Raw genomic sequence first — 70,535 nt, 5'->3', positions numbered from 1 at the left:
CCAGGGGAAGAGCTGGAAAATGCAGTTTTCCTTAAAATCAGCAGTTTTCAACATGAATCTTTGAAGTTTCTGAATTGAAATGTTGCCAATTTTCTGTTGTGTGAAATATCTGAATTTTTACTTTTTCTCCTGAATTAGGAAGAAAATGAAATGTGAAAGGTCAGACTCTCTCTGGGACAAAAGTGCCTTGATACCACCAGGCCTAGAGGCACAGATAACATTAGTATCACTGTGGCAGGAGTCTAGGTGCTTCTGTTACACACAGTGTAATTCCACCTTTCCCTTGCCCTGCAAGTGCTACGCGCTCTTTGTGGCATGCTGTGTAGACGTTGGTTTGCTGATGCAGACACTTCGTAAGAGGTTTGGGCTCTACAAAGGTCCATTCCTGGGACTTGGTTGCTGCCTGGGAACCGGACACTGGTGCTGGGCTGAGGTTCCTGGCAGAGGGGTTTGCCCACACGATGGGTGTGACACTCTGGGCCATGCCTGGATCACAGAGTGTAACTAGCAAATGACACGGACACAGAAACTGGGAGCCCAGGTGGGATGATGCGTCTGGTGCCTCCTGCCAGAGCAACCCCCACGCAGTGAGTGCAGGGGGAGGCAATAACTCACTGGCTGCCGGGTTAGCAGAGGGGCAGGGAACTCCAGAGGAAACTTGCCCAGCAGAAGGGTTTGGGATTCCCCCTCGGAAAGAGCCACTTTCCTGCCTTGCAGAGATGAAAGATCAGCCATGCTGAGCAAAGCCTGGGAGAGGGCAGAGAGAGAGCGCCGAATTGGATGAGTCCATCACCTGTTGTGTTTCTATTGTCCCAGTGATCACACTCAGACTGGAGCTGACCCTGTCGAAGACTCACCTTTCCCCAAATGAGCTCCGTGAATATAGAAACCCTTCAGAATCATTTACCTTGGCGAGGGGGAACCCCCATGATACCACCACTGCTGGAGTCCCTACCTAGGCAATAAAACCACAAGACACCAGAGAAGATCTACTCCACGCCCATAGAAAGGACAGGGCCCAAAGTTTCTCCATGTCCACACAAGGTGGGGCAAGAAGCAATGGGCTTAATCTGCAGCAAGGGAAGTTTAGGTGAGATTATGGGGGGAAAATCTTTCTAGTGTGAAAGGTGGCTAATCAATCACTGGATCAGCTTCCAAAAGGAGGTTGAGAAATCTGCATCTTCAAAGGCTGTCAAGAACAGGTTGGACAACTGCCACATCAGGGCTGGTCCTGCCTTAGCACAGGGACGTGAACTTAAAGACATCTGACCATCCCCTCCAGCTTGACATTTCTGTGGTATCCTCCAAACCCCACCTGCCTGGACTGAGCCATCCATGCTGAGATGGGTGGAACATGGGGGTGTCTGTGGAGCTTTTCCTGTGACAAATTTTGAACAAAGGTGTTTTGTGAGAAAATTTTACTTTCAGTTTTGAAAATTGGTGAATTCCAGCATTTACACACACACACACACACACAAACGCGCGCGCACACCTTACCAGTCACGCTGAGGTGCTTGGCAGGGCTGAGCTGGGATCTGGTCACGTGATTGTCACTGTCCTTGATCTCGTACCCACAGGAGTAATTCCCAGAGCTGCCCCTGGACACCACATGGTCATAGTCGTAAGTGATCTTCTCCTTCAAACCCATCTGGGATGAAACCTCCTCCCCGTCTTTGTAGAAGATGATGCGGGTGGCCTGGGCCCAGGAAAACAGGGAGCACTGGAGCCACACGGAGTCCCCCGGCTGGGCCGACGTCTGGTTCAGGTAGAGGATGGGGGCAGGGAGATCAGCTGGCAAGGGGAAGGGGTCAGAGCTGTCAGTGGGGCGTTGTTGGTGCCTGGTGTTGTCGGTGGGGCAGGAGGTAAATGGCAGGGGGCTGGGCCATGTCTCTGATGGAGGCTCTGATCCCAGCCCAGCTGGGCAGTCGGGGGGACGGGCTCTCTCCAGAACCCAGGAGCTTCATTCCCTGGGGTCACTGGGGCTGCAGAAGAGCCCAAGGGCTGGGTGGGCTGGGCTCCCATTGCCTGGTGCTGTGCAGTGTCCTACGACAAGGGCCCTGGCGTGAGCACCCACTGACAAAACTAGAGCTGCACGCCCAGGAGAGAGGTAACCCTTCAGTGGGGGCAGCCCCTGGCTTTGGGGGATGCCTTGGGTCTAGCCAGCACCTCAGCCTTGCTGAAGTCCAGTTGATCTGATGGTCGCTTTTGGCTGTAGCTTCTTGCAACCCATCATCCTCGCTCTGCTGTTCACCCCCACCTCACATATCCCATGACACTGACTAGGGCTGAGCTGATATAGTCGCGCGCAGTCGCGTGCGTGCACACGCACGCACATGGCTCACCAGCGATGCTGAGGTACTTGACAGGGCTGAGCTGGGATCTGTTCACTCGGTTTTCGCTGTCTTTGATCTCGTACCCACAGGAGTAATTCCTAGAGCTGCCCCCGGACACCACATGATCAGTGTTGTAGGTGAGTTTCCCCAGGAAGCCTGGTTGGGAGGAAGCTTCCTCCCCATCCTTGCAGAAAACGATGCGGGTGGCCACAGACCCAGAGGCAATGGAGCACTGGAGCTGCACGGAGTCCCCTGGCCGGGCCGACATCTGGTTCAGGTAGAGGGTGGGGGCAGGGAGATCACCTGGGAAGGGGAAGGGTCAGAGCTGTCAGGGGGTGTTGCTGGTTCCTGGTGCTGTCAGTGGGGCAGGAGGTAAATGGCGGGGGCTGGGCTGTGGCTCAGATGGGCACTCAGATCTCAGCCCAGCTGGGCAGCTGGAGGGACGAGCTCTCTCCAGGATTCAGAGGTTTCATTCCCTGGGATCCCTGGGGATGCAGAAGATTTTAAGAGCTTGGTCAGGCTGGGCTCCCAGTGTCAGGGCATCACATTGTCCTAGGACAGGGAGCCCCAGATCCAGGGACCTGGCTGGAGCAAAACAGTCTGGTGAGAGGTGACCCCCCCACCAGGCTAGTCACTGGATATTGGAGGCTGTCCAGGATGTAGGCCAAACCTCTGCCACCCACACAGTGAAGGCCAGTCACAGCCCCACAGACCTCACTGGTTGTGTCCAATCCCTAAGCCCTTTGGCCTCTCCTCTAACATCCCCTGTATCCCTGTGTCCCTCCCGCCCCCGAGATGGGACAGGGGGCACTGGGGCAGTTCCAGGCCCAGGCTAAGGAACGCCCAGGAGCAGCAGCCAGGAGCAGCTCCCCCTTCCCTGGCACTCACCAGGGTGATGGGACCCAGCTCTGAACTTGCAGGGAAGCCCATGCCACTGGTCTCACACGCAGAAGGACACAGCCCAAAGGGTGGTAGGTGTGTGATGAAGTGGGGATTGCATTCACCAGGTTATGTTGCATGTAAGTTCTACTGTTCTATCGTAACCCCATGTGTGCGTGTCTCAGTTTCCTTGGGCACTGCACCAATATCTAGAAGGTGATGGGAGTTTTGGGGGGGCATGCCTTTCACTGAGAGAGGCTCCCCTAGCCCCAGCACCTACACATAGGTGGGTACCTTTTGTAACCTGAGCTGGGAAGGGGTGTGGCCTGATGACACCTTTTGCCTGGGAAGTGGAGCAAACACCAGAGAAGGGGCGTGGGCCAGGCTGCTGGGAGTGGGAGTCAGTCTGGGCTAGTTTGGGGCACAGGGAGCGGTGCAGGGTGCTACCTCTGAACCTCTGCTTCCCTACGATGGATTGTACTGACAGCTTCTGAGTTTCTGTGACCACAAGGGGAGGGGTAAAGGCCCTGGGTAGGCTGGGGACAGACATTTGGACTCACCGGGAGCTGAGCAGATCTCCTGGCTGCTGGGGCTCAGCGCTGGGAACAGAAAGGGGATGTGGGGTCAGTGCCGGCTGGAATCTCCCCTGCGGTGAGACGCCCTGAGCAGCTGATGGGGGCTCTGCTCCCCCCAGGGCCTCGCTCCCAAGGTGACAGCGCCCCCTGCAGGGACAGGTGGGTCTCGGTGTGTCACATGCCCCATCGCCCTCCCCAGCCCCCTGCACTGAATGGGATTCACACAAAGGTAGATGGGAGCCAGGGCCCCTCCCTTTTCAACACAGAGGATCCTGGGGTCCCGTTCAATCCTCACTCATCCCACCAGGGCACCCTGCCTTCTCTGTGTGGCTGGGCCAGGCTCTATGCCCAGCCCTGACCCCCGGTCTCCTCTGGGCCAGTGACTCCCATGGGGGTGGAGGGTTCCCATGGCCCAGGGAATCAGCCCTGAGCATCTCTGCCCAGGGCTCTGCTCACAGCCCAGCAGTAGCTACGTTCATCCCTGGCCCTGTCAGCCGAGCTCAGCCCCTCACCTCCTGAGCAGAGCCTGCAGCAGGGAATGCGCTACCGACAGATACAGATCTTTGAGAGTCAGGCCCAGATCAGACCCCTCAATTGCTGCCCCCTCCTGTTGGTAACAGGGAGCCCTGGGGCTGGAGCCCGATATAACCCCCACTCCTCCCCCAATGACAATGGCCTCCCTGCTCTCTGCCTCCAGGCTGCGCTGACACCCCAGGAGCATCTGAGCCCAGCCCGGCCTGACCCCATGGGCCTGGCGTGGGGAGCTGGGCCCAGTGACACCCCAAGGGTGGGATCCAGCTGAGTGCCAGGTCCCAGCTCCCCAGGGAACGCCGCCGCCCTGCAGCCTGGGGCCTGGGCGGGGAAGCAGGGACCCGGGGAAGGATTTAGAGCCCCAGGAGACAGTCACTTGGAGTATGTCTACACTGCTACCCTAGTTCGAATTAGTAGGCATTCGAACTTGCAAATTAAGCCCGGGATTTAAATATCCTGGTCTTCATTTGCACGTTCCCGGGTGCCACCATTTTTAAATGCCTGTAGTTCAAACTACCTGCCCGCAGCTACACACGGCACGGGCTAGATAGTTCGAATTATAGCTCCTAATTAGATCTACCATTATTCCTCCAGCAGCTTAGCTCCCTCTGTCTCTAGAGGGGATGCTCTCGGTTCCGTTTCCTCCCACCCCCTGTGAGTTAGTTCAGGGTCCCACATACTCACCGAGCAGCAAGAGGAACAGAGACAGGAGCATCAGGGCTGCGGCAGGAACCGAGAGGGCTGGAAATGGCCAAGCGACGTCTGCTTCTAACGGGGCCAGGAAGGGACAATCTGCAGTAGCTGTCAGCTCCAACTTGCCCCCGCTGCCCCTCTGGGCTCACAGCAGAAAACCCCCCTCCCCGTGCAGAGTCTCTGCCAGCCCCTCAGGGCTCGGCTGTGAACCTGGACGCAGTTGCTGCTTGGAGTTCTCTTCGGGGTCTATGGCTGAGGCAGCAGGGATGCCGCGGACCTTCTGCTCTGCCTTGTTCTGTCCCCGTGTCTGATGGTCACTGCTCTTCGTTTCCTGTCCCCTACACACCACACCACCAACACTGTCTTTATTTAGCGCCGGAAGCCTGAGAATCCAACACACGTCAAATGTGTTGATGAAAACCCTTCTCCTGATTTGGTAATCGGACTCAGCCAAATCCACCCTGTGGGGCACAGGCCTGGCTGGAGGGCTTAACATTAACCACACCCAGCTCACCCGTAGACCTCCAAGTGCTTTGTGCAGGAGGGAAACAAGTGGGGAAACTGAGTTACAGGAAGGCAAGGATGCCACTGGTCTGAGGTCACCCAACGGGCAAACAAGAAAAGGCGTCTGAGTTCCTGATTCCCAGGCCTGTGCTTTGTCCACTAGGCCATGCCGCTTATCTCTGCATGAGAAGCGAGCGTGACCAAACTATTTAGGAACCTCACAAAGCAGCCAGGCACCTAGTGGGAATCCTTAAAGTTCCTAGGCCGGCCTCGCCTGAATCCTGTAGGTAGCCAGTGAGAGTTAGACACCTCACAAGGTGCCTGTCTGCGTCGCTGGGCTCCTGAATCTGGCACAGGTCCTGAAGAAGCCAGAGAAGTTGCAAAAGGACAGATCCTTCTCTGTTCAGAGCCAGGCCAGGTGGCCCCCAAAGCCCCTGCTCTGATATGTGAGCCGGGCCCTGCCCAGGTGCTGGGCTGTCACTGCCAGGATGGCAGCTGTGGCCATGTGTCACCAGAGGAGCTCTCAGCTGTCCCCCTCAGGGCCACATGCTGCTTACTCTTGGAAGGCGGCGCCATGCAGCCCCCAGGGGCTAGGAGAGTTGGGTCCATCCCCCTCTGCTGCTCCCTCCTGGGGACGCTTGGGCAGTGGCAGCCCGTCAATGCAGGCAAACTAGGCAGTCACCTAGGGCACCAAGATTAACAGCCGTTGAGTGCTTTGGAGGTGGGGGGGCCGATTGCATGTTTCACGTAAGGCACCAGTGCTGGCAGCTCGTCTAGGGCCACTCCTGCGCTTGGGGGCAGCCAGTTCCCACCTGTGCAGACCCCTGGGTGAGGGGCGCTGAGTTTCAGGGTTGACGATGTTACATCAGAGCTGAGCCCACAGCCCAGGGCTCCAGAAATGTGGGGCGATTCTCTCAAATCTCCCACCTCCTCCAAACCCTCCCCATCACGCCCCCTTCCTCCTCCAGTGCTGGGAACAGGCGGAGATTAGGGGGGCCTGGTTCCAGCTCATTGCAGACAAGGCTCAATGGGAAACAGGCCCCATGTTCTAGCTGGTCAGCTGATTAGCCCTGGGACAAACCACCCAGGGCAGGGAGGATTCTCCATCATCCGATGGAGTCAGAGCCAGGCTGGAAGCCTCCTGGGAGCGGCTTTGGTCCCACACGAGCGATTGGCTCAATGCAGGGGGCTGAAGGAGTCGCTGGGCTGACCACGAGGTCAGAATAGTTGAGCTAACAGCCTCTGCTGGGCCTGAAAGCCAATGCACAGCCTGTTTGTGTTGTAGACTCATAGAAATTCCCCAACTTCAACTTGAGACCATTGCTCCTTGTTCTGCCATCCGTCACTACTGAGAACAGCCTCTCTCCATCCTCTCTGGAACCTCCCTTCAGGGAGTTGAAGGCTGCTCTCAGGCCATGGCGGGAGGCTGACTTCTGCGCTGCTTAGCTGGGCCGCGGTGGGGGAGCCCAAATGGCCGCTTGCTCTGCTCGCTCCCGCATGGCAGCCTGGCTGAGCGGCGCAAAAGTTAGCCGAGCGCCACAGTGGAAGGTGAGGGGGGGTGGGGCAGTGACGTGCGGTGTGACAGCGGCTCCAGGCCCCGCCCCCCCCTGCACCTCTCAGCCAGGCCGCCGCAGGGGAGCAAGTGGCACTAGCGACCATTTGGGCTCCGCACTCCCCATGCAGCACAGTCCCCTGAGTGAGAGGGAGGAGGGGGAGGAGAAGAGAAAGAGAGAGACAGAGAGACAAGCAGAAGATGGAGGAGAGCTGAGAGAGAGAGTGGGGGAGGCAGTAGGAGGTGGAGAGAGAGAGAGAGAGAGAGAGAGATGGACGGAACGAGAGACCGGAGGCTCAGGAGAGAAGACCGACGTGGAGGAGAGACCTGAAAATCCCATTTTATGATGGGCTAATTGGCTAGTTGTCTAATAATTCCACAGTGAAACATTGGCAGCACCACTGACGTTCCCAGGGGTGAAATGCAGCCAAGTGCATAGTGCTGAAGGCCTTCTATGGACATGAGAGATCCAACGGGGCATGTGCCCTTCCAGTGATGGAAAATGCACCCTGCCCTCAGCCCCCCCTTCTCCCCCTGCAACCCTCAGATCAGTCCAGTCCCTGCACTCTGGCCAGTCATCCTGTGAGTCTTCTGATGGGAACTTTACAGTAAGAAGAAAATAAACACCAATTAAACAAACAAGAGAGAAAAACAGAGAAGTAGCAGGAGATGGGACTTTCTATTATGGTAGCACCTAGAAACCAACTTGGTTAGTTCCTGGCTGTTATGGTACAAACAGAGCAAACGAGCTCACAGTCTCATGTATGAATCTCAAGCATCCACTGGAGACAGAAGAATACCCTAGTAGATGACTAATTCAGGCTGGCTACATCTATTATCCTCACTATAGCTATACATCTATTTATCTATATATTAATCATAAATAGTATTAGGTACAAATATTAGAGCAATTAAGTACCCTACATTGGGCTCCACCTTGATTCTAGTCTTGTTCCCTTGTGCTAAGTAGCCCAGCACATCTTGTGTTTGCTGAAACAAGCTCTGGCTCTTAAATAGGAAAAGTGTCAGGAGCAGGATGGGTGAGTGTTTTATCACAGCAACAGGTAGGGAGTGTCTCTGACAGGCGATTCTTTCCTCTGAAGAAGTGGGTTGTGCCCACGAGATCTCATGGTATCATCTACATGGTTATTTAGTCACTACGTTGCTGCAGGACCATTCGTTGTGTTTTAAGTTACAGGTCTGTATTTGAATGTCAAAGAAAGAGGGCAGGACATATGATTGTTCAGTACAGACCTAGGAGGTACAGTCATGCCCTTTGGTGCCATGTGTTCAGAACAGTGAGATAAGGGACACCCTATGGTACCAGAGAAACAAGGTAGGAAGCTGTTTGGTTAATTCTAGTCTCAGATGAAATAAACAGCACCTTGTACCTAGACACAGGTTGGTTATACAAAGATGGCATTAGGGGTGTAACTTGGGGAGCCACCTTTTGTGTCAGGGGAATGTAACAAGGAAGCACGTGAGGCTTCCCAGAGACTGGTGTCGTGTGGAACCTTTCCCCTGTGCTGTGCCATTGCTGGCTTAGAGCAATAAACCTGCCGGACATTGGCTATTTGGGCTCTAGAATACACTTCACAAAGAACCATGCTGTGGCCAAGCCACTGACTTCACAGTTTATTCACAGCACAGAAAAACAAATAAGAAACAGAGACCTTGTTCCTTAGCTTCTGTGCACCCATCTCCCTCTGCAATTCACTGAGTTATATACACCACAGCAGCCCCTGGAGAGCAGCCGGGTCAGGCCCCTTTGCGCTGGGTGCTACACAGACAGGAGTGGGCAATAATTTTTGGCCGTGGGCCACTTCAAAACTTTTTTGAAGTGCCCCTGGGTTGCCCGGAAGGGGCGGGACCAGGATGCTTAAAGGCTACCACACCCACAGATTATGATTGCCCCCCCTTCCCACGAGGCGCCCATTGTACCCTGACGTGTTTTCCTTGCAGGGCAGGGGTAGGGCAGGAGGAGGCTTCTGGCTCTCCCCCCGCCCCCAGGCCAATCAGGCCTGGCTGCAGTGAGCTGAGGGCTGCAGGCTGCAGGGCAGGGGGTTGACAATGCCAGGCAGCTGATTTTGATCCAGCTTCTCCATCTGTGTTCAGTCATGTGAACTGACTGTACTCAGAAGTTACTGGGAGAGGGGGCAAGGTGCCGGGTCATCAGCCCACGCCAGTCCCTGCTTAGCTGGGGCTGCCTCCTACCTGCGGGCAGTCTCCACATCCGGCTGCAGCAGCTCCTGTTCAAGCTCTAGAGCAGAGGGAGTCCAGTGGGGCAGGGGGCAGGAGATAAGCCAGAACTGAGGAATGGGGGAGGGGGAGAAAGCGATGAGAGGAGGCAGAAGAGGAGGAAGTGTGGGGTGGCCTGGAAAGTGGGGGAGGAGGGACAGAACCTTGGGGGGAAGAGGTGGGCAAGAGCAAGGCTTCAGGGGTCTGGTTTTCAGCCAATAGACATTTAGCAACACTGGTCCCTGCCTGACAAGGTCCCTTATGGGGGAAGGGAGCAGGGACTGAGGGGGCTGCTGGAGTTACCTGGGCAAAGAAGGTTACTGCAGGGGTCTGTTGTGCAGCACTGACCTGTGGGGTCTCCCCAGTGCCTTGCTCAGAGCCCCACCCCTCCTCACACTTCCCTCCCCCACTCATAGGTGTTCAGTGAGGAACCCCCATTGCCTCCTCCCCTAGAAGCCTCCTCCAGCCCTGTAGGCTGGGGCAGGCCCCGTTTCTCCAGCACGAAGGTGATGACAGGCGCGGAGACCAGGAGCAGCAGGACCAGGGCGCAGCGAGCAGCCCAGATGGCAGGAGACAAGGACAGTCCTGAAAGATGGAAAGGGACGTGGTGAGGGCCAGGTGCAAAGCTCTAGCCCAGAGCAGCTGTGGTGTAACAGGGACCCCGTGGGAGCCCCGGAGGCCTCGCTCTAAGAGGGGATCATCCTGCAGAGGGCACAGTTCCCCAAAGTGAGGACTAAGTGATGGAGGCCATAAGGAAGGTTCTTGTCTTTGCCCAACACAGAGTCACTCTCCCCAGTTTGCTCAGGCTGCACCAGGACTCATTGAAAAGGCCTCACAAGAGCCAGTGACATCCCACACATTATTGCTCCTCCCCAGTGTGGCTGGCAGCTCACTGCAGGGGCAACCCCTCCCCTACGCAGAGGGCAGCACGAGGCCCGAGTCCTCAAGGGAGCATGAGGTGATTTGCCGCTCATGCAGGTGCTTTGGGGGGAGCGGGGCAAACAGCCAGGTTGGGCTCTGATCAGTTCAGTTACGGGGACTTGGTTGCTGCCTGAGCATACCAGTCTGCAGGGGTCAATTGCTCACTGGGGGTAGGAGAAACAGGAACCGGTGTAATGTGCAGCAAGGCATGACGAGGTAAGATCGTGGGGAAATTTCTAGCTCTGGGCTGTGGAATCTCCATCCCTGGAGATCTTGAAGAGCCGGTTAGAGAAGCCCCTGTCAGGGAAGGTCCAGACAACACTTGGTGCTGCCCTGAGTGCAGGGGACTGGAGCTACGATTCTGTGATTCCAATGGGAGAGTGAAGGTCTGGAACAGGCTGTGGAATCCCTGTCACTGGGGTTGAGCAAAACAGAAGTACCCTCTGGCAGGGATGTGCCAGGGGTACTTGGTCCTGCCTCAGTTGGAAGGTCCAGGCCCCAGGGTGTCTCATGGTCTCTTCCAGTGAGACCTTTCCATGATGTCCCCTCCCCCAGAGCTGTCCCGTCCATAGGTCAGTTTGGGATGCCCCCCCCCAAACCCAGTGCTTTGTGGCCCCACTCCAGTCCCAGCGCGCTCTCTCTCTCATCATTCATGCTCTAAAGATGTGAATTACAAAATGTAAGCTGGCTGCAGGCAGACCAAGCCCACAGCCAGGTCATGCAAGCTGAGTGAGTGGTTAAGGCTCCAGACTACTGATCTCTTGTGTGCTGCTGTCTCCGCTGATTGTCGCTGTTATGTCTTTTAATGCAGAGAGTGGCTGGGTCGGGCTTCTGCACCTCTTCACCCAGCTCAGCCACCCGGCCACCATGAGAATATTAAAAGCTCCCCACATATGGGATGCTGCAGCACTTCGGACACCAGGGAGAACTTAAACCTTGCTTGAGCTAATGAGAACTGAGCAGGCACAATCCTATTGGCCAGTTTCTGGGAAATGGGAACAGCCTGTTTGAAGAATAGGCAGCACATGAGCCACACACCCCTCCCCTCTAGTCCATAGCTATTCAAACACACGCATGGCACCTCAATCCCCTGCCCAAGGTCACATCCCAAATCCCTGCACCCCTCCTGAACCCCAATCCCCTGCCCCAAGTTATAGCCACCTCTTGCCCTAGGTCACAACCCAAACCCCTGCTCCCCCTCCTGTACCCCATCCCTTGCCCCAGCTCATAATCTCCTCCTGCCGTAGGTTACAACCAAAGTGCCAGCACCCCATGACCTTCCCTAGGTCACAGCCTCCTCCTGAGCTAGGTCATATCTCAAACCTCTGCACCCCAAACTCCTACTCCAGGAAACAACCCTCTTCTGCCTTAGGTCACAACCCAAACTTGTGTAACCCTCCTGCACCCCAATCCTCCTGCCTCAGGTAACATCCCAAAGCCCTTGTACCCCGTTCTGTACTCAAATTCCCTGCCCCAGGTCACAGTTCCCTTCTGCCCCAGGTTACATCCCAACCCCTCCACCTCAGTCCTCTGCTCTAGATCACAACTGCCTCCTTCACCCAAACTCCCTCCCTTACCCCAAACTCCCTTCTTCACCCAACCTCCATTCCAGACCCTGCATGACCCTAGTCTAGATGGTCCCATTGGTTCCTTTTGGCCTTAAAATATATGACCATAAAACTAAACTGCCCTGGAGCCCTCATGAGAGCAGAGTGAATGGAGAGTGAGAATGAGGCAGGTTAGCAACATTGTGAGAGCGGGTTCTTCAATCCCACATCACAGGGTGTGACACCCCTCCACCCCACTGGGCTGCTCGCTTGGGGTCAATCTGGGGAGAGCTCACTGGTGGGTGGTGGCGGAGCAGGGGAGAGGTGTCTGCACTGGGGACACTGCAGATGCTCCGGGCGCTGTTGGCTCATCCTGTGGTTCCCTCCTTGCATGGCTGCACGTACCAGCCAGATTGTGCATGCAAAGAGTCACTAAGTAGCAACTCTTGCTCATGGCCCCAACTTTCCCCTCCCTTCCCTCATCTGAGCAGCGGGAGAGAGGCAGGATCTAGCCCAGTACAAACAGGGGATGGGACACTGTGAGATCAACTAAACCCCAAATGCAGATTTCCCTGCTTGTATATCTGACGTTTTCCCAGTCCCGTCCCATCCAGGCTCCTCCCACTGTGGGTGAAATGGCCCAGGGTCACTGGCCTTCCAGGTAGGTATCTGGTTGGTTCATGAACACTCAGGAAGCTGGAGAGTGCAGGGAGGAAGAACAATCTAGTGGCCAGGAGAACAGACAGGTGCTCAGGAGCCCTGGGTTCAGTCTCTGACTCACCTGTAGACTCTGGTTCCCCTGGGGTCAGTCACTGAGTCTCTGTGTGTGCCTCAGTCTCCCCATCTGTGACAGGAGGCTGAATTTCAGAGTGTCTGTGAGGGGCTCAGATACTCCAGTGACAGGGGACGTACAAGGAAATGGGGAGCAGTGATGGGAAGAGCTGGTTACCTGAGGGCTTCTCCCTACGTAGGGAGATTTACCGGTGTAATTAAAGAGCAACAGCCTCACTGCTGGAATTCCCACAGAGATGCTCATTGTGGGATCCGAGCCTTTGTCAGGTTTACTCCCCCATTCTAAAGCCAGTAGGAATCAGTGTGGTCACCTGAGCTGACCCCCTGTGTCGCTTTGGGAAAAAACATCCACCCTGGATTTAAAAAAATGTGGGTACTGGAGAATCCACCTCAGCCCGTGGTATTTCCCATGAATAATTATCTTCTGTGTTAAATATGACATCACTATTATTGCTTTCTAAATGAGAGAAGAAAAACCAGGAAAAGGTTCTTACACCCTACCCGGGTGAGCACAGGGAATGACACTGGTGTGTAACTGGAGCAGTATAAACTCTACCCTTAGCTGATACCAACTTCCTGAGAAGCCCTAGAGAGCAGGGGCTGTGTGGTTCCTGGGGCAGGTGGTGGATCTAGTATCCATCTGCTCAGGGAACAGGTGAGCGGTGCACACAGCTGCCTCTGTGGCCTCAGCAGGAAATGATCCGTTTTCACCCTGCCGGGAAGGCTGGGGCAGCTGACAACTCACCTGGCTGCTCAGCGTACAGGCAGGGTGGCCGGGCCGGAGAAACTTTCTCACAACATCCTGCACAGCTGGCTCTAAGCACTCTGGGTTGCATCTCACCTGAGGGCCAAGGCTGATACATTTCAGCATTTAGACACATACACACTCATGCACACAGGCCTTACCAGTGACACTGAGGTGCTGGGCAGGGCTCAGCTGAGATCTGATCACCCGACTGTCACTGTCCTTGATCTTGTAGCCACAGAAGTATTTCCCAGAACTGCCCCTGGACACTGCATGATCATAGTCGTAGGTGGCCTTCTCCTTCAAACCCATCTGGGATGAAATCTCCTCCCCGTCCTTATAAAAGATGATGCGGGTGGGCCTGGCCCAGGAGATCACAGAGCACTGGAGCCGCACGGAGTCCCCTGGCTGGGCTGACGTCTGGTTGAGGTAGAGGGTGGGGGCAGGGAGAGCACCTGGGAAGGAGAATGGGTCAGAGCTGTCAGTGGGGTGTTGCTGGTACCTGGTGCTGTCAGTGGGGCAGGAGATAAATGGTAGGAGGGCTGCGCCATGTCTCAGTGGAGGCTCTGATCCCAGCCCAGCTGGTCAGACATGGGGATGAGCTCTCTCTCATGACTGGAAGCTTCATTCCCTGGGATCATTTGGTATGTGTAAGGGTATGTCTACACATCAAAGATATTTCGAAGTAACAGCCGTTATTTCAAAATAACTTTCCTAGCATCTACACAGACAAACCGCTATTTCAAAATTAATTCGAAATAGCGGAGCGCTAATTTCGAATTTGGTAAACTTCATTCCACAAGGAATAATGTGAAATTCGAAATACCTATTTCGAAATAAGTGCTGTGTAGATACTTATGTCGAAATAGGGGGCCTCCAGCCTTCTCAGGGTGCCCTGGTGGCCACTCCAGCCTTGACCAAGAACACTCCTCCCCCTCACCCATCCCCAGAGCCCTTAAAGGGGTAGACTCTGGCCACAGTGCCTATGCAAGCTCCAAGCCTGCCAGCCCAGAGCCAGCAGTCACTGCCCCAGACCCAGTGGCCCCAAAACATGAGCCAACAAGCCACTGGCAGCCAGCCCTCCACCGCTCCCCAGGAGCAGTCTGCCAGCTCCCAGGAGCCTGCCAGGGCCTGGAGAAGGAAGGCGCCTTCCTGGTCCAGGGTGGAGATCATGGACCTTATTCACATTTGGGGGGGGTGCCCCCAGCATCTATGATCTCTGCACTAGATGGAGGAACATGGCCGTCTATGACAGGATAGCTGCCAGCCTGGCCACCAAAGGCCCCATGCAAACCCAGGAGCAGGTTTCCATGAAAATCAAGTTGGTCTGGCGAGACCCCCAACCCTGAGCCCTGAGCTTCCCCACCCCCTTCTTCTCCCTTCCAGCTCCCTCCCCCCAGGTTCCCCCTGCCCTCTCCCACCCTCTCTTTGCCTCTCTCCCACCTCCTTTCCCCAGTCTCACCAGAGTTTACCCCCCCTCCAGTTTTCTTAAATAAAGAGAGTTTGTGATCATGAAAATACATGTATTGTATTTGACATTAGGAAGGGGTGTAAGGGAGGGGTAAGTGGAAGGATGTGAGGGAAGAATGAGGCAGAAGCACCCAGTGGGGCAGATCAGGGAGGCTCTTACTGCTCTTCAGGGTGGAAACTCTCCTGACGGGCCTCCTAGATATTGACAGCCCCCGATGGACCTCCTGGATGGCAGCCTGCAGAAAGTGCAGCCACGCTCGCAGCAACACGTCCAAGAGAAGCAGCAGAATGCCCAGGTGCAGCTCTGGCTCCATGTTGCAGAGTGCTGTGGTGTCCCGAGTGAGGGCAACCAGAGCATGCAGAGACAAAACGCTTTGTTGTCCCTCATAGAGGCAAGCAAGCAATCAGGGAAAGCTGAGAACCAGCTGTCTAGGGGAGGTCCCTTTAAGCACAGGCCTCAGATAGCCTCAGGCAGCAGCCATACAAAGTAACTCCTGACCTGATACCCTGTTGGAGTTGATTCCAGCCAGCCTTAAATGCAATTCAGCATCCACTCAGTGTGGATGTGCTATTTTGAAATTGAAAAATGCTATTTCGAAATGCATTTTGTGTGTAGACACGTTATTTTGAATTGACTATTTTGAAATAAGATTTTGAAATAATGCTGTAATGTAGACATAACCTAAGAGCCTAAGGGTTGGTCAGGCTGGGCTCCCATTCCCTGGCACCATGCACAGTCCTGTAACAAGGGGCCCTGCCGTGGACACCCACTGACCCAGCTGGGGCAGTACGGCCGGGAGAGAGGTGACTCTTCAGCAAGTCAGTCTAGTCCTGGCCAACACCTCAGTCTGCCCCCAGCCCGGCAGCAATCGCCAGTCACTGCCCAGGGAGCCAGGCAGTGGGCAGCCAAGGGGCTGTGTCCAGTTCCTAACTTCAGAGTCTGCCCCAAGATTCTCCCTGTTCTTGTGCCCCTCTGGCCCCCCACTGGCACCAGGGACAGGTCCAGGCCCAGCATAAAGGGAGGTCCTGGAGCAGCGGCAGGGAGGGGATCTCCCTTTCCTGAGGTTCACCAGGGCAATGGGACTCAGTTCTGAACTCACAAGGGAATTGATGCTGCTGGGCAGGTCAGTTTCTGCCTGGCACCTTCCCTGCCCCAGTGATGCCCCTGCTGGTGCCTTAGGCTGCAGCATCCCCTGTCCCGGCTGCCCAGGCTGACAGCAAAGAACCGTGGCTGTTACTAAAAGCCCTATCTCGGCTCTATCAACCCCAGCACCGCTGGGTGCAGGGTCGCTAAGTGCAGTCCACTGGCCCGTGCTGAATGGGACATCAGGCTGGATGAGCTAATGGTCCCTTTTGGCTGTAGCCTCTCAAAAGCCCTCGTCCTCAAGCTGCTATTCACCCCCCTCACCACCACATGGCTAGTCAGTGCGCGCTCGTGCACACACACACACACACACACATACACACACAGAGCTCACGAGAGATCCTGAGGTGCTGGGCAGGGCTGAGCTGGGATCTGGTCACCCGGCTGTCTCTGTCCTTGATCTCGTACCCGCAGGAGTAATTCCCAGAGTTGCCCCTGGACACCGTGTGATCAAAGTTGTAGCTGAGTTTCCCCAGGGAGCCTGGTTGGGATGAAGCTTCCTCCCCGTCCTTGCAGAAGATGATGCGGGTGGCCAGAGACCCAGAGGTAATGGAGCACTGGAGCCGCACAGTGTCCCTCGACCGGGCTGACGTCTGGTTCAGGTAGAGGGTGGGGGCAGGGAGAGCACCTGGAAGAGGAAGGGTCAGAGCCGTTGGTGGGTGTTGCTGGTGCCTGGCATCGCTGGTGAAAAAAGGGGGCTGGGCCGTGTCTCAGATGGAGGCTCTGATCTCAGCCCAGCTGGGGGGACAAACTCTCTCCAGGGCCCAGGGGCTTCATTCCCTGGGATCCCTGGGGATGCAGAAGGTTTTAAGAGCTTGGTCAGGCTGGGCTCCCAGTGTCCAGTCTGGAGAGAGTTGCCCCCCCACCAGGCTAGTCACTGGCTATTGGAGGCTGTCTAGGGCCTTGCCCAAACCTCTGCCACCCACGCAGTGAAGGCCAGTCACTGTCCCACAGACCTCTCTGACTGTCCAGTACCTAATCCCTTTGGCCTCTGCTCTAACATCCCCGGTATCCCTGTGTCCCACCTGCCCCTCAGATGGTTCAGGGATTCAGAGGGTAGTTCCAGTCCCAGGCTAAGGGAAGGCTCTGGAACAGCAGGTGGGAGTGGATCCCCCTTTCCAGGAATCACCAGAGTGATGGGACCCAGGTGTGAACTTGCAGTGAAGTATAAGCTGCTGGCCTCACACAAAGCAGATATTGGTGCAGTTCCCTGGAGAAACTAAGATTACTATAAGACAGTAGAACTTACATGCACCATAACCAACAAATACAATCCCCAATTCGTTACAAGCAGTTATCCTAGAGAAGGAGGGGCAAAGCTCTGGGTAGGCTGGGGACAGACAGACAGACATTTGGACTCACCGGGAGCTGAGCAGATCTCCTGGCTGCTGGGGCTCAGCGCTGGGAACAGAAAGGGGACGTGGGGTCAGTGCTGAGCTGGAATCTCCCCTGCAGGGAGATGCCCGGAACAGCTGGTAGGGGCTCTGCTCCCCACAGGGTCCCACTCCCGAGGTGACAGCGCCCCCTGCAGGGACGGGTGGGTCTGGGTGTGTCACATGCCCTGTCATCCTGCCCAGCCCTTTGCATTGAATGTGATTCACACTTGGCAGTCAGGATCCCTCCCTCTTCAACACAGAGGATCCTGGGGTCCCGTTTGAGCTCCGCCCTTCCCACCAGGGCACCCTGCCTGCTCTCTGTATCTGGGTGAAGCTCTATGCCCAGCACTGACCCCCGGGTTCCTTCTGGGCCAGTGACTCCCATGGGGGTGGCGTGGAGGGTTCCTATGGCCCAGGGATCAGCCCTTAGCATCTCTGCCCAGGGCTCTGCTCACAGTAGGGTTACCAGGTAGACCCCCCCCCCCCAAAAACGGACACACTTGATCGTGGGTGGGGAGGAGGAGGGACCATCCGCGAGGGATTCAGGGTTCGCTGGGGGGAGGGACTGTCCTGGAGGGGGGGCGGGGCTGGCCTGGACGAAGGGGGGTGGGAAGCATTGCAGGGAGGTTGGAGGTTGCAGGGCTGGCAGAGAGCAAGGGGAGGCCTAGAGGAAGAGGGAGCGGGAAGCAGAGCTGGAGGGGGTCAGGGGCCGCGGGACTAGCCAAGAGGAAGGGGGGGCGGAGGAAGGGGGGAAGGGGAGTGGGAAGCAGAGCTGGCGGTCAGGGGGTGCAGAGGCGCTGGCCGGGGGAGATCAGGAAGAGGAACGGGCTGGCGGGAAGCAAAGCCGGGGGGCAGTGAAGAGGGGCTGGCCAGGAAAGATCAGGAAGGGAAGTGGGGGAGAACTGGCCGGCCGGGAAGGTGGGGGGCTGAGAAAATCGGCTGGCGGGGAGCAGGTCCTGGGGCACTGCCTGTCCCGCGCAGGCTCCTGGTGACGCATGAACGAGGAGGCTTCCCCTCCTCCTCACACTCAACCAACTGAGGGCTCCCAGCAGCAATCGTGGCCCTGCCTCCCAGTTGGGACTCCCAGCGGGTCCCCCGCCCACGCCAGGCTTCCCGGTGTGCAGCAGGAAAAATCAGAAAATACTGGACATTGCACATGTCCGGTATTGTCTGTTTTTTTTTACCAGACAGAGAGCGGAAATACCGGACTGTCCGGTACAATGCCAGACACCTGGCAACCCTAGCTCACAGCCCGGCAGTAGCTACACTCAACCCTGGCCCTGTCAGCCGAGCTCAGCCCCTCACCGTCCCAGCGCAGCCTGCAGCAGGGAACACGCTACAGACAGATACAGATCTTTCAGAGTCAGGCCCAGATCAGACCCCTCAATTGCTGCCCCCTCCTGTTGGTAACACAGAGCCCTGGGGCTGCAGCCGGATATAACCCCCTTCACCAACGACAAAGGCCTCCCTGCCTCCAGGCTACATTGACACCTCAGGAGCATCCTCCATCAAGCCCAGCCCAGCTTCACCCTATGGGCCTGGCGTGGGGAGCTGGGCCCAGTGGCACCCCAGGGGTGGGATCCAACCAAGTGCCAGGTCCCAGCTCCCGACAGGGAACGCCACCGCCCTGCAGCCTGGGGCCTGGGGCCTGGGCAGGGAAGGAGGGACCCAGGGAAGGAGTTAGGGCTAGGGTTACCAGGTAGTCATAAAAAAAATACCGAACACGCTTCCTTAGGAGCGGGGGAGGTAGGGACTGGTGGGAAGGGAGTGGGGTTGGCTGGGAAGAAGGTGGAAAGACTGGGAGGAAGTGGGGGGGGCAGGAAGCAGAGCTGACAGGGTGGGCAGTGGGGTTGGCTGGGGGTCATGGGGGGCCGACGGGAAGCAGGGCTGGTTGGTGCGGGCAGGGAGGGTGGCGCGGGGCTGGCCAGAGGATATTGGGGGGGGCGGCCAGCAGGAGTGGGGTTGGCCAGGGGTGCTCAGGAGGAGGCAGAGAGAACTGGCCACAGGAAGCAGAGCTGGCGGGAGGTGCAGCGGAGCTGGCCAGGGAAGGTCACGAGGAGAAGTGGGGAAGAACCAACCAGCCAATCGGAGGGGAAGGGAATCAGCCAGCGGGGAGCAGGACTGACCTGGGCAGTGCAGATCCTAGGGTGCTCCCGTCCTGGGCAGGGTCCTAGCAAAGCGCAAGTCAGTCCAGCTGCAGCTCCACCATGTGCTTGACCGGCACGCAGAAGCATGGACTGGGCTTCCCCGTCTTCTCACATGCAACCGGAGGTTCGCAGGGCCCATCGCACCCCGCCTCCCAGCCACTCCCTCTGCCCCCTCCAGGCTTCCATCTGGCGCCCAGCCAGAAAACCAGAAAATACCGGACATTGCATACGTCCGGTATTTTCTGGATTTTTTTATTGGACAGAACCCAAAAAAAACAGACTGTCCGGTACAAAACCAGACAACTGGCAACCCTATATAGGGCCCCAGGGACCCTAGGATTGCCAGGTGTCTGGTTTTGAACCGGACAGTCCTGCATTTGAACTTTCTGTTCAGGAAACAAATTGAGAAAAGAGAACTATCCGGTGTTTTCTCAATCAGATGTGATGTAGATTGTGATGTCATGTCAAGTGTGTCCAATATTTTTGTTGAAACCATCTGGCAACCCTAGTAACTGACCATGAGCTCCCAGGGCACCATGGGGCAGCAAGCATGATGGGCCCCTGGGCTGTGTAACAAGGGGGCAAGGAGCAGGCGAGGAGGAGGGGGATTTCCCCGGCCTGAGGCCTTGGGGAGGCTGATCCTGGATCCTGCGCCCGGCTCTGGCCCCGTTTCAAAGGCTGCTGGCAAAGTGTGTGTGTGGGGGGGGGGGCAGGGCAGGGCCAGAAAACACTGCGGGGGGGGGGGAGAGGCCTCCCAGGCGGGGCCGGGGCAGCTCCGTGGGGGCGGGTCAGGCAGCCGGGCTGTCTCGGTGTCTAAGCTCCTTCCCGGGGAGAAGCCCCAGGTGCCGACGGGCCCTTCAGTGCAGCAGGGACAGGCCGAGCCAGAGCCAGGGCCGGACGCTGAGTCTGGGCCAAGGCCAGTGAGGAAGGAGGCAGCAGGTTCTCCCCGTGCGGGGGATTCACCCGGCGCCGGCTCCCCGGGGCAGTGGGGGAGTCACCGCCCGGCCGGGGCCTTTCTGGGGATGCTTGAGTCACACACCAGTGACTGGGCTGGGGGCAGGGAGCTGGGGGAAGGTCTCTGCTCTGGGCTGTCGGGGGTCAAATGGGATGGGCCAATGGTCTGGGACAGTCCCGCTCCCTCCAGCAGCGCAGCCCCCTCTGTCTCGAGAGGGGATTTGACGACTCCCTGGGCCAGGGGCTGATTTCGGTTCTGTCTTTTCCCAGCCTCTACAAGTTAGCCCAGGGTCTCATACTCACCAAGCAGCAAGAGGAACAGAGACAGGAGCATCGGGGCTGTGGCAGAAACTGAGAGGGATGGAAATGGCCCAACGACGTCTGCTTCTGACGTCTGCTTCTGCAGTCGCTGTTTGCTCTGACCTGTTCCCTCTGCCCCGCTGGGCTCACGGCAGAAAACCCCCCTCCCCGTGCAGAGTCTCTGCCAGCCCCTCAGGCCTCGGCTGTGAACCTGGACACAGTTGCTGCTTGGAGTTCTCTCTGGGGTCTATGGCTGAGGCAGCAGGGATGCCGCGGACCTTCTGCTCTGCCTTGTTCTGTCCCCGTGTCTGATGGTCACCGCTCTTCGTTTCCTGTCCCCTACACACCACACCACCAACACTGTCTTTATTTAGCGCCGGAAGCCTGAGAATCCAACACACGTCAAATGTGATGATGAAAACCCTTCTCCTGATTTGGTAATCGGACTCAGCCAAACTCACCCTGTGAGGCACAGGCCTGGCTGGAGGGCTTAACATTAACCACACCCAGCTCGCCCGTAGACCTCCAAGTGCTTTGTGCAGGAGGGAAACAAGTGGGGAAACTGAGTTACAGGAAGGCAGGGATGCCACTGAGGTCACTCAATAGGACATAGAGAAGAAAAGGCGTCTGAGTTCCTGATTCTCAGGCCTGTGCTCTGTCCACTAGGCCATGCTTCTCCTCTTCGCACTGCAAGCAAGCGTGACCAAACTATTTAGTAATCTAACAAAGCAGCCAGGAACTTAGTGGGAGTTCCTAGAGTTCCTAGGCCAACCGGGCACCTGACTCCTGTAGGTAGCCAGTGAGAGATAGACATGTCACAAGGTGCCTGTCTGTGTCGCTGGGCTCCTGAAGCTGGCGCTGGTGCTGAAGGAGCCAGGGCAGTTGGGAAAGGGTCCTTCTCTGTTCAGAGCCAGGCCAGGTGGCCCCCAAATGCCCCTGCCCTGGTATGTGAGCCGGGCCCTGCCCAGGTGCTGGGCTGTCACTGCCGGGCTGGTGACTGTGGCCGTGTGTCACTGGAGGAACCCTCAGCCGCCCCCTCAGGGTCGCACGCTGCTGACACTGGGCAGTCAGTGCTGTGCAGTCCCCAGGGGCTAGGAGAACTGGGTCCCTCCCCCTCTGCTGCTCCCTCCCGAGTACACTTGGGGCAGCCAGTCCCCTCCTGTGCAGCCCCCCCGGGTGAGGGGCGCTGAGCTTCAGGGCTGACAATGCTACTCCAGAGCTGAGCCCACAGCCCCGGGCACCAGGATGATTCACCCAAATTTCCCACCTCCTGCAAACTCTCCCCAGCACACCCCCTTCATCCCCTAGTGCTGGGAACAGGCGGAGCCTTGGGGGGCCTGTTTCTAGCTCATTGCAGACAAGGCTCAATGGGAAACAGGCCCCATGTTCTAGCTGGGCAAACCACCCAGGTCAGGGGGAATTCTCCATCATCTGATGGAGTTAGAGCCAGGCTGGAGGCCTTCTGGTAGCGGCTTTGGTCCCACATGAGCGATTGGCTCAATGCAGGTCTCTGGGGGAGTAGCTGGGCTGGCCAGGAGGTCAGACTGGCTGAGCTAACAGCCCCTGCTGGCCTAGAAGCCAATGCCCAGGGGCTGTTTGGGTATGTCTACACTACAAAGTTAATTCAAACTAACGGATGTTAGTTCGAATTAACTTTGATAGGCGCTACACTAGCACTCCGCTAGTTCGAACTTAATTCGAACTAGCGGAGCGCTTAGTTCGAACTAAGTAAACCTCATTCCACGAGGACTAAGCCTAGTTCGAATTTACTAGTTCGAATTAAGGGCTGTGGAGCCACTTAATTCAAACTAGTGGGAGGCTAGCCCTCCCCAGCTTTCCCTGGTGGCCACTCTGGCCAACACCAGGGAAACTCTATTGCCCCCCTCCCAGCCCCGGAGCCCTTAAAGGGGCACGGGCTGGATATGGTGCCCGTGCCAGGTGCAAGCCTGTCAGCACCCAGATAGCAGACCCTGCACCTGGAACGGCTCGAGCCAGCCACCCGATGCCCCCCAGCCCTCCCCCTCTTCCTGGGACCAGGCTGGCGGTCCCCGGGAGCTTGCCCGGGACCGCAAGAGGCGGGCACTCGCCTGGGAGCTTACAATGGCCGTACTGGGTCAGACCAAAGGTCCATCTATCCCAATAGCCTGTCTGCCGACAGTGGCCAACCCTAGGGACCCTGGAGGGGATGGACCGAAGACAGTGACCAAGCCATTTGTCTCGTGCCATCCCTCTCCAGCCTTCCACAAACTTTGGGCAGGGACACCACTCCTACCCCCTGGCTAATAGCACTCCATGGACCCAACCTCCATGACTTTATCTCACTTCTCTTTAAACTCTGTTCTAGTTCTAGCTTTCACAGCCTCCTGCAGCAAGGAGTTCCACAGGTTGACTCTTTGCTTTGTGAAGAACAACTTTCTGTTACTAGTTTGAAGCCTGCTACCCATTCCTTTCCTTTGGTGTCCTCTAGTCCTTCTATTATGGGAACTAATAAGGAACTTTTCTTGATGCACCCTCTCCACCCCACTCAAGCTTTTATAGACCTCTATCCTATCCCCCCTCAGTCTCCTCTTTTCTAAGCTGAGAAGTCCCACTCTCTTTAGCCTCTCTTCATATGGGACCTCTTCCAAACCTCTGATCATTGTAGTTGCCCTCCCCTCTCCCACCTCCTTTTCCCAGTCTCCCCGATTTTTGTTCAATAAAGAGAGATTCTATTTTTGACCACACGTGTCCTTTATTTTGTACATCAGGAAGGGGGGCTAGGGAGGGGTAAGTGGAAGGAGGTGAGGAAGGAATGGGGTACGAGCCCCCGATGGGGAGGACTGGGCTGGCTCTGCGGGCTTCTGGGGGTGGAACCTCTCCTGCAGCCCCCCAATTGCCCCCTCTCCCCAGATGGCAGCCTGCGGCAAGTGCAGCCGGTCTGATGGCCGAGTGCTGTGATGTGCCCAGTGTGGGTACTCCGGGCACTCCAAGCCAGGACTGCTTTGCAAGCGGGGAACCCCTGAGAACTGTCTGTCCAGGGTGGGAGTCAGGTCCCTTTAAGCGCAGCCCTCGGCTAGCCTGAGACAGCATCTCCACACTCTAAGTCTTCATCTGATGCCCTGCCGGCACTGCTTCCGGCCATCCTTAAGCCCTGTTCAGGGTCCACTTAATGTGGACATGCTAGTTCGAATTAGCAATACGCTAATTCGAAATAGTTTTTTAGTCTGGATGCGTTAGTTCGAATTAGCTTAGTTCGAATTAACTAATGCGAACTAAGTTAGTTCGAATTAGTGCTGTAGTGTAGACATACCCCCCGTCTCTCCTCATAGATCATGTTCTCCAGCCCCCTAATCATTTTGATTGCCCCCATTGGACCCTCTCCAATGCGTCCACATCCATTCTGTAGTGGGGGAGGGCAGTTAGGATTTTTTTTCTTTACTTTGGAAGACGCATTTTCAGCTTTTTGACAGGAAAGTCCAGCCTGGAACACTGATTAGTGCCAATTCAGGTTTTGAAAACAAAAACATCTGGAAATTCCAGGCTTTGTCCCCCCTTGTTCCCATGTCTCCCCCTTCCCCATTTCTGATGGCTTCCCCACTTTTCCGCAGGGTCATTTTTGGGGCAAATAGCACTATCCATCAGCCCTTGGGGTAGAGCTGGATATGAAGCAGAGGGTTCTGGTGGGCCTGTAGGAAGCCCTTCCTGATGGATGGATCCTTCCAGGAAGAGGCTGGATGGAGATATGGGTTGTGATGCCTTGACACCCCAGTATTCAGCACTCTCATACTGAACTCTATCCTGGGCAGCTCTCATAGCCCATTGGCTAGTGTCCATTAAGGGCACAGGCCATTGTGGATCTGGGTAGGCTGCTCTCCTGACGTGGCCACTTCGCATAACTATGAAATGGCAGAGAGAGAGTGCGTGAGACTGATTCTGGAGCTTGGGGAACTCATTTGGAGCTGTGGGTTCAAATCCCTCCATACTCTGAATAAAGAAGAGAGAAGGTTCGAGGCAGTGTTGCCTACCTCCTGAGAGCTTCATCCCCCAGCTGGAGAGTCCTTCTGCTTTTTGGCCCAAAGAATAAGTGGCTTGAAAATGTAAAATCTTTTGCCTAGCTAAAATTCATTGCGGTAAATTGTGGACTCATTTTGTGTCAGGCAAAACAGCATCCTCTGGTGAGTAAACTCCTCATGCAGACATGTTCACCCAGCTCTACTTCTAAGAACAGGACCTGGCTTCTTGTAAGATCACTGCTGAGTGCGGGTACTGAGCACAAAGGGGTTTGTCTGAACGTTTGTGATCGACAGGTTGGCATTTTGACATTTATAGAAGCCTTCAGGAGCACTGGGACACTTTTCTACCTTATGGGGAGCAATAGAAGGGGGGAGGGCAGCAATCCTATTGTGTTCCCCCACATGTCAGGACCCCCACTCTTTTCGATGTGACTGAGGCAGAAGGGGCAGTCACAGCACTGGACACACCCTACATGTGCTGCTGGAGGAAAGGCGGCCGTGCCCCATCCCAGTGCCTGTGCCCTGAGCAGAGGCCTGGGCCCTCGACCATGAGATGCCAGAGAATGTCGGGGTGCTGCTGCCCAGACCCTCAAGGATGCAGTGAGCAGGAGCAGAGAAGATTGCTGCCCTCCCCAGCTACTCCCTCTCTCTACCCTAAGAGAAACAGGGAGGCCCCTGATGTGGTGAGGCCAAAACCCATAGAACCATAGAACTGGAAGAGACCTCAGAAGGGCGTCAAGTCCAGCCCCCAGCTCTAGGCAGGACCAATCCCAACTAAATCAACCCAGCCAGGGATTTGTCAAGCCGAGACTTAAACACCTCTAGGGATGGAGACTCCACTACTTCCCTAGGTAACCCATCCCAGTGCTTCACCACCCTCCTAGGGAAATAGTTTTTCCTAATATCCAACCTGGACCTCTCCCACTACAACTTGAGACCATTGCTCCTTGTTCTGCCATGTGACACTACTGAGAACAGCCTCTCTCCATCCTCTTTGGAACCTCCCTTCAGGAAGTTAAAGGCTTAACCGGTTGGTCCCCAGCTTGTAACTATGCTTGGGATTCTTCCGTCCCAAGTGCAGGACTCTACACTTGTCCTTGTTGAACCTCATCAGATTTCTTGTGGCCCAATCCTCCAATTTGTCTAAGTCACTCTGGACCCTATCTCTGCCCTTAAGTGTATCTACCTCTCCCCCCAGCTTAGTGTCATCCGCAAACTTGCTGAGGGTGCAATCCATCCCCTCATCCAGATCATTAATAAAGATATTGAACAAAACCGGTCCTAGAACCAAACCTTGGGGCACTCCATTAGAAACCGACCACCATCCTGACATCGAGCCATTGATCACTACCCGCTGGGCCCGGCCTTCTAGCCATCTTTCTATCCATCTTACCGTCCATTTATCCAATCCACAATCATAGAACCATAGAATCCCAGGGCTGAAAGAGAGCTCAGGAGTCATTGAGTTCAGCCGGACCATCCCCAACTTTTGGTCTCAGCTTTCTCAAGCTGAGACCAAAAAACCTCCAGGGATGGAGATTCCACCCCCTGCCTAGGTAACCCATCCAGTGCTTCCCCACCCTCCTAGGGAAATAGTTTTTCCCAAGATCCAACTTAGACCTCCCCCACTGTCACTTGAGACCATTGCTCCTTGTTCTGCCATGTGTCACTACTGAGAACAGCCTCTCTCCATCCTCTTTGGAACCTCCCTTCAGGAAGTTGAAGGCTGCTATCAAATCCCCCCTCACTCTTCGCTTCTGCAGATGAATAGAGCCATATCCCTCAGCCTCTCCTCACAAGTCCTATGTTCAGGCCCTCTAGTCATTTTGGTTGCCCTCTGCTGGAGCTTCTCCAGAGCGTGCACATCCTTTCAGTAATGGGGGAAGGTGGCTGTGCAGGAGGGGGGGGGGGGTCTTTGAAAGGAACATTTTCAGCATTTTGACAGGAAAGTCCAGGCCAGGCCACTGATCAGTGTGAATTTGCAAATTCAGGTTTTGAAAACAAAAACATCTGGAAATTCCAGGCTTTCCCCCCCTTGTTCCCATGTCTCTCCCCGCTTCTGGCAGCTTCCCTACTTCTAAGTAGAGACATTTCTGGGGCAAAGCCTTTAGATTAGCTCTACCCATGAGCCCTTGAGGTAGGGCTGGAAATGGCCCAGAGGGTGCTGGTGGGCCTGTCAGAAGCCCTTCCAGATGGATGAATCTGTAGGATGTGAGGCCTTGACCCCCCAATATTCACACTGACATGCAGTTAGGCTATGCTGTGTGCAAACTATGCCCCTTGTGAGGTGTCATTCTAGAAGTCCTGATCTGTCATACATCAATGATCTCATTGACTTGAATGTGCTACTGTTATATGTGGCGTTGTGACCTTTGGCTGTGTGTTTGTCACTGAAACATGTTGTGAGGTTGAAAACACCCACAAGTAGCCTTCAGTTACAATGGTGAAAGGTCAAACGATGTTAACAGCTTCCTGAGGAAATGTACAATGCACAACGGTTAGACCAGGAAGTGGAGCTGATAGAAACCTCTCTGAGATAGCACTATGGAATGGAAACCGTTGGACCCAGGTCACTATGAAAGAGCTTTCTGGGAAGTGGAGAGAAGATATAGAAGGGAGACAATGAAACCCTGGAGGTAATTCATCCTCCTTGCAACAACACACCTGGAACACTTGAGTGGCAAGGACTGAACTGTGGGAGGTGATGGTCCCAGCTTGGATGTCTGTGTCTGGAAACCTGGGAAAGCCAAGGGAGCCTGCTCTTATAGATCTCCCAGCCTGTTTATCACTCAGGGTATGTCTAGACTACATGCCTCTGGCGACAGAGGCATGTAGATTAGGCTACCTGGCATAGGAAAATGAAGTGGCGATTCAAATAATTGTCGCTTCATTTAAATTAAAATGGCTGCCGCACTGAGCTGATCAGCTGTTTGTCGGCTCAGTGTGGTAATCTGGATGCTCCGCGGTCGACATCAAAGGCATTTGTTGACTTCCTCAGTAAACCTCATCCCACGAGGCATACTGGGGAAGTCAACAAATGCCTTTGATGTCAACCGCGGAGCATCCAGACTAACGTGCGGAGCCTACAAACAGCTGATCGGCACAGTGCGGCAGCAATTTTAATTTAAATGAAGCAGCGATTATTTAAATCACCGCTTCATTTTCCTATGCTGGGTAGCCTAATCTACATACCTCTGACAACAGAGTCATGTAGTCTAGACATACCCTCAGAGTGAGAATTTGCCAGTGTTGGCACACCAGCCCCTGCTGCCTCGTCAAGGACTGGCCTCCGACTGCTTTTTTAGTAGGGCAGTGGCTTCCAACCCAACAAAGGTTCCCCACCCAGGCAATAAGGCATGGGGGTTCGCTGTTCCACTCTGCTCAGCACGGATAAGGCCTCAGCTGCAGCACCAGGCCCACTCTGGGGGTGGCACTTTAGCAAACAGGTGGGGAATGTGGAGAAAGTTCAAAGGGGAGCAACAACATTGAGCAACCTGAGCTGGGCGGAAAGGTTAGAAGCACTGGGGCATGTTGAGTGTTGAGAACAGAGGCCTGAGGGGGGCATCTGATACTAGTGTGCAGGGGTGAATTGCTCACTGGGGGTAGGACGAACAGTAACTGGCGCAATGTGAAGCAAGGCAGGATGAGGTGAGGTCGTGGGAAGGGTTTTCTAGCTCTGGACTGTGAAATCTCCATCCCTGGAGATCTTGAAAAGCCGGTTAGAGAAGCCCCTGTCAGGAAATGTCCAGACCCCACTTGTGCAGCCAGGAGCGCAGGGGACTGGAGCTACGTGTCTGTGGTTCCAATGGGCGAGTGAAGCCCTGAACAGGCTGTGGAATCCCTGTCACTGGGGTTGATCAAAACAGAAGGGACAACCCCCTGGCAGGGAGGGTCCAGGGTTACTTGGTCCTACCTCAGGTCAGAGGGCTGGCCCCAGGGCTTCTCGTGGCCTCTTCCAGTGAGACATTTCCATGAAGTCCTCTCCCCCAGAGCTGTTTCCCAATAGGCCTACTGCTTTGCGGCTGCACTCTAGTCCTAGCGCTTTCTCTCGCTCGTCATCCATGCTCTAAAGATGCTAATTCTTATCACAAATGTAAGCTGGCTGGCACCTTTTTACCCAGCTCAGCCTCACGGTTACCATGAGAACATTAAAAGCTACCTACAAATGAGATGCTGCAGCACTTCTGACACCAGGGAGGACTCAAACCTTGCTGTGCTAATGAGAACTGAGCAGGCACAATCCTATTGGCTGGTTTTATGCCAATGGGAACAGCCTGTTTGAAGAAGAGGCACCATATGAAGCACCATGCCACACCCCTCCCCTCTGGTCCGTAGTTATTCACACACACATGGCACCTTCTCCAGTAATACCATGGAAGAGTACGGCCTTTGACCAACTTCCACAATCTTGGAGTGCCGCCCCCAATAAAAAATTGCTGCCCATCCCTGGTCTAGATGGTCCCATTGGTCCCTTTTGGTCTAAAAATGTGTGACCATGACTATAAACTGCCCTGGATCCCTCATGAGAGCAGAGTGAATGGAGAGAGAGAGAAGGAGGCAGGCTAATGTGTGAGGACAAAAATAACATTGTGAGAGCGGGTTCTTCAAACCCACATCAGAGGGTGTGACACCCTCCCACCCCATTGGGCTGCTCGCTTGGAGTCAGGCTGGGGAGAGCTCACTGCTGGGTGGTGGGGGAGGAGGGGAGAGGTCTCTGCACAGGGGACTCTGCAGATGCTCAGGGCGCTATTGGCTCGTCCTGTGCTTCCCTCCCCACATGGCTGCATGGAGCAGCTGGACTGTGAGTGCAAAGAGTCACTGAGCAGGGCTCCTGCTCATGGCACCAGCTCTCCTCTCTCTTCCCTCCTCTGAGGAGCAGCCGGACACTCTCTAGTCCTGTAGCATCTGCCTCCATCCATATCCCCAGCACAGCCAGGGTCTCATTCTGCCCTGTGCGTTCTGAGATTTGGGCCAGTGGGAGAGAGGCAGGATCTAGCCCAGTACAAACAGCGGATGGGACACTGTGAGATCAACTAAACACCAGATGCAGATTTCCCTGCTTGTGTCACTCATGTTTTCCCTGTTTCCCCATCGTGTCCCATCCAGGGTTTCCCTCCCATTGGGTGCAATGGTGCAGGGTCACTGGCCTTCCAAGAAGGTATCCCGTAGGTGCATTGTCACCCAGGCTTTTGGTGGACTGCAGGGAGGAAGAACAATCTAGTGGCCAGGACAGTGCAGAGCTGTTCTAGAGCCCTGGGTTCAATCCCTGACTCACCTGCAGACTCCGGTTCCCCTGGTGTCAGTCACTGCCTAAGTCTCCCCATCTGTGAGGAGGGTGCATTTCAGAGTGTCTGTGAGGGGCTCAGATACTCCAGTGACAGGGGACGTACAAGGAAATGGGGAGCAGTGATGGGAAGAGCTGGTTACCTGAGGGCTTCTCCCTACGTAGGGAGATTTACCGGTGTAATTAAAGAGCAACAGCCTCACTGCTGGAATTCCCACAGGGACGCTCTGTCAGGTTTATTCATGGATTCCAAGGCCAGAAGAAATCAGTGTGGTCACCTGACCTGACCCTCGGCATCTAGTTCGAACTAGGAGGCTAGCGTAGACATAACTTTTGAGAAAAAACATCCACCCCGGATTTAAAAAACATGGGGAATGGAGAATCCACCTCAGCCCGTGGTATTTCCCATGGATAATAGGACGTGTTCAATAGGACATCACTAGTATTGCTTTCTAAATGAGATTAGCTAAACCAGGGAAGGGTTCTCACACTCTACCTGGGTGAGCACAGGGACTGACACTGGTGTATAATTGGAGCAGTGTAAACTCTCCCCTTAGCTGATACCAACATGAGGCAGGGGGTTTGTGGTTCCTGGGGTAGGTGCTGGGTCTAGTGTCCATCTGCTCTGGGAACAGGTGACTCTGTGGCCTCAGCAGGAAATGATCCGTGTTCACCCTTCCTGGAAGGCTGGAACAGCTGAGAACTGGCCTGGCCGCTCAGTATCCAAGCGGGGTGGCTGTGCCAGAGGAGCTTTGTCCAAACATCCCCCACATCTGGCTCTGGGCACCTGGGTTATGTCTCCAAGGAGGGCCAAGGCTGATGAATTTTAGCATTTAGACACATACGCACACGACTTACCAATAACACTGAGGTGCTGGGCAGGGCTGAGCTGGAATCTGGTCATCTGGTTGCTGCTGTCCTTGATCTCGTACTCACAGGGGTAATTCCCAGAGCTGCCTGAGGACACCACATGGTCATAGTCGTACGTGATCTTCTCCTTCAAACCTCTCTGGGATGAAACCTCCTCCCCGTCCTTGTAGAAGATGATGTGGGTGGCCTGGACCCAGGAGAACATGGAGCACTGGAGCCGCACGGAGTCCCCTGGCTGAGCTGATGTCAGGCTCAGGTAGAGGATGGGGGGAGGGAGAACACCTGGAATGGGAATGGGTCAGAGCTGTCAGTGGGGTGTTGCTGGTGCCTGGTGCTGTCAGTGGGACAGGAGGTAAATGGCAGAGGTCTGGGCTGTGTCTCAATGGAGGCTCTGATCCCTGTCCAGCTGGACAGACGGGAGAGGAGCTCTCGCTGGTGATGGGAGGCTTCATTCCCTGGGATGATTTGGTTTGTAGAGGAGCCTCAGAGTTGGTCAGGCTGGGCCCTTTGCCTGGCACCGTGCACAGTCCTGGACCAAGGGGCCCTGCCATGGACACCCACTGACCCAGCTGGGGCTGTACGGCCGGGAGAGAGGTGACACTTCAGCAAGTCAGTCTAGGCCTGGCCAACACCTCAGTCTGCCCCCAGCCCGGCAGCGATCGCCAGTCACTGCCCAGGGAGCCAGGCAGTGGGCAGCCAAGGGGCTGTGTCCAGTTCCTAACTTCAGAGTCTGCCCCAAGATTTTCCCTGTTCTTGTGCCCCTCCGGCCCCCCGCTGGAACCAGGGACACCAGGGGCAGGTCCAGGCCCAGCTCAAGGGAAGATTCTGGAGCAGCAGCAGGGAGGCGATTCCCTTTTTCTGAGGTTCACCAGGGCAATAGGACTCAGCTCTGACCTCACAAGGAAATTGCTGCTGCTGGGCCCATCACTATCTGCCTGGCACCTTCCCTGCCCCAGTTATACCCCTGCTGATCCTCTGCCCCTGCTGCCCAGGCAGCCAGCAAAGAACCGTGGCTGTGACTGGAAAGCCGCAGCCTGGCTCAATCAGCCCCGGCAGCTCTGGACGCAGGGTCACTGAGCGCAGCCGTCTGGCCCAGGATTAATGGGAGCTCAGCCTGGGTGATGTAATGGTCCCTTTCGGCTGAAGCCTTTCAAAAGCCCTCGTCCTCACTCTGCCGTTTATCCTGCCCCCACCCCCCCACAGAGATAGCTCATCAGTGCACGCACACACACACATACACACAGACACTTGTGGCTCACCAGAGATCCTGAGTTGCTGGGCAGGGCTGAGCTGGGATCTGGTCACCCGGCTGTCGCTGCCCTTGATCTCGTACCCACAGGAGTAATTCCCAGAGCTGCCCCTGGACACCACGTGGTCAAAGTCATAGCTGAGTTTCCCCAGGGAGCCTGGTTGAGATGAAGCTTCCTCCCCGTCCTTGCAGAAGACGATGCGGGTGGCCTGGGCCCCAGAGACAATGGAGCACTGGAGCCACACAGTGTCCCTCGGCCAGGCTGGCGTCTGGTTCAGGTAGAGGGTGGGGGCAGGGAGAGCACCTGGAAGGGGAAGGGTCAGAGCTGTTGGTGGGTGTTGCTGGTGCCTGGCATCGCTGGAGAGAAAAGGGGTCTGGGCAGTGGCTCAGCTGGAGGCTCTGATCTCAGCCCAGCTGGGCAGCTGGGGGGACGAGCTCTCTCCAGGGCCCAGAGGTTTCATTCCCTGGGATCACTGGGGATTCAGAAGATTTTAAGAGCTTGGTCAGGCTGGGCTCCCAGTGTCAGGGGCATCACATTGTCCTAGGACAAGGGGCCCCAGATCCACGGACCCAGCTGAAGCAGCACAGTCTGGCAAGAGGTGACCCCCCCCACCAGGCTAGTCACTGGCTATTGGATGCTGTCTAGGGCCTAGCCCAAACCTCCGCTGCCCATGCAGTGAAGACCAGTCACTGCCCCACAGACCTCACTGACTGTCCAGTCCCTAAGACCTTTGGCCTCTGCTCTAACATCCCCTGTATCCCTGTATCCCTCCCACTCTGGTTCAGGGGATCTGTGGGCAGTTCCAGGCCCAGGCTAAGGGAAGGCCCAGTAATAGCAGCTGGGAGTGGATCCCCCTTTCCAGGAATCACCAGAGTGATGGGACTCAGCTGTGAACTTGCTGGCCGCACACATAGCAGGTTTTGCTGCATTTACCCAGGGATTACTATAGGACCGTAGAAATTTACATGCAATATAACCAAGCACATACAATCCCCGCTTCGTCAGAAGCAGTTATCCTACAGAGGGAGTGGTAAAGCCCTGGGTAGGCTGGGAACAGACGGACTCACCGGTAGCTGAGCAGATCTCCTGGCTGCTGGGGCTGATCTCTGCAAACAGAAAGGGGATGTGGGGTTAGTGCCGGGCTGGAATCTCTGCTGTAGGGAGATGCCCTGAAGAGCTGGTGGGGTGGAGAGTGGGCCTGTCCTGCCCTGTCCCTGCTACACTTTGCCAAGAGCCATTGAAACAGGACCTAGAACCATAAGCAGGATCCGGTATCTGTCTCCCTGAGGCCTCATTCCAGGGGAAATCGCCTCCCCCCAACACCTGCTCCTTTCTCCATCATTACACAACACAGGGCCCATGAGCCCATCTGCCCCACGTTGCCCTAGGAGCTAATGGTCAGTTACTGAACCCTGGGGTACTAAATCCTTCCCCGGGTCCCTGCTTCCCCGCCCAGACCCCAGGCTGCAGGGCGGCGGCGTTCCCTGGGGAGCTGGGACCTGGCACTTGGCTGGATCCTACCCCTGGGGTGTCCTGGGGCCCAGCTCCCCACGCCAGGCCCATGGGGTCAGGCCGGGCTGGGCTCAGATGCTCTTGGGGTGTCAGTGTAGCCTGAAGGCAGAGAGCAAGGAAGCTGTTGCCATTGGAGGGAGGAGGATTATTGGGGTCCAGCCCCAGAGGTTCAAGCAAAATGTAAGCTGGCTGCAGGCAGACCAAGCCCACAGCAAGGCCATGCAGGCTCGGCGAGTGGTTAAGGCCCCAGACTACTGATCTTTTGTTTGCTGCTGTCCCCGCTGGTTGTGGCTGCCAACTCTTTTAGTGCAGAAAGCGGCTGGGTCGGGCTTCAGCACCTCTTCACCCAGCTCAGCCACCTGGCCACCACGAGAACAATAAAAGCTCCCCACACATGAGACACTGCAGCACTTTGGACACCAGGGAGGAATCAAACTTTGCTTTCACTAATGGGAACTGAGGAGTCAAAATCCTATTGGCTGGGTTCTGGGCAATGGGAACAGCCTGTCTGAAGAACAGGCACCACATGAAGCACCCCACCACACCCCTCCTCTCTGGTCCCTAGTTATTCACTGATTAGTGGGCGGGGCTTTACTGATTTGGGGTCCTATAAAGGTAGCCTTCTAGTCAGGCAGCGGCATAGATAGCTGTAGTGGCACAGGAGCCAGCAAACAGAGCTATAAACAGGGGAGTTTCAGTGGGGGTTTGTAAGGGGAGTCTGGATATTGGGACTTGTTTGGAGTTTGTTTTTGCTGTGGAGGGGGTGTTTGGGTTTGTTTTTGTGTTCACTGGACTAATAGGATTTTGGTGAGAGAGTAGATAAAACACAGAGGCAGTAGTGGCCATGGCCCAAGTAGTAGAGAACACAAGGAGGATGATTGGATGTGGTAGCTGCGGTATGTACATGCTTCGGGAGGGGGTACCTGAAAGGAGTTTTGTTTGCATGAAGTGCCGCCTGATAGAGCTGGGTGAAGAAAAGATCCGAGGACTGGAGATGCAGGTGGAAACTCTGGTCGAGTTTAGAAGGGGGTTTGAGCAGATGATGGGGCAAAGGCATGATGTGGCTGAAGGGGAAAGTTTAGATATGCAGATGGAAGCAGGATCAAGGGCCTCGGGGCAGTGAGGGACTGCTGGGCGAAGAAAATGGACAGTGGAAGCATGTGACTCAGAGAACCAGGCAGAGGAAAAGATGGGTCAGTGAAGGAAAAATAGAGCTCAAGAACAGGTATGTGGAGCTGGAGAATGAAGAAGGGGTACAGCAGGTAGATAATGAAGATGGAAGGGTAAGGAAGAAGAGAAGAGTGGCTAGTCCCATAGATAAAGGGGAAGAGTTAATGGAGACAACACCAATAATGAGCATTAGGAGGATACAGGATGGGTTAAAGAGGATTACAAGGGAAAACAGGAATGGCAAGGACTTGCAGACAGAGGAAGCAAGAGATAGACCAGAGAATCGCACTGTCACTAGGAAAAGGCAGGTTTACGTGATTGGGGACTCCTTATTGAGAAGAATAGATAGGCCTGTAACCAGAGCTGATCCAGAGAATAGAAGGGTGTGCTGTCTGCCAGGTGCTAAGATACGGGATGTGGAACTGAGGTTGAAGAGGATTATTAAGGGAGCAGGAAGGAATCCATTGATCATCCTTCATGTACGAACAAATGATACGGCTAGATTCTCGCTGGAACGAATTAAGGGAGACTATGCTAGGCTGGGGAGGATGCTCAAGGAAATTGAGGCTCAGGTGATCTTTAGTGGGATTCTGCCTGTTCCTAGAGAAGGGCAACTAAGATGTGATAGGATTATGATGATCAATAGATGGCTTAGGCAGTGGTGCTATAAGGAGGGCTTTGGGATGTATGGTCACTGGGAGGCATTTATGGACAGAGGACTGTTCTCTCGGGATGGACTTCACCTAAGTAGGGAGAGAAATAGACTTCTAGGATGGAGGCTGGCTCAACTGATTAAGAGAGCTTTGAACTAGGAATTTGGGGGAGACGGTTGGGAGATGTCCAGGTAATCTCTACGCTGGATTTTAACACTGAGAGGGAAGAAAATGAAGTAAAAGAGGATATAGCTGGGGGTAGGAGAATGTACATGAGGAAGGGTAGGGTGGATACTAGTCTAATAAGTCATATTGGAGGTACAATGTCCGTGCCAAATGGATAAAGAATGTAAGTGAGGCCAAACAGCAAAAATTAAGATGTTTGTACACCAATGCGAGGAGCCTAGGTAACAAAATCGAGGAACTAGAGCAATAGGTTCAGGAAGTGAAACCAGATATTATAGGAATAACAGACACATGGTGGAATACTAGGCATGACTGGAGTACAGGTATTGAAGGGTATGTGCTGTTTAGAAATAAGGGTAAAGGTGGTAGAGTCGCATTGTATATCAAAGATGAGGTAGATTGTAAATAAATGAAAAGTGATGGAATGGAGAAGACAGAGTCTGTTTGGGCAAAAATCACATTGGGGATAGTGCTTGGGGTGTGTTAGACCACCAGGATCCAATTTGGATATGGATAGAGACCTCTTTAATGTTTTTAATGAAGTAAATACTCATGGAAACTGCATAATCATGGACGATTTCAACTTTCCAGATATAGACTGGAGAACAAGTGCTAGTAATAATAATAGGGCTCAGATTTTCCTAGATGTGATAGCTGATGAATTCCTTCATCAAGTAGTTGCTGAACCAACAAGGGGGGATGCTATTTTAGATTTGGTTTTGGTGAGTAGCGAGGACCTCATAGATGAAATGGTTGAAGGGGACAACCTTGGCTCGAGTGATCATGAGCTAATTCAGTTCAAATTAAATGGAAGGATAAACAAAAATAAATCTGAGAGTAGGGTTTTTGATTTCAAAAGGGCTAACTAATAAATTAAGGAAATTAGTTAGGGAAGTTGATTGGACTAAAGAAATTGTGGATCTTGAGGTGGAGGAGGCCTGGAATTATTTTAAGTTAAAGTTGCAGAAGCTGTCAGAAACCTGTATCCCAAGAAAAGGGAAAAAAATTATAGGCAGGTGTGTTAGACCAAGCTGGATGAGCAAGCATCTCAGAGAGGTGATTAAGAAAAAGCAGAAAATGGGAGGGATCAGTAAAGAAAGCTACCTTATTGAGGTTAGAGCATGTAGGGACAAAGTGAGAGAGGCTAAAAGTCAGGTAGAGTTGGACCTTGCAAAGGGAATTAAAACCAATAGTAAAAGGTTTTATAGCCATTTAAATAGGAAAAAAAGAAGAAGTAGGACCGCTAGTTACTAAGGATGGAGTGGAGGTTAAGGATAATCTAGGAATGGCTCAATATCTAAACAAATACTTTGCTTCAGTCTTTAATGAGGCTAATGAAGAGCTTAGGGATAATGGTAACATAACAAATGGGACTAAGGATATGGAGGTAGATATTACCATATCCGAGGTAAAAGCCAAACTTGAAGGGCTCGTCTACACTGGCCCCTTTTCCGGAAGGGGCATGTAAATTTCACCTATCGTAGTAGGGAAATCCGCGGGGGATTTAAATATCCCCCGCGGCATTTAAATAAAAATGTCCGCCGCTTTTTTCCGGCTTTTAAAAAAGCCGGAAAAGAGCGTCTACACTGGCCCCGATCCTCCGGAAAAAGCGCCCTTTTCCGGAGGCTCTTATTCCTACTTTGAAGTAGGAATAAGAGCCTCCGGAAAAGGGCGCTTTTTCCGGAGGATCGGGGCCAGTGTAGACGCTCTTTTCCGGTTTTTTTAAAAGCCGGAAAAAAGCGGCGGACATTTTTATTTAAATGCCGCGGGGGATATTTAAATCCCCCGCGGATTTCCCTACTACGATAGGTGAAATTTACATGCTCCTTCCGGAAAAGGGGCCAGTGTAGACGTAGCCGAACAGTTTAATGGGAGTAAATCGGGGGGCCCAGATAATCTTCATCCAAGAATATTAAAGGAACTGGCACAGGAAATTGCAAGTCCATTAGCAAAAATTTTTAATAAATCTCTAAACTCAGGGGTTGTACCATTTGACTGGAGATTGCTAATATAGTTCCGATTTTTAAGAAAGGGGAAAAAAGAGACCCGGGTAACTATAGGCCTGTTAGTTTGACATCTGTAGTATGTAAGATCTTGGAAAAATTTTTGAAGGAGAAAGTATTGAGGCTAATGGCATTTGGGACAAATTACAACATGGTTTTACAAAAGGTAGATCGTGCCAAACCAACCTGATCTCCTTTTGTGAGAAAGTAACAGATTTTTTAGATAAAGGAAATGCAGTGGATCTAATCTACCTCGACTTTAGTAAGGCATTTGATACAGTACCACATGGGGAATTATTGGTTAAATTGGAAAAGATAGGGATTAATATGAAAGTTGAGAGGTGGATAAGCAACTGGTTAAAGGGGAGACTACAGAGGGTCATATTGAAAGGTGAACTGTCAGGTTGGAGGAAGGTTACTAGCGGAGTTCCTCAGGGATCAGTTTTGGGGCCAATTTTATTTAATCTTTTTATCGCTGACCTTGGCACCAAAAGTGGAAGTGTCCCGATAAAATTTGCGGATGACACAAAGTTGGGAGGTACTGCCAACTCAAGGTATGTTTACACTACTGCACTAATTCGTACTAACTTAACTCGAATTAGTTAATTCGAACCAAGCTAATTTGAACTAGTGCATCTAGACCTGAAAACTAGTCCGAATTAGCGTTTTGCTAATTCGAACTAGCATGTCCACATTGAGTGGACCCTGAACCAAGGTTAAGGATGGCCGGAAGCAGTGCCGGCAGGGCATCAGGTTCGGACTTAGAGCGTGAAGCGGCTGTCTCACACTAGCCGAAGGCTGTGCTTAAAGGGACCCAACCCCCACCCCGGACAGACAGTTCTCAGGGGTTCCCCACTTGCAAAGCAGTCCTGGCTTGGAGTGCCCTGGGTGCCCACACTCAACACATCACAGCACTCGGCCATCAGCCTGGCTGCACTTGCTGCAGGCTGTCATCCGGGGCGGGCACTCGGGGGGCTGCAGGAGAGCTTCCACCCCGAGGAGCCTGCAGAGCTACCCCAGTCCTCCCCATTGGGGGCTCATACCCCATTCCTCCCTCACCTCCTTCCACTTACCCCTCTCTAGCCCCCCTTCCTGATGTACAAAATAAAGGACACGTCTGTTCAAAAATAGAAACTTTCTTTATTGAACAAAACTGGGGAGACTGGGAAAAGGAGGTGGGAGAGGGGAAGAGAGAGGGTGGGAGAGGAGAGGGGAGGGCAACTAAAATGATGAGGGGTTTGGAACAGGTCTCATATGAAGAGAGGCTAAAGAGACTGGGACTTCTCAGCTTAGAAAAGAGGAGACGGAGGGGTATATGATAGAGGACTATAAAAGCATGAGTGGGTGGAGAGGGTGCATAAAGAACAGTTCTTCATTAGTTCCCATAATAGAAGGACTAGAGGACACCAAATGAAATGAATGGGTAGTAGGCTTCAAACTAATATCAGAAAGTTGTTCTTCAGAAAGGAAATAGTCAACCTGTGGAACTCCTTGCTGAAGGAGGCTGTGAAGGCTAGAACTAGAACAGAGTTTAAAGAGAAGTTACATCAAGTCATGGAGGTTGGGTCCATGGAGTGCTATTAGCCAGGGGGTAGAAATGGTGTCCCTGGCCTCTGTTTGTGGAAGGCTGGAGATGGATGGCATGAGACAAATGGCTTGGTCATTGTCTTTGGTCCATCCCCTCCAGGGTCCCTAGAGTTGGCTGCTGTCGGCAGACAGGCTACTGGGCTAGATGGACCTTTGGTCTGACCCAGTATGACCATTCTTATGTTTTTATGTTCTAAGCTCAGGGATCAGGGTCGGGGTCTCACTCGACCACCGTGATTTTCCTGGTTGGCCAGGCTGGCAGCTATCCTGCCCTAGTGCGGAGGTCGTGGATGAGGTCCATGATGTCTGCACTAGACCAGGTGGGCGCCCGCCTCTTGCGGTCCCGGCCAGGCTCCTGGGAGCTGCCAGCCTGGTCCCGGGAAGAGGCAGAGGGCTGGGTGGCAGCGGGTGGCTGGCTCGTGTTGTTCCAGGTGCAGGGTCTGCTGGCTGGGTGCTGGCAGGCTTGCACCTGGCACGGGCACCGTAGCCAGCCCGTGCCCCTTTAAGGGCTCTGGGGCCGGTAGGGGGGCAGAAGAGTTTCCCTGGTGGTGCCCAGAGTGGCCACCAGGGCAAGCTGGGAAGGGCTAGCCTCCCACTAGTTCGAATTAAGTGGCTACACAGCCCTTAATTCGAACTACTTAATTCGAACTCGGCGTTAGTCCTCGTGGAATGAGGGTTTCCTAGTTCGAATTAAGCGCTCCACTAGTTCAAATTAAGTTTGAACTACCGGTTTGCATGTGTAGCGCCTATCAAAGTTAATTCGAACTAACGTCTGTTAGTTCGAATTAGCTATGCAGTGTAGACATACCCTCAGAAAAGGATCGGGATAACATACAGGAAGATCTGGATGACCTTGTAAATTGGAGTGATAGCAATAGGATGAAATTTAATAGTGAGAAGTGTAAGGTTATGCATTTAGGGATTAATAGCAAGAATTTTAGTTATAAGCTGGGGACACATCACTTGGAAGTAACGGAGGAGGAGAAGGACCTCGGAGTCCTGGTTGATTATAGGATGACTATAATGGCCGTGAAAAAGGCTAATACGATCTTGGGATGTATTAGGCGAGGTATTTCCAGTAGGGATAAGGACGTGTTAGTGCCATTATACAAGGCATTGGTGAGACCCCATTTGGAATACTGTTTGCAGTTCTGGTCTCCCATGTTTAAGAAGGATGAATTCAAACCGGAACAGGTACGAAGAAGGGCCACTGGGATGATCCGAGGAATGGAAAACCTGTTTTATGAAAGGGGACTCAAGGAGCTTGGCTTGAAGAAAATAAACCATTTTGTTAGTCTTTAAAGTGCTACCTTGGGATAGAAGTGTGCGTAACCAAGCTGTTTAGGAACTTAGGGTTTTGAGTTCAATCCCTGAGGGGGCCATTTAGGTATTTGGGGCTAATCTGTCAGGGATGGTACTTGGCCCTGCCACAAGGGCAGGGGACTGGACTTGATGACCTCACAAGGTCCCTTCCAGCTCTATGATATGGTATATTTTTTATTTGGTATAACAAAGCAGCCAGGCACCTAGTGGGAGTCCCTAGCGCTCCATAGGCAGCCAATGAAAGTTAGACACATCACAAGGTGCCCGTCTGCATCATTGGGCTACTGAATCTGGCCCTGGTGCTGAAGAAGCCGGAACAGTTGGGAAAGGGCAGATCCTCCTCTGTGCAGACCCGGGCCAGGAAGCCCCTAATAACCTCCTGCCCTGGTGTGTGAGCCGGGCCCTTCCCAGGTGCTGGGCTGTCCCTGCCGGGCTGGTGGCTGTGGCCATGTGTCACCGGAGGAGCCCTCAGCCATCCCCTCAGGGCCCCACACTGCTGACTCTGGAGTCGGCGCCATACAGTCCCCAGGCGCTAGGAGAGCTGGGTCCCTCCCCCTCTGTTGCTCCCTCCTGGGTACACATGGGGCAGCCACTCCCCTCCTGTGCAGCCCCCCAGGTGAGGGGCGCTGAGCTTCAGGGCTGACAATGCTACGCCAGAGCTGAGCCCACAGCCCAGGGCACCAGGATGATTCACCCAAATCTCCCACCTCCTGCAAACCCTCCCCAGCACACCCCCTTCATTCCCTAGTGCTGGGAACAGGCGGAGCTTTGGGGGGGCCTGTTTCTAGCTCATTGCAGACAAGGCTCAATGGGAAACAGGCCCCATGTTCTAGCTGGTCAGCTGATTAGCCCTGGGACAAACCACCCAGGGCAGGGAGGATTCTCCATCATCCGATGGAGTCAGAGCCAGGCTGGAGGCCTCCTGGGAGCAGCTTTTGTCCCACATGAGCGATTGGCTCAATGCAGGGGGCTGGGGGAGTCGCTGGGCTGGCCAGGAGGTCAGACTGGCTGAGCTAACAGCCCCTGCTGGCCTGGAAGCCAATGCCCAGGGGCCGTTTGTGTCATAGAATCACAGCATTGCAGGGCTGGAAGAATTTCCCTCACTGCAACTTGAGCCCAGTGCTCCTTGTTCTGCCATCTGCCACCACTGAGAGCAGCCTCTTTCCTCTGTGGAACAACTTCCATGTCTGCTTTCGGATTGGCCCACGCTGTTGACACCAGTATGAAGTGCACAGATGTTACCTGGCCTGGCTTCTAATGGGCAAAGTTGGGCACCCAGACAGGAGGGAACTTACCAAAGCTCATACAGTGAGAGTCAGTGGCTCAGCTGGGAATGAAACCTAAACATGTACCAAGCCTCCAGTGTTGCCCTGAAGAGCCTTTTTCCCACCCTATGCAGTGGGAAGTCTCAGGTCTTGCCAGTGCATGGAAGTGATAACTTTGGGCATGGAAGCAAAATATAACTGGGGGCTGGAATCTGTCTGGCTTAGGGTGCAGCCAGAGTGACACCAGAGCGAGGCTTGTGTTAAAGGTGTTTATGTTTTGACAATGGAAAGGATGATGCTTCTATTATGGGCTTGAGAGAGTTTTAATAATAAGAAAACCCCTGGGTTACAATCTTTAGCCAGTGATGGACTCTTTGGTGCATTGATTGTCCAGTTTGTGTCTCATGGCATGTTCTGCCAGTCCAGCCAGTTCTCCCAACCCAGGACTGGATCAGAGCCTGAGTCTGCTCTCATGGAAACATTCCATTGTTTTTCTGGCTGAGATTGGGAGGTTGAAACCAAAATTCCCTGATCTCTGTTTTAAGCTGAGGCTGTGACGAGATGCCGTGTGTGTGTGTGTGTGTGTGTGTGTGTGTGTGTGTCTAGAACCGAAGGGACAGAACCAGACGGGATGGGAGAGAGAGATTTTCCATGTGAGAAACAAGCCCTTTCCTAATGCTGAATGTCAGGAGATGTTACGCGGGTGCTGATGGCAGGGGAGATGTTTGCTGGACAGTCTGTCTGCTGCACTCAGCTCCGCAGGATGGGCAAGTTCCTGGGGTTCTGATATTGAGGAAAATTAACCCATGACAAATTTTCAGCCCTGGCCAATGGATGACACCATTACTAGACTAACACAGGTCAAATAGAGTTTTCTACTGGGATTGGTGCAAAGTGACATGTAGTCGATGTGTGGTGTCTGCACCAGGAGAAGCCTGCAGATTTTTTTTTAAATCTCTGCTCCCCTACTTCAAGACTTGCACATTGTCTGATAATTCCACAGTAGAACCCTGGCAGCACCACTGACATTCCCGGGGTGAAATGTAGCCGAGTACATATAGCTGAAGGCCTTCTATGGACATGAGATATCCACGGGGGTATGTGCCCTATCAGTGGTGGGAAATGTCCCCATCGCCAGACCCAGATCACCCTGCGTTCTGGCCAGTCAGTCTGTGAGTCTTCAGATGGGAACTTTACAGTAAGAAGAAAATAAACACCAATTAAACCAACAAGAAAGCAGCCCAGAGAAGTAGCAGGAGATGGGACTTTCTATTATGGTAGCACCTAGAAACCAACTGGATTAGATCCTGGCTGTGATGGTACAAACAGAGCAAACGAGCTCACAGTCTCATGTATGAATCTCAAGCATCCACTGGAGACAGAAGAATACCCTAGTAGTTGACTAATTCATGCTGGCTACATGTATTATCCTCACAGTAGCTATACATCTATGTATCTATGTATTAATCATAAATAGTATTAAGTACAAATATTAGAGCAATTAATAGCCAACATTGGCCTCCACCTTTCTTCTAGTCCTGTTCCCTTGTGCTAAGTAGCCCAGCACATCTTGCATTTGCTGAAACGAGCTTCAGCTCATAAATAGGAAAAGTGTCAGGAGCAGGACGGGTGAGTGTTTTATCACAGCAACAGGTAGGGAGTGACTCTGACAGGCGATTCTTTCATTGGAAGAAGTGGGTTGTACCCATGAAAGAGGAGGCTGCTGGAGTTACCTGGGCAAGGTAGGTTACTGCAGGGGCCTGTTGTGCAGCACTGACCTGTGGTGTCTCCCCAACACCCTGCTCAGGGCCCCGGCCCCTCCTCACTCTTCCTCCTGCTCATAGATGTTCAGTGAGGATCCCTTATTGCCTCCTCCCACAGAAATGCTGCCACTGCCCCCTCCTCGCAGGCTCAGGCAGGCCCTGTTTATCCAGCACAAAGGTGATGACGGGCGCAGACACCAGGAGCAGCAGGACCAGGGCGCAGCGGGTGGCCCAGATGACGGGGGACATGGCCAAGCCTGCAACATGGAAAAAGGATGTGGTGAGGGCCGTGTGCAAAGCAGAGTGTGGTCTTTACATGTACAACCATGAACATAAACTTCTCTGGAACCCTCATGAGAGCAGAGCGAGAATGAGGCAGGTTAATGTGTGAGGCCAAAAATAACCTTGTGTAAGCGGGTTATTCAATCCCACAAGACTCCGCTGGGCTGCTAATGGGGGTCAGGCCTGGGGAGAGCTCACTGCAGGGCAGGGGAGGAGGTGTCTGCACAAGGGACTCTGCAGATGCTCAGGGTGCTTTCGGCACGTCTTGCGGTTCCCACCCTGCGTAGCTGCACGGAGCATCCAGTCTGTGTGTGCAGAGAGTTGCTGAGCAGGGCCCATGCTCACCACACCAAATCTCCTCTTCCTTCCTTCTTCTGAGCAGCAGCCAGACACTCTCTAGTCCCACAGCATCAGGCTCCATCCATATCCCCTGCAGTGCTGGAGCCTGGAGCTCATTCTGCCCTCTCTGTGCTGGGATTTGGGCCGGCAGGAGTGAGGCAGGATCTAGCCCAGTACAAATAGGGGATGGGAAGTCTGTGAGATTAAACCCCATGAGGCAGATTTCCCAGCTTGTGTCTCTAACGTTTTCCCTGTTTCCCCGTCCCGTCCCAATTAGGCTCCTCCCCCTTTTGATGAAATGGCCCAGGGTCACTGGCCTTCCAGGCAGGTATCCGGTTGGTTCATTGTCACCCAGGCCTTTGGGAGGCTGGGGGCTAAAGGGAGGAAGAACAATCTAGTGGCCAGGACAGTGGACAGCTGCTCTAGAGCCCTGAGTTCAGTCCCTGACTCACCTGCAGACTCTGGTGTGCCCTGGGGTCAGTCACTGAGTCTCTGTGTGTGCCTCAGTCTCCCCATCTGTGACAGGAGGCTGGATTTCAGAGTGTCTGGGGAACCATTTTAGTGACTGTGAGGGGCTCAGATACTCCAGTGACAGGGGACGTACAAGGAAATGGGGAGCAGTGATGGGAAGAGCATGTTATGGTGGCACTTCTCTATATGCAGGGAAATTTGCCCGTGTGATTAACCCACGAGAGATTCAGTTCTGGAACTCCCACATCATTGTGGGATGTGAGCTTCTGTCAGGTTTACTCACCGACTCTAAAGCCAGAAGAAATCACTGTGGTCACTTAACCTGACAGCCTGTGTCTCATAGGCCAGAGACCGGCCCCAAAGTAAAACCTGTTTGAACTAGAGCTTCCCTTTGAGAAAACATCCTCCCTGGATTCAAAAAATTGTGAGTAATGGAGAATCCACCACAGCCCGTGGTTTTTCCCATGGATAATTATCCTCTATGTTTTATATGACGTCATTATTATTGCTTTCTAATCAAGATAAGATAAACCAGGAAAAGGCCTTTTAGAGCAGACCAGGGTGCAAAGGGACTGACACTGGTGTGTAACTGGAGCAGGGTAAACCCTCCCCTTAGCTGATACCAACTTGTTGCAAAGTACTAGAGAGCAGGGGCTGTGTGGTTCCTGGGGGTAGGTGCTGGGTCTAGTGTCCATCTGCTCTGGGAACAGGTGAGCGGTGCCCACAGCTACTTCTGTGGCTGCAGCAGGAAATGATCTGTGTTCACCCTTCAGGGAAGACCAGGACAGCTGAGAACTGTCCTGGCCACTCAGCGTCCGTGCAGGGTGGTTGGGCCAGAGGAGCTTTCTCACAACAATCTCCACAGCTGGCTCTGAGCGCCCTGGGTTGTGTCTCCCCCGAGGGCCAAGGCAGATGAATGTCAGCATTTAGACACATACACACACCCTTTACTAGTGACACTGAGGGTATGTCTAAAATACAGCACTAATTCGAACTAACTTAGGGTATGTCTACACTACCCCCCTAGTTCGAACTAGCGGGGGTAATGTAGTCATACGGAGTTGCAAATGAAGCCCAGGATTTGAATTTCCCGGGCTTCATTTGCATAAAGCCGGCCGGCGCCATTTTTAAATGCCGGCTAGTTCGGACCCCGTACTGCACGGCTACACGAGGCACGGACTAGCTAGTTTGGATTAGGCTTCCTATTCCGAACTAGCTGTATACCTCGTGGAACTCCCGGGCTTCATTTGCAACTCCGTATGACTACATTACCCCCCCTACTTCGAACTAGAGGGGTAGTGTAGACATACCCTTATTTAGAATTAGTTCGAAATAAGCTAATTCGAAATAATGCATCTAGACCCAAAAACTAATTCGAATTAGCGTTTTGCTAATTTCAGATAGCGCGTCTACACTGATTGGATGCTGGGTCGCATTTAAGGGCAGCTGAAACCGGTTCCGGCAGAGCATCAGGTCAGTACTTGCTTTGTGTGGCTGCTGTCTGAGGCTATCTGAGGCTCGTGCTTAAAGGGACCCCCCTGGACAGCTGGTTCTCAGCTTTTTTGCTTGCTTGCCAACCTCGCCGAGGGACAGCAAAGCGTTTTCCTCTCCACTTGCTTGTGTCGGTGGTTCCCATTGGGGATGATGCCGCAGTTGGCACCATGCAGCCAGAGCTCGCCCTGGGCATGATGCTCCAGTTTTTGGACTATCTGCTTCAAGCCTGCCAGCAATGGCTGGAGGCTGCCTGGCACCATCTGGTGCATGTCAGCCCCCTGCCCCTCCCCCTGGCCACCCTGGGGGCTGTGGAAGAGCTACAGCAGCACCCGGATGCCAGCGTGCCCCGCCGCATCTTGTGTCTGGACATCAGTAGCGACTGGTGGGACCGCATCATCCTGGAGCACTGGGGAGACCAACAGTGGACCCAGAACTTCAGAATGAAGAGGGACACCTTCCTGGAGCTATGTGAGTGGCTCGCCCCTGCTCTGCGGCGATGGGACACTCGCATGAGGCCCGCCATCCCCCTCCAGAAGCGTGTGGCCATTGGCCTGTGGAAGCTCTCCACGCCAGACAGCTACCGATCTGTCGGGAACAAGTTCAGCGTGGGGAGATCCACCGTCGGAGCAGTGCTCATGCAGGTATGGCACTCACCGGCAACTAGGCCAGGGGGAGGTGGGCTGCAAGAATGGGATGGGCCGCCCCAGGGAAAACAGGGGGGGGGGGGAGGAAGCGAAAGTGCCCCGCATGTAAGGGTTCGATCTGTCCCGGCCGTACTACACGCTGCCCGTGGTGGCCAGGATCACAGCGGGGGTTGCTTCTGGGAGTGGGGTGTGGGGCAGTGCCAGGAAACGAACACTCTCAGCCACCCGGGCACCCCAAAGATTCTCGGTTTGGTGTGTCTCTCTGCATGTGGTCAAGGCCATCAACAGGGTGCTGCTCTGCAGGGTGGTCCGCCTCGCTGACCCGGACGCCTTCATCTGGGGGTTCAGCGCCCTCAGCTTCCCCAACTGCAGTGGGGCCATCGACAGGACGCACATCCCCATCCATGCCCCAGAACACCAGGCCTTCCAGTATATCAACCAAAAGGGGTACTTCTCCGTCCTCCTGCAGGCCGTGTCTGACCACCGGGGCCAGTTCACGGACATTAATGTGCGCTGGTCCGGCAAGGCACACGACGCACGGGTGTACCGCAACTCCTCCGTGTGCCAGAGGCTGCAGGCCGGGACCTTCTTCCCAGACCACAACATCAGGGTCGGGGACGTGGACATGGACATGCCCGTGTGCCTGGTGGGGGATGCGGCCTATCCCCTACAGCCCTGGCTGATGAAGCTGTACATGGGGCACCTCAACCGCTCCCGCCAGGCCTTCAATGCCAGGATCACCAGGGCCCGCATTGTGGTAGAGGGGGTCTTTGGACACCTGAAAACACGGTTTAGCTGCCTCCTCACCTGCCTCGACCTCACCGAGCACAATATCCCTCCCGTGGTGACAGCATGTTGTGTGCTGCACAATTTATGTGAGCGGAAGGGGGAGGCTTTCCTGCTAGCCTGGATGGCTGAGGCTGAGTGCATGGCTGGCCAGTACACACAGCCCCGCACCGCAGCCATCTGGGAGGCCCAGCGGGGGGCCATCCAGATACGGGAAGCCCTGTGGGAGAGCTTCCAGGTGGAGGAGGACTGAACTCTCCCTGCATGCTCCACTGGGGCCTTCTTGCACCCTCCCCTCCTTCCCCTTTCCCATCCCTGACCCCCCCTTCCTAATGTCAAATAAAGACACCTGTTTTGGCAAAAAAAATCTCTTTTTTTTTAAACATAACTGGGGTGGGGGAAGGGAGGGGGAAACCTGGGAGAAGGGAGCTGGAAGCGGGAGGAAGGGAAGGGAAAGCTCAGGGTTCGAGGTCTTGCTGGCTCTCCCATCTTGCAGCACTGCGGGTGTGGAGGCATTGGGGAGGAGTGGGTGTGGAGGGTGGGGCAGGAGGGATGGGGGTGCAGAGGAAGCGGGAGGGGGAGCAGGGGTGGGAGGAGGAGAGAGAGCTCGGGCGGCCACAGGGGCTGGAGCAGGAGGAGGCAGGAACCTGTCCATCAGGGTCTAGAGGTGACCTTGGAGGGCATGGCTCTGGTCCTCCAGTGCCTCCAAGCTCCACTGCCGCAGCCACAGGTCCTCCCGGACCCAATGCTCCTGGGTTCGGAGCTGCTGCTCCAGTAGCCGCAGGTGCCGCTGCTGGTAGTCCTCCAGGTTCCTGGTGCGCCTGCTGGCCCGGGAACGGGTGGCTGTTGCAGGCAGGGTGGTGCACTCTGCAGGCCCAGATGCTGTGGCTGTGGTAAAATGAGCAGTGGTCAGTTCTCCCTGGGGACACAGTGGGTGAAACCCAGCCCCCCTTGAGGTTGGTCTGTGGGGAATGGGACAGGGCCCCTGCATGACACCAAGCTGCTGCTCCATGGTGGGCAAGGCCCAGGCGCACGGTCCCTGGGCTCCCTCTCCACCCCCCGTACATATAAGGGGAGCATGATGGCACTCACATGTGGAGCTCTCCCCAGCCTCAGACGACACAGCAGATGTGCTCTGTGGGATGACTCGGGGGTCCTAGGTCCTGGGAAGGCTCCCTGCAGGGTCCTGGCTCTCTGCGTCCTCCTTCTCTTCCTCCGTGGTCCAGGGCCTCAAAGTGAGGGCAGGCCACTGTGTAGGCCCCTGGCTGGGAGGCCCTGGAGTAGGCCTGCCTCAGATCCTTAATTTTGTAGTGGACCTGCTCCTGGGTCTGCATGTGTCCTCTTTTGGCCAGGCTGGCAGCCATGCAGCTGTAGACGGCCACATTCCTGTGCCTAGTGCGGAGATTGTGGACGTTGGAGGCCTCCCCCCAAACCTCAATAAGGTCCACAATCTCCGCACCAGACCAGGCGGGCGTCCGCTTCTTGTGGCCCCGGTCAGGCTCCCGGGAGCCGCCAGCCTGGTCCTGGGAAGAGGCGCAGGGCTGGGTGGCAACGGGTGGCTGGCTCGTGCTGTGCCAGGTGCAGGGTCTGCTGGCTGGATATTGGCAGGCTTGCCACTGGCACAAGCACTGTAAACTGACCGTGCCCCTTTAAGGGTTCCGGGGCCGGGAGGGGGGCAGAAGAGTTTCCCTGGTTTGGCCCAGAGTGGCCACTAGGGCAAGCTGGGGAGGGCTAGCCTCCCACTAGTTCAAATTAAGTGGCTACACAGCCCTTAATTTGAACTAGTTAATTGGAACTAGGCGTTACTCCTCGTAGAATGAGATTTACCGAGTTCGAATTAAGCGCACCGCTATTTAATTAAATTCGAAATAGCGGTTTGCATGTGTAGCCCCTATTAAAGTTAATTCGAACTAACAGCTGTTAGTTCGAATTAACTTTGTAGAGTAGACGTACCCATAATCACTTAAAATCTTCCTAATAAATTCATTTTTGTAAATTCCCAACCAGTTTGTGTAAATCATATCAGCAGAGGGGAGGGGGAAGCTATGCATATCTCCCTCCACATATAGGGAGGGGGCAATTTTTGTGAGAGAGCTCTCTATACGGCGCGAGACAATATAACTTTGGGTTTACACCCCACAGGAGATGTGCAGGAGAGTCATGGGCAATTTCTTAGCTTCATAGTGAGCTATCTGCAGACTCTGTGCGATTCTACAGCTGGAGATGAGCGCTCCCCTAATTTGTTCTACCTTGGCCCCTGCTTGTTACAGATCCTCACCCACAGCCAGAGCCCACCACATGAAGGGGATGCCCTGGTCTGGTTGGATGCAGTAAGGGGCCTCTGCCACTTGGAGACGGGAAGAGCAGCAGCTGTGGCTGGAGCCACATGGGGAAGCTGCTCTTTGCTGAACTTCTGATGCCCGACAAGAGAGCTGTGACTGGCTTCTGGATTAGGAGGGAGCTGCCAGTACCTGAGGGGATCCTAAACTCTCCCCCTTTCTGCCTCATTGGCCCAATTGCCCCAATCCCACCCCCTTGCTCTAGGGCCCGATCCCTGCTCTGTTCTGATTGGGTAGGTGGGCATGCTCTGGATCAGCTTCTCCCAGACTAGCTCTGAAGGAAGCAGGTGAGTCCCGGAGGCAGAGGGGTGAGTAAGGGGCTGGAGAGTGAGCCACAGAGGGAGGGGGGAGAGGAGTTAGTGGGGGCGGGGCCTCAGAGGAAGAACGTGGGGCAGGAGGTGGGGCAAGGGTGTTTGGTTTTCAACAATTAGAAAATCAGCAACTCTAACTCCACAGTGTGCCAGGCTGGACAGACAGACAGACGGGACATACTTCCTGCACCAGGAGGTGTTTTCACAAGCTAACACCCTTCTCACAATTCACCTCTACCAGCTGCAAGGGGTAGAATGACCCCGGCACTAAGGCTGCCTTGTCTCCCCTAGAATCTAATACCACTGCCTGGGCCCACCCAGCTCACCACACACTTTTCTTCTACCTAGTATAGATCTGGTTTTTGTGGGCAGCGCTGCCCAAGTCCCCCACCCTCCAATTCACTGCTGGGTCCTGTCACGGACTGCGATAAACCTACAGCCAGGCCCCAGGGTTTCAATGAAGCACCCCCAGCAGTAAGGCCAGACACAACGCACAGGGACCCTGGGGTCTCACGTTACAGCCTCATGCCAGCCACAGGCTAGAGACTTACATTTTATTTGTTGTCACTCAAAGCTGAGATTCTCCACCAATCCCAGCACTCCAGGAACTGGGGCTTTAGGGGAACAGTGAATAACATCGGTGCCAACTGCATGGTTGCTCCAGGACTCAAACACCCACAGAAAAAATAGTGGGTGCTTAGCATCCCGGGGTCAGAGTTTGAGTGTGGAACGTGATGAGTTCAGTGCCGCTAACAACTTCTGCCATTGTGGGAGGGAGTTCCCCTGGGAGTCAAGCTCTCATGATGCCCTTTGCCGTATGGAGAGGGGCTCAGTGGGGGCTGTGTCAGACCCTGGGTGTTTCCAGTTGTGGCTGCTCCTGCTCCGTTTTATGTCCCTTCTGCTCCTGGGGGCACAGACTGGTGGAGAGGAGCTTTTGGAAGTTTTCTCCACAGATGCCCTGCGCTGTTTTCCATCATGTCTTCCTATCCAGGCAGGAAGCTGTCCAGGGGCCGGGGTCATATCTCCTGTTGCACGTGGCCCTGTGTCATTTCCTAGAGCTCCCTGAACAAACACCCCCACTAACCATTAATGTCTGGGGGAAATCCCAGTTGCTGTGGGGGCAGATGCTGAGGGGTTTCCCCTGCTCCGGCCCCACAGTGTGACCAGGGCTGAGGAACGGGAACAGTCTCTCAGAACCTGTCACAGGAAGCTCCAGGATCAGGGCCATTGAATTGACACTGTAAAATGAGAGACTCCCTTCTTTTAGATCCAGAAACACCCCAACCACTGTCGGCTTCACAGCCCAGCTCTGGATCACAGTGTCAGCCTCGCTGGGGTGATACCGCCCCCCCGATCTCCTCAGAGACCAGCACCCCTCCTTGGGGAAACTCTCCAGCCCCTCCTGTCTCACTTGATCCCTCACAGTTGCACTCAGCAGCCCCAGCTCCCAGTACAGGCTGTCCCCCACCTGCACCTCCCAGTACCACCTGAAAACTCCACTCTCCCCACCATGATCCCTCCTGGCCACAAACCCCTCCCTCCCCACAGCAATCAGGATGCCCGAGGTAGCCAGCCCTGAGGGTGGGGGTTTGTGACAGACTCTTCTGCCATCCTCAGACACGGCGAGTTCAGGGTGTTTGTGGCTCGTATCCAGGGTGACAGGAACTGGGGAGAGAAGCCAAAACACCCCCATTAGCCACGTGTCAGCGAGGGACCCCACGATGCCTCAGGAGACTGATTCCCCCCCAGAGATCCAGGAGGGAAGGGAGAGCTCAGTGCTTCCAGTTACTGCCTGCTCCCTGAGCCACCCAGCCCCGGCCCCTTTTCTCCTCCCCGCTGTTTTCCTGTCCCTGGCTCTTGGGATGTCCTGTCCCAGCGCACAGAGCTGGCCAGACGCATCCCTGGGGTGTCTCCATTGGCTCTGGGGGAGCTGGAGCAGGGATGAATTTGGCCCCATGTCTCACTCCAAAGCCCTGTGTCCCCCTGTTCCCAAGTCGCCTGCTCTGCAGGGCTGTGACCCCTGGGGGCGATTCCTTGGAGGCTGGAGCAGGCACAAGTCTCAGCTACAATGGGTGTGTGGTGGCTGCTCAGGGCTTTGCCTTGGCGTGATGACTGTGTGTAAATGGGGCTTGGCGGGAAACGCCCAGCCCTGTGAATGAGGGGGGAGGAGCAGGGTAATGAGAAGGGACGAAGTCTGGCTGAGGGGGCAGGGGAAGGTCAGAGAAGGGCCAGACTCTGGCATTAGGTAGTGGGGTGGCTACTGGGACCAGCCCCGATATCCTGTATCCAGCTGTGGGCTCCAGGGAGTTTCAGGGCTGTGATTGGGCCTGGCCCTAAGCTAGTGGGGATGTGTGGGGAGCTGGAACAGGGGATTGGGCTCCTGGTAGCCCCTCACTGCCCCCCCTCAGGATCTGTGCCTGAGAGGTGTTAAGGCTGCCAGAGGCCATGCAGGGTGCCCAGGGGCTGAAGACTCTGCAGGCTGGAGGGGGTGGGGGGATGAATGGGGCTGTCAGGGAAGATGATGGGGAAAGGCCAATGGGAGACAGGGGGGCGTCAGGAGGGGGAATTGTAAGGGAGCTACCCTGGGGTGAGACTTGCAACTCAGGGCAGCATGTTCAGGGCCATTTGCAGCATCTAACCCCATGTCTCTGCAGAGAATGCACACCCAGCCCTGCCTGCCCTCACAGCAGTGGCAGCCCTGTTATGTAACCCCGATGCCACCAACACCAGCGTGGCCTCTGCTCAGCCCCTCCCAGCCCCACTCACCCATGTAGCTCCGAGCCCGCCTGAAACCTGCAAGGGAAGAGGAACAAGCATAGTCGGGGGGCCAGCAAATACGGGGAACCCACTCGCACAGGAGCGGCCGTTCTGGGAGAGGGGTCAGAAAGGACCCGAGCGATGTAACATGAAAACACGTCCCCTCACCTAGCTCTGTCAGCGCCCTGTCTGGAACGGAAAGAGACGGTGTTAGTCCCTGTCAGTGAGGTAGAGGGCCAGAGGGCTCAGTTCTGGAGCTGCTTTGTGACCACGTGATCACTTTACCTGTGGTTCATGGGCCCTCCCTGCCAAAGGAGAAATGTCCCGGCTGTGCAGTGAGAGACAGGCCCTTTCACTCAGAGACCTCTGCTCACAGCAATGACCGGCTCTCAGGGATGCCTTTGCACTGTCCATTATTGCCAGGGACTGGACCAAATGTTGCTCTCAGTGATGCTGGTGTGACTTTACAATAACTATGTGCATCGCTGGCGTGAATCCGGATTTACTGATGTCACCCAGACCAGAATTCAGCCCTGTAAGAAGCTGCCGTATGTCCGTGGTGGCGCCCAGCAGACTGGACAATTTTTAAGGGACACCGGTAGGATCCAAATCAGGCTGGGATTTGCAAAGCATCTCCAAGCATCCAACCTTGTTGGGAGACGTGTGATTGGCTCTACACAGCTCTGACGTTCTTAACTCTGCTGTCCAAAGGGAATGACTCATAATGCTTCGGAGTACCAAAGCTACCCACTGCAGGTATAACTAGGGGATACCTCCCAGTGCGGCCATGGAATTGGGGCAATGCAATTGATTTTGGCCAAACTCTTCACTCAGCCCTGCCCTGCGCTGTTGGTGCTTCTGGAACTGCTCAGCACCGTGTGTGCCTGGGACCCTCTGCCCAGGGCTCTCCTGGGGCAGTGGATGATCTTACCACGACTGTCGCGAAAATCCTGGCACTCTGGGGAAAGAAGAAAAGAAAACTATTGTGATTTCAGCCTGGGTCATTCTGGGCACAGCGCCATGGGGCCCTTCCAAACTTTGTGCATGACATAAAATCATAGAACCATAGAGCTGGAAGAGACCTCAGATGAGGGAGCAATGAGTTTTCCAGTAGCTCTGCTTGAGTTTGTGTGCGAAAAGCAGCAGGGTAGCCCTGGTTGGCAGGTGCAGGGACTTAGCTGCGTAAGTGCAAATCCACTGGGATTCCCCGGATACCTCCCCTGACCCACTGTCCCACTATTCCAGCCATACTGTGCTGTTAGCACACTAACTCGCTTGAGCTGAGAAACTTGCTCAAAATGGCAGTATAGACATCCCCAATGAGCCACGCATGTCAAAACTGACAGGACACATCAACTAAAACTATTGTTTAATGAACAACAGACACGTTGCCACATCTGCCCTGCATCCCCCCATCCAATGACACTGTTGGGATTGAGAGGGAGGAGTGTGACAGTAGAAAACATGTCACATTAGAGCGGGGCCTGTTTGTTGCAACCTGTCACCCAACCTCAGACTCCCTATTTCTGTGCTGTGCAGTCCCTGTGTGGCGCTGACCAGAAAAAGGGTGTAACCCTTAGCATCATACCTGGGAGGAGCAAAGCTGGGGAAGGGCTCCACAGGGTTGAGTGGCCCTGGACTTACTGAACAGCCCTAGAGACATGGGATTAGATCCTGACACGTGTCCTAGGCTATGTCTACATTGCAACCCCTCATGCAAAAGCCGATATAAACGAAGTGTGGATTAGCATATTGCTGCAGTTTATTTGCATAATTAATTAGGGCCCATTTTGTGCAAGAGGCTTTTGTCTACACAGCTCCTTTTTGTGCAAAAAAGCCCTCTTGTACAAGAGCCGTTCTTCCTATTAATTATGCAAATGAAGTATGGAAATATGCTAATATGTGCTTCATTTGCATAGGATTTTGCGCAAGAGGGTACAATGTAGGCATATCCTTAGTGGAGCTAGGTGGGTGGTGGGGCTCACCCCACACAACCCAGAGTAGTGTTTGGAATCTCTGCCTATTTATGGCCTAGGCCTAGACTACCATGGAAGGGGAAGAAGGCAGGTATGAGGAAGCCAGGGCTGTGGTAGCAGGGAAGCAGTGGGTGGGGACTGTAGGAACCAGCAAAGCTGTCTGAGTGCAGTGAGTCCAGCGGGTCAGAACTGAGATAAATCCAGAGACCTTTATGCTTAAGTTTGCCCAGCCCTTCGCTAAACGTTTGTCTGTGCAGACCCATAGTTAAGCCTTTGGAGTGTGATTTGCAGCACACACCAAGGTGCTGCCCTGGGACAGTCCCATATTGATGCTGCTGGTGTTCATTGCACAGTACCTAGTTCACACTGATACAGTCCTTTCCAATATTTGAATAGTAACATGAATGAGGAACCTTTTCATTCACACCTACATGGGGTTTTCTAGGGCAGCACTTTTGTGCACATTCCTATTCACAACCCTGTAATCTGAATTTTTTGGCAAAATAAACCTAGCCTGAGCCTTGCCAGTCCCCAAGCAGAACATTCACTCTAGCTGTGTCTACATTGGCAAGATTTTGCGCAAAAACTTGCTGCCTGTCTACACTGGTGAGGAGTTCTTGCGCAAGAACACTGACATTCTAATGTGTGAAATCAGTGCTTCTTGTGCAAGAACTATGATGCTCCCACTCAGGAATAAGCCCTCTTGTGTAACTGTTCTTGCGCAAGAGGCTAGTGTAGACAGGCATCATTAATTTCTTGCGCAAGAAAGCCCGATGGCTAAAATGGCCATCGGAGCTTTCTTGCGCAAGAGAGCGTCTACACTGGTACGGATACTTTTGCTCAAAAGCACATCTCTTGCGCAAAAGCACATGCCAGTGTAGACGCTCTCTTGTGTAAATACTTTAACGCAAAAACTCTTGCATTAAAAGTATTTGCACAAAATCTTGCCAATGTAGACGTCTGTTGCTGTTGTTTGCCATTTCAGCCAGACTGACCATTCTCTTAATGACCTTAAAACATGCATATTGCTTCAGAGAGATTTTCACTCCAGACTTCAAAGAGAAGCTTCAGAACTGTCATTCATGCTTACATTTGATAGTTTACATATGGGTCTCAACAAAGATGCAAATTATCTCACCCATTACAAAGATAGATTCCCCAATTATCACCCCTTATATCATTACCTCACAGACACTAACCTTCCCCCTTCATCTCCACTCTGTTCTAAAATTTGATTTGTCAATTTTATATGTGTTCACTTTTTTGATTGTATCACTTTGGTATATATGGTTGTGCCAATTTTCTTCCACATATTGATCTGAGGAAGTGAGTCTGGCCCACGAAAGTTCATCACCTAATAAACCATCTTGTTAGTCTTTAAAGTGCTACATAGTTCTGTCTTTTGTTTCAGCTAGTCCAGAGTAACACAGCTGCATCTCTATCACTATTGCTAAGTATGGCATTGAAATGTGATCTGCAAAGACTGCAGGGTTTGCTTATTTCCAGGGCATGGGGAGAAGATCGTGATGGTAACTAAGGGTTTTCTTAAGTACCTGTTTCCAAGATCTTCTTCTCATTCTCTGCAATGAGGAAGAGAAAAGTGTTAGACACAGACACACATTCTGTGTGGTGCTGCACACTTCCTAGCACAGAGTGACACTGGACTTGCCATGGTGTTTCCTTTAAAGAAAGAGAGCCACTGAGCAATTGCCCGGGCTCGTGGGACAGAATCTGACCCAGAGTTGTCACTGCCAGACCACCTGCCTGCTGCACCCACGTGCAGGCAATCTCAGAAACACAGACCTTTGGGTTTCTGCTGCAAAATGCATGTGCCAACCTGTCAACATCAGAGTGTCGGGGAGGCAGGGGATCAGTAGGCAGAGACCTCCAGGCTCCATCCCCTTCATTGCACTGAGCCCACAGATACACCAAGCAGGCACAGAGCTCCCACATCTCAACAGACAGGGCAAGAAACAGTGCAGGAGACCTACCAAGAGTTAACAGAGACTTCTCTTCAGAGTGTTTCTTTTGAGAGGCCTTTCGCTTCACTGTGAGACAGAATAAGACATTGCCGTGAGACCGGGAATGAAGGGGACACACTGACAAATTCACTAATGAAGGTAGGGCCAGGACCCCAATGGGTTTGTTAATTTGTTTACTTCCTAAAGCCAACATAAGGTAAATATCTGGACACTCCCATATCCAAGCCCAGTGCCCTCTTGGGTCTGGCTTTAAATATGCAAATGATTCTGTCCAATTACCTGTGTATCTGAGGTATGCACAAGCTCCAGCAGCAATGAGAACCAGAGCGAACAAAGCCCAGAATGCAGCCAGCCAGGGAGACACCCGGGGGAAGACATCACCTGGCAAAGAGAAAGTGCAGGGTGTGAGGAACACTGCCCATCTTAGAGCTGGTGAACGGGGTTTACTACTTGGTTTGACAGCTGAGTCCTGGCTCAGGAACCCCAGTAATTCATGGGAATTAAGGAACCAGCCCTTGAATCACAGCCACAAATGGGAGCCATTGAAACCAGAGAAGCCGGCGCAGCATCAGTCCCAAGAGCCAGGACTCTGCTCTCCCCAAATTTTTCCTGCTGCTGCGAACCACCAGCCAAAGTGTTATGAGTTTGTGGATTCATGTGCTTGTAGAACTCAAGTCAGAGACCCTTCAGCAGGGATCCCTGCATCCAGCCCAGAACTTCTCTTCCAGCCAGAGAGGGTCTTAGAGAAAGAGATGTCTGGTCTTACAGAAAGAGATGTCTAGTTTGGGTTGAAAAACTCCAAGTGATGGAGAATCCATCATGTCCCCAGGTCTGTTGTTCCAACAGTTAACTTCCCTCACTGTTAAAATCTGCCCTGTATTTCTAGTCTGAATTTGTCCAGCTTCAACTTCCAGCCACCAGCTCTTGTTCTCCCTTTGTCTGCCAGATTACAGACCCTATCCACTGTCAGAAATCTTTTGGCTCGTATAGGTGCTTATGGACCATGATCAAGTCACCATTTAACCTTTCCTTGGACAATCTCTATAATTTAAGCTCTTACATGTCTAAATTAGGAGACAGATTTAGGGTATGTCTACCCTACCCCCCTAGTTCGAACTAGGGGGGGTAATGTAGTCATACGGAGTTGCAAATGAAGCCCGGGATTTGAACTTCCCAGGCTTCATTTTCATAAAGCTGGCTGGCGCCATTTTTAAATGCCGGCTAGGTCGGACCCTGTGCCGCGCGGCTACACGCGGCACGGACTAGCTAGTTTGGATTAGGCTTCCTATTCCGAACTAGCTAGTCCGTGCCGTGTGTAGCCGCGCGGCACGGGGTCCGACCTAGCCGGCATTTAAAAATGGCGCCGGCCGGCTTTATACAAATGAAGCCCGGGAAATTCAAATCCCGGGCTTCTTTTGCAACTCCGTATGACTATATTACCCCCCCCCCCCAGTTCAAACTAGGGGGGTAGTGTAGACATACCCTTACATACTACTAAATGTTCCTGTACTATTTTCTGAGCACCCTCCTATTTGTCATCAACCTGTCTGAATGTGTGGAAACCAAAACAGGAAATGGCATTTAGAAGTAGTCTGTCTAATACCATACACAGAAGTGATGCCATCTCTCTCTTGCTAAATATTCTCATTTATGCATACAAGGGCTATGTTTGTTGCTCTGGGAGCTCATACTCAAGTGTTTTCCAGAGTCACTGCTTTCCAGGATACAGCCTCCCAACCTGTAAGTGTGACCTACACACTTTGTTCATAGCGCGGGTCCTGGCATTTGGCTACGTTGAAATGCATGTGTGACCAAGTGGGGATTTTGCTGGGGCCATTGCATTATGGATCCATGCTAGCATGTTGTTAGAGTGAGCTCACCTGACAAAGAATTCCAGGTCTATTTGTAGGACTGACCTGTCCTCATTATTTAATTCTCCATCTGTTTTGGGGGAATCTGCAAATTTGATCAGTGAGCAATTTATATTTCCTTCCAACTCATTGGTAAAACTATTGAATAACATTGGCCCAGAATAGGTCATTGTGGGTCCCCACTAAAAATGGTTTCATTGGAGGATGATTTCTCTTAATGAAGACAAAGATCTATAAGACAGGACTATGCAGCACTTTAAAGACTAACAAGATGGTTTATTAGGCCAATTCATGCCAATTTTCTTCCACATATTGATCTGAGGAAGTGGGTCTGGCCCACAAAAGCTCATCACCTAATAAACCATCTTGTTAGTCTTTAAAGTGCTGCATAGTCCTGTCTTTTGTTTCAGCTAGACCAGACTAACATGGCTGCATATCTATCTCAGATCTATAAGTTACCGAGTCTTTAATCCATATAATGTGGGCTACCTTGATTTTATACAGTGCTAATTCCATGCAGAATTAAATCAAACCTCTCACAGAGTTTGAGACCTTGTCTACAACGTGAAATTAGATTGAGTTATTGACATCTCTCAGGGGCTATGAAAAATTTCATGCTCTCCACAATGTATTTAAGCCATTCTAAACCCAGGTGTATACACTGTGACATGACATACTCCATATACCTATGGAAAAATTCAGTTATTCTATGGTTATAATATAACTGAGATATACATTATGCAAGGTGGCTCATGTAAGGTGTCATTGGAAAGGTTATCATTTACTGAATGTTATTATTCAACTTGCATGCACATTTTTGTATCTAAAGTTAGCAATATGGACTATGTAACAATGCAACTAGGTCTGTATTGGGAAGAAACACACCAGAAAACAAGGGTATGTCTACACTACAAAATTAATTCAAACTAACACACGTTAGTTCGAATTAACTTTGATAGGCGCTACACTAGCGCGCCGCTAGTTCGAACTTAATTCGAACTAGCGGAGCGCTTAATTCGAACTAGGTAAACCTCATTTTACGAGGACTAACGCCTAGTTTGAATTAGCTAGTTCGAATTAAGGGCTGTGTAGCCACTTAATTCGAACTAGTGGGAGGCTAGCCCTCCTCAGATTTCCCTGGTGGCCACTCTGGGCACCACCAGGGAAACTCGTCTGCCCCCGTCCCGGCCCCGGAGCCCTTAAAGGGGCACGGGCTGGCTACGGTGTCCGTGCCAGGTGCAAGCCTGCCAGCACTCAGCCAGCAGACCCTGCACCTGGCACGGCTCAAGGCAGCCACCTGCTGCCCCCCAGCCCTCTGCCTCTTCCCGGGACCAGGCTGGCGGCTCCCGGGAGCCTGCCCGGATCCGCAAGAGGCAGGCGTCCGCCTGGTCTAGTGCAGAGATCGTTGACCTCATCCACGACCTCCACACTAGGCACAGAAAAGTGGCCGTCTAGGGCAGGATAGCTGCCAGCCTGGCCACCCGGGAGCAGGTTTGCATGAAAATCAAGGTGGTCCACTGAGACCCCCAACCCTGAGCCCTGAGCTTAGAATGTCCATACTGGGTCAGACCAAAGGTCCATCTAGCCCAGTAGCCTGTCTGCCGACAGTGGCCAACCCTAGGGACCCTGGAGGGGAAGGACCGAAACAATGACCAAGCCATTTGTCTCGTGACATCCATCTCCAGCCTTCCACAGACAGAGGCCAGGGACACCATTTCTACCCTCTGGCTAATAGCACTCCATGGACCCAACCTCCATGACTTGATCTCACTTCCCTTTAAACTCTGTTCTAGTTCTAGCCTTCACAGCCTCCTGCAGCAAGGAGTTCCACAGGTTGATTATTTGCTTTGTGAAGAAGAACTTTCTGTTATTAGTTTGAAGCCTGCTACCCATTCATTTCATTTGGTGTCCTCTAGTCCTTCTATTATGGGAACTAATGAAGAACTTTTCTTTATGCACCCTTTCCACACCACTCATGCTTTTATAGACCTCTATCGTATCCCCCCTCAGTCTCCTCTTTTCTAAGCTGAGAAGTCCCAGTCTCTTTAGCCTCTCTTCATATGGGACCTGTTCCAAACCCCTCATCATTTTAGTTGCCCTCCCCTCTCCTACTCTCTCTCTTCCCCTCTCCCACCTCCTTTTCCCAGTTTCCCCGAGTTTTGTTCAATAAAGAGAGTTTCTATTTTTGAACACAATTGTCCTTTATTTTGTACATCAGGAAGAGGGGCTAGGGATGGGTAAGTGGAAGGAGGTGAGGGAGGAATGGGGTATGAGCCCCTGATGGGGAGGACTGGGGTGGCTCTGTGGCCTTCTCGGGGTGGAAGCTCTCCTGAAGCCCCTTGATTGACCTCCCCCCTCTGGTTGGCAGCCAGCGGCAAGTGCAGCCGGGCTGATGGCCGAGTGCTGTGATGTGCCAAGTGTGGGCACTCAGGGCACTCTAAGCCAGGACTGATTTGCAAGCGGGGAACCCCTGAGAACTGTCTGTCTGGGGTGGGGGTTGGGTTCCTTTAAGCACAGCCCTCGGCTAGCCTGAGACAGCAGCTCCACGCTCTAAGTCCTAACCTGATGCCCTGCCGGCACTGCTTCCGGCCAGCCTTAACCTCGGTTCAGGGTCCACTCTGTGTGGACATGCTAGTTCGAATTAGCAAAATGCTAATTCGAACTAGTTTTTAAGTCTAGATGTGCTAATTTGAATTAGCTTAGTTCGAATTAACTAATTCGAACTAAGTTAGTTAGAATTAGTGCTGTAGTGTAGACATACCCCCAGTTATCAGATTTTATGGGGCATTAGGGAGAAACAACAAGCCAGGGAAGATACTAATCCCTCTCTCCTGGGAGGCATCCTGGGATGTAACTGTGACACTAGTAGGTCAGGTGGTCTTGTCACCTGATGCTAAACATTATCTTGGAGTTCTGGTACCTTTTTTCTAAAAGGAAAGCAGGATTGCTGAGAGACTCTGAAGGGACAAACAAATTAATCTGAAGGGAAAGGCAGGAGAGAGTCCAGACTAAGACGGGGTCTAGCTTGTATGAAGAAGTAGAACTTTGAGCTAGAGAAACTCTGCATCCTGCCTAATTAAATGTTTAGGGTGAGAAACTACATTTTGTAACCTGTTTCTTTAATATGACTCAGGCTTAATTTTCATATTTTTTATTTGCTTAGTAAACTGCTTTGCTCTATATTGTAATTTCTTATACTTACTTAAAATCTACATTTTATAGTTAATAAACATATTTGTTGTTATAATATAATCTAGTTTGTGCAATTCGTAATGGAAGAGGATGCAAGAGGCTGTGCATATCTTCCTCCACACTGAGGGAGGGGGCAGATTTCATAATATACATTTGGGTCTGCACTCCAGGGGAGGTGGGGAGGTTACACAGTTGCAGCCCATCAATACAGGCAACCTAGGCGGTCGCCTAGGGCACCAAGAAAAATGGCCGTTGAGGGCTTTGGAGGCACCGATCACGTGCCGATTGTGCATTCGCCTAGGGCACCAGTTGGTGGTAGCTTGTCTAGGGCCGCTCCTGCGTAGGTAAGTTTCTTAAGCTGTATCTTCTCAGAGTTGATCTCTGTGTCTGTGTCATTCTACAGCTGGGTGTGGTTGTGTGTGTGTGCTAGAGGAAGCTAAAGGGTATACAAAACAAGTAAAAAGGAGTCACAGACTCACAAAATAGTTGGGCTCAGTGGTTTCTCAGCATATCAGGTGGCTTCTTAAAGTGCAGCAACCCATCACATATGAGCAGGTACATGGAAGAATTCTTCAGTCAGTCTACTTTTTGAACAGGTGGACTTACAACAGCCAAAGAAGACTCCCTTCTTTCTTTGTAACATGTGTTTACACTGCAGTGCCCCTGCTGTGGTGTTTCTAGTTGACTCATTCTGAGTCTGTTCCCCCAGCACAGTTACCTTTATAAACCAAATATCCCTAGTACCGTGCTTTGGTGATAATAAATCTGGCTGAGGCCTTCGCCATGAAACCGAGCCTGCAATCTTTCTTATGAATGATATCAAAGTCTGCCGAATTAATATGCTGCTCCAAGAGCATTCATGGAACTTCAATAACAGCAGCACTCACAGCAGTAACAACTTAGCAGCCTTAACAGCTCTGGTCAGAACTAGCAACACATTCTACACAGGTGACAGAGAGGGAACTCACTGGAGAGGTGAATGGCCGATTGTCGCTCCGTCTCCAGCAGGCTATTCCGCACGATGCAGCTGATGTCTCCTTTGTCTTCTTCAGTGACGGTGACGTGACTCTCAACACTGTACAGGTTCTCCTTGTCCTGAATCATGTCAGTCACAATCTCTGTTGACAGATTCTGCTGATTCTTGTCAATCCACTGGAGTTCGGGTTTGGGGAACCAGCCTGCGGACCTACAAGTCAGCTCAATCCCACTGCTTCGGAGGCCCAGTACATGAATGAACACAGGAGCCACAGCTGTAGGGAGAGACAGAGAGTGTGTGTAAGGGAATTGGATCTTTGGTGGCACAATGGGATTCACCAGAAATGTCTAGGTATAGGAGACTCTGACTAGAAATCTCCATCCTCTTGTGCAGCCTCCCTGCAATCCCTCATCCAGTTGACTGGGGAAATTAAATAAGTACAGCTTGTGGTTTCACAGGGCATTTTGCCCTGCAGACTCACAGAAGCAAGCATAAACTGCTACATTGAGATTGCTGCATCTGATGATGAAATGCACCCACTTCTGGGGTGGAGTCCAGCAGCTGGCAGGATCACTGCCCTTCAGTACAAAGCTGATGGTGGGGGATGGTGACCCACCTTTGCTCCCACTCCTGGTGGATCATCCTCCTGAATATTGTCCTCTCTGGTGACCTTCCCTCACACTGGTAATGGTGCATCCATCCATGCCACCCACATGCTTGGATTTCTTTCTTCCTGTGCTACACACAAACACCCTCCCCTCATTTGAGCACCTAACTCCTGTGTAGCCTTTGGACTTGGAGCCACCAAAGCTGGGAGATGATTTCAAACAACCTCATGGTTCTGTCTTATCATGGAGGGAGGGGGCCCTCACTTGGGGCTTGATGTGTTGTCTGGGGCTTGGTTACTTCCACTGCCCCTGGACTGAGGTCTCAGCACCCCGGAAATAAAACGCAATATTGCAACCCTTTGACACTGCAGAGGGTGTTTCATGGAAGCCAAAAGTCCTTGTTGCCCAATCTGGGATTTGAGCAGACCATGGGGGTAAAGGTCCATGGCTTCGGTGAAGTTGCTGCTAGTGTTGCCAAACCATAGAAACTCCTAAGAAGCACCAGACATTGGGTATTTACATTCCAGAAGCTGGTACGGATACAGCTTAACACAAAATCAGGTGTTTGGACAGAACAGTTACTAGGGATGTTGTGTCTGAAGCAGGAACAAGGGGTCATAACAAACAGAGGCCATGTCAGGTGGTAGGTAAGTTGTTTCAGTCTATACGTGTCAGGGTACCTCAACTTAACCCTTTAAATCAAAATGGTGGTCCTCAGGTGGCTAAAGTTTGAGACCTGCTGTGTTAGTGAGCCTGCAACCATGGGCCAGGGTGCTAGGATGTCCCTTGAGGTCAAAAAACCTGGCCAAGTGCCTTTGTCACAAAATCCTGCCTGTAGTCTTTCTTTGTGAGTAGCAGTGAGGTCTGCTGAGTTAGCAGGCTGCAGTATCTCCTAGTATTGGTACCACTGGAGCTCCAAGAACAGAAGCAATGAACAGCCTGGATAGTTACCGAGGCAACAACATTTCAACTGTCTGCGCCTGCTAGTCCTGAGCCTCACCTGTGACCCGTAGCTCTGTGGTGGCATCCAGGCTCCACTCTAGGCTCCTGGCAAAGCACCGGTATTGCCCAGCATCCGCCACTTGGAGCCGTTTCAGCTTCAGGGAGATGTTCCCCCTGTGGAACTCCGACAGGAATAGCTCTGTCCGCGTCTGGTAACCCTGCCCCGGCAGCTCATGGGTACCTTCTTTCAGGTACTCATGCACCACGATAAATTCTGGGTCAATTTTCCTCCACTGCACATCCATGCTGGGCATCCCGGCTGCGGGTGAGAGCTGGCAGGGTAACACCACATCCTGGCCAATAAACCCCATCACAGGGTGCCGGGAGCCAGCCAGGGAGACTTTCTCTAGAACAGACAAAGCCAGGAACACACTGAGTGAGAGGAAAGGCCCAGCGGTTACACACACACAGTGAGTGACAGGAGAGGGCATTGGCTAAGCACAGCAAAATTCCCTCAGTCATGAATAGCTCATGGCAGAAGGTTCCCAAGTCTAAGCCATGTAGCTCAATAGAGTTACTCTCAGGGTGGATGAAAGGCTGTGCAGCCACCCACAGCTGACACAAGCTGGTCCTCTAACGGTGCCTCTCTGGCCCCCTACCTACACTCTATTGGCAAAAGGTTGCCCCAGCTGGAAGCCACCTGCCAGTTCATAGAGCCCTGCCTGCCCCACGGCACCCAGTTAGGAACTATTTCCACTGCAAGCAATTTCCTTGATAAACCAGTTTCAGATCCACTTAGTCCCACAATAGCCACTGGAAGGCCACCTCAGAGGGCTTCTGCCTGGCCTGAGGACATCCAGTCTTTGATGGGCCTTTGGGCCAAGGCATGTCCCTCCCGTGGACTCAATATCCCAACCAGAACCTTGCTCAGAGGGGCAGACAATGTTCTGTGGATCTGTATCTGGAGGAAATGAAGCATCTTAGGGTGATTTATGTCTGCACAACAGCTGCGTGTCGGAAGGGTCTCCAGGCTTTTCCATCCCACCATGGGGCAAGTATTGTTTATATATTTATTTAAAATAGTTTACCCCCCTCTTTATTTGAAATATTCAAGGTGGCTTACAAAATTAAAAAAACACAATATATAAATATAGAGAGAGTAAAATACAAGACTTCAAAAGGGGAATTTAAAATCTGCTCAGACACCTCAAGAGGAGGGACACACACACACACACACAGAGTATGGCTTCAGGTGAGGAAGAATAAGAGTGAGATGTACAAAGCCAGCAAGGAGACTTTGACAGCTGTGTTGCCAGCTTGTGGACTCAGAGCCGTCCTGTCCATAGAATGGATTGGGGCAACCACCACAGGACCTTTGCTTTGAGGAGCCCCCATGCTTTGGGGAGACATGGGATCCAGGGAAGCCTGGAGGATTAGTGGGAATAGCAGGGAGCCACCAGGACCTAGTCTGCCCTGCTCTGCTCTATACAACCCCAAAGGCTCCCAATGTTGCTTGGGGGAGGGAGCAGAAGCGAAAAAGAAGTGGGGCCTGGGAAGGGATGGACTGGAAGGAGAGGTGGGGCAGGGACGGGGACTTGGGGGAAGGGGTGCCATGGGGGCAGAGCTTGGGCAAAGGCGGGCATTGTCCCAGATCCAACACACCTACTAGGGATGACACTGCCTGGGCTACTAAAAGTTTTTTCAGAAAGCCCCAGCTCCTGAAGGCATGTGATTCTGAGCCAGTTGCTAGCTCTAGGGGCTGCAGAGAAAAGCTGGGAAATATGATCTGATGGTGACTGAAGACTTAAAAAAACGGGGAGGGAGAAATAAGAAGAACCCAAAAGGTGTCTTTGGTTTGTTTAAATCTGTTTTTTTTTCTGATCTGATTTTTGAGGCCTCCCTCATGCTGCTGGAAGGCTCAGGGTTGGGGATGCTGCAGCTCCCATTCATCCCAATGGGAACTGGGCACCCACATCCCTCAGGTACCTGGGAAGATCTCAGCCTTGCAGGCCATGAGAATCCAGGTCTCTGGGGGGGCAGTTCTAGCAGTGCGGGGCCTTTGGGTGCCATGGCAGGACAGGAAGGAGTCAGTACTGGGGACTCTGGGAGTGTCTCCCAGGGGCAGCAGGAGCTGGCTGATTTGCTGCAAGATCCCTAAATCCTGACACCCAGAGCTAGGACACGCCCTGGTCACCCTAACACCATCCCTGCCCCTGAGTCTTCTGGTCCTGGCCTCTTTTACTCTGCAGAGCTGAACAGGCTGGAAACGGGGAAAGTTGTTGGACTTCAGCTCCCCCTACCCCACCCAGCAGGGGGCAGTGCACATGGGGACATGGAGGGACGTAATGGGGATTCAAACGTTACCAGCGAGAGCACACGGCACCAGGAGGAGGAGCCCCAGGCTGCACACACAGAGCTGCCATCGCGTCGCCATGGGAACATCCGGGGCAGGGACCTGTCAGGAGAAAGCAGGGACGGTTAACACTGAGGGGCCAGCAGTGCAGGGAACTCGCCCCATCCATCATCTGACCTGACTCCCTCTGCTCCCCGGAAGAACCTCTCCCCAGTACCCCAGCGCCATTCTTCCAGAAACTTCCCCTTATCAGGTTTCACGCTGCCATTGCGAAGAGCATCTCCAGCAAAAGTTAGTTTTGCAACCCTGACAACATCTTTCTCCCTCTTTCGTTCCCAGTCTGCAGCTCCAGTTGTATCAAGGCCTCCTCAAAGTGGGACCCCAGGTGATGTTATGTGTGTTCCCAGATCATATTATGGCTTTATGGCACAGGTCTGGGGCTGTGTAAATTATACCGCACAACAGAGAGTCCCAAACTTCATTGCACCACAACCCCCTTCTGACAACAAAAATAACTTCACGACCCCAAGGAGAGACGCTAGCCTCGCTGCCCACGGTGGGAAGGAGGGGCAAGCCCAAGGGGGGCCAAAGTTGAAACTCAAGGGTTTCAGGTCAAGACAGGGGGCCTTCAACCTGAAACCTGCCACCCACAGCTGAAGCTGTTGGGCTTTGACTTTGGCTTAGGGTTCAGCCCCGTGTCCCAGCAAGTCTGAACAAGACCCCCTTTCAAAGAGGGTCACAACTGTCTTCGGGTTCCTGACCCACAGCTGCGTCCTACAGCCAACACCCTGCTGCTGAGGGAAGGAATAGGGGTGAGGGGTGAAATCCTCCTTCATGCCCCAAGCTGTCACGAGGCAGAAGGGGACCATGTGCAGGCCTGTGTCTCTAGATTGGGAAGGTGAGACCCAGCCACTGTCACTGCAAGGAGTGGGTCTATGTGGGCCCCTCACAGCCGCTGCAAAGCTCCCTCCCTCCTGGCATGGGAAGGAGGGAATGGACCCTTCCCCCATCCCAGCACTCTCTGATATCAGTGCATCTCCAGCCCAGCCTCAGAGCAAAAGCTGAGCCTGGGTGTGTGGGCCATGCTATTACCGGTGCGCCCTTGTGTAAGGCGGGGGTCTGAGAGCCAGAGCAAAGCGCTGGGCATTCTGGGAGTCTGGCGACAGTGGGGATCTTTTTTCTTATAAAAATGTCTTGTCTTTCACTTCTGAAAACTTCTAATACGTGATCTAACACGTGATTATTGTGAATAAAACAAGGATTACAAAAGAAGGGAAACCCCATTCAGATCAGACATGACCATAATAATAGTTAATTAATCGTTTTGAGTTCAGTTCTTGGTCTTTTTCTCCATACGTTCCAAACATTTCTCATTTTGATTCCCTCAGGCTAGAATCAAAATGAGATTTTTTGGCTGTGAATCGTTTTACTGACAAGTTTGGAAGGAAATGAAGATTTTGGTGAAAGTGTCCCTATACCTTTTTAAAGCCAGTTTTCATGACAAACATTATCAGCTGAATATTCTTGACCAGCTTTGATCCCCAGCGTCTTTACAGGGCTCGTGTTCAGTCTAAAAACACAGAGTAAAACACTGAAAAAGCACCTAAGTCCCATTGGCTTTCCATAGGAGTTATGGGTCAGATCCACAACAGGACAGAGAGAGATGAAGGGCTAACTGCTCTGACCATGCCTATCAGTCCAAATGCTGAACTAAAGACAGCCAGGAGCCGGTGAGAGAGACAGAGGGTGTGGGCATGTGGCCTGCGATTCCAGGAGTGCTTGGCTGAAGCACTCATCAGGTCTGATTCCCTGTCTCTGATTTGGGGCAGGGATTTAATTTCAGGACTTTCCCATCCCAGAAGGGTCTCCTAGCAACAAGAGCTCCACAGGCCCCATGGCAGAGGTGGGCTCTGAGGAGGGATTTCGAGGAGGACAAGCTGGTGGCTTTGTGAATGCGGACAGGAAGCTGTTGCCCAGAGCTGATGGGAGGTGGGAACAGGAGGACGAGCTCCCAGAGGGCAGGAGCAGCCCCTGGGAATGATGAAAAGGGATTAATAATGCAGAGGAACCTACCCGAAGGATTCAGCATGTCCCAGCAGATTCCATGTAGTGAGCCTGGGGTCCTGCAAGACATTGAGCACCCAAGGCATTGAATGGACGTGCTGGGGCAGGTGGGGAAATGAGTCCCAGAGCTGTGTGTGAACTCCGACCGGGGGAAGTGAAAGCGCCTGGGCACCTGTCACACATTAACCTGGGTGTGACAGCAGAGGTATAATCCGCGCAGGTGTTAGTTACCTGCAGAGACTCAGGGAGGGATTTACATGTCGCTGGGGGGTTCTGTTCATCCTCCCTTCACTCAGGAGACCCTCTGCAGTGCAGCCCTAAGAGCTGCTCTCCACTCCCACCCCATCCCCTCTCCCCACCACCAAGCTGCTCTTCCTGTCCCTGCCTGTCGGGCATTAGCAGGCTGTGCCACACACTGACAACAGCATCCCCAGGGTCTAAGGTTCAGTGCCAAGAGACGTGAATGTGGGACAGGAGGCGCAGGGCAGAACAGCACCAGTGACTTCTAGGGAGGAATCATTGCGATCGTGTGTACAAGGGCTTGTACTAGGGGTCAGTGGGAGAGTTTGTAGGCAGGATCTGCCAGGCCACAGCACTGGCCTCTACATAAACTAAGGAGTACGCTCTGCGAACACTTTTCATCTGCTTCCCATTTGGGCAGCCTGGTTGGGCAGGATGCAGCTACTGAACTAGGCCTTATAGATCTGCACCTGGCTAGAGGGAGAAGGCTGCTAGTTTCCTGCCTGTTACCACCCCAGAAACCTAATTCCTGTTCCCGTCCCTGCAGGAGGGCAGGGAGCCAGGCCAGGCTGGCATGGTTACTTAAGTGAGGCTCCTGCAGGATCTTGTCTGCCTCTGAGACTCAGCCAGCAGGAGTCCTGGGATCTCTGTAACCTGGGGTTTGCCCAGCACACAGCCCGGACAGCAAGTGTCCTGCCCATGTAAACCCGACCCCATCCATATCTGACTCCAGAAAAGCAATTCCAGGCTCCTCCCAGGCATCACAGGGTCTCACAGCCTCCTGGCCAGAACGGAAGCAGAGTCAGTGACAGCGGTGAACACACCTTGAATGTGCTGAGGGAAGGAAGGTGGCCGTGCTCCATCCCAATTTTAGCTATTGGGCTTTCTTGCACAAGAAATTAACGTTCTTGTCTACACAGGTCCTCTTGCGCAAGTATTCTTGCGCAAGAGGGCTTATGCCTGAGCAGGAGCAATCAAAGTATTTGCGCAAGAAGCACTGATTTTGTACATTACAAAGTCAGTGTTCTTGCGCAAATTCTCGTGGCCAGTGTAGACAGGAGGCAAGTTTTTGTGCAAAAGTGGCTGCTTTTGTGCAAAATCTTGCCAGTCTAGACACACCTCTTGTGTTTGATGAAACAAGTTCTGGCTTCAAAATAGGAAAACTGTCAGGACTAGGACACGTGAGTATTTTATCACAACAACAGGTAGGTGGTGACTCTCACAGGTGGGTACAGGAATGACAAAGGAAGAGGACAGGACATCTGATTGTTCCAGCCTGGTACAGACCTAGGAGGTGTCATTAGACCCTTTGGTACATGTGTCAGGACAGAGAGGTAAGGGGAACACCA

At 53.3% G+C, this 70,535-nt stretch overlaps 1 protein-coding gene across 1 annotated transcript; it reads right to left on the bottom strand.

The window, feature by feature from the left end:
* Positions 1-51,270: 51,270 nt before the first annotated feature.
* Positions 51,271-66,970, bottom strand: LOC102455224 (butyrophilin-like protein 9). The gene is made up of 9 exons (XM_075915066.1): positions 66,894-66,970; positions 64,588-64,935; positions 62,972-63,253; positions 57,220-57,321; positions 56,950-57,006; positions 56,512-56,538; positions 53,151-53,171; positions 52,992-53,018; positions 51,271-51,890 (listed from the first exon to the last, which is right to left on the bottom strand). The coding sequence occupies exons 1-9, from the start codon at positions 66,961-66,963 to the stop codon at positions 51,271-51,273; spliced, it is 1,554 nt and encodes a 517-aa protein (XP_075771181.1). The 5' UTR covers positions 66,964-66,970.
* Positions 66,971-70,535: the final 3,565 nt, after the last annotated feature.

Source organism: Pelodiscus sinensis, unplaced genomic scaffold (assembly GCF_049634645.1).
Source record: "Pelodiscus sinensis isolate JC-2024 unplaced genomic scaffold, ASM4963464v1 ctg34, whole genome shotgun sequence".
NCBI classification, from domain to species: Eukaryota; Metazoa; Chordata; order Testudines; family Trionychidae; genus Pelodiscus; species Pelodiscus sinensis.
The sequence above is the reverse complement of the archived record's forward strand: the minus strand, read 5'-3'. Positions and strand labels throughout refer to the sequence as shown.

What these genes read in the sequence shown, in the direction of transcription:
- LOC102455224 (XM_075915066.1), bottom strand. Translation starts at nt 66,963, where the DNA reads ATGGCGACGCGATGGCAGCTCTGTGTGTGCAGCCTGGGGCTCCTCCTC. An exon ending in ATCGGCCATTCACCTCTCCA is followed by an intron (nt 57,322 to 62,971) that starts GTGAGTTCCCTC and finishes TCTCTTTGCCAG; the next exon opens with GTGATGTCTTCCCCCGGGTG. An exon ending in CAGGGCGCTGACAGAGCTAG is followed by an intron (nt 53,019 to 53,150) that starts GTGAGGGGACGT and finishes CTTCCCTTGCAG; the next exon opens with GTTTCAGGCGGGCTCGGAGC.